This window comes from Malania oleifera, chromosome 5 (assembly GCF_029873635.1).
Source record: "Malania oleifera isolate guangnan ecotype guangnan chromosome 5, ASM2987363v1, whole genome shotgun sequence".
Lineage (NCBI taxonomy): Eukaryota > Viridiplantae > Streptophyta > Magnoliopsida > Santalales > Ximeniaceae > Malania > Malania oleifera.
The window spans coordinates 84,396,317-84,468,405 of NC_080421.1; the positions used below are offsets into that span (position 1 = coordinate 84,396,317).

General features: G+C 36.2%; 1 protein-coding gene across 4 annotated transcripts; it reads right to left on the reverse strand.

Annotated features, from left to right (window-relative positions):
• Window positions 1–6,933: 6,933 nt before the first annotated feature.
• Window positions 6,934–52,637, reverse strand: LOC131155706 (uncharacterized). 4 transcript variants are annotated; one of them, XR_009136883.1, is made up of 11 exons: window positions 52,104–52,637; window positions 49,221–51,960; window positions 48,331–48,463; window positions 48,073–48,155; window positions 29,506–29,744; window positions 28,882–28,968; window positions 13,482–13,581; window positions 10,437–10,650; window positions 9,015–10,351; window positions 7,531–7,866; window positions 6,934–7,298 (listed from the first exon to the last, which is right to left on the reverse strand). XR_009136883.1 is itself a non-coding variant. In XM_058109050.1 (10 exons), the coding sequence occupies exons 2-9, from the start codon at window positions 51,801–51,803 to the stop codon at window positions 9,015–9,017; spliced, it is 4,776 nt and encodes a 1,591-aa protein (XP_057965033.1). In that variant the 5' UTR covers window positions 51,804–51,960; window positions 52,104–52,609; the 3' UTR covers window positions 6,934–7,866. The 4 variants fall into 4 exon arrangements, 1 of the variants encoding a protein (XP_057965033.1); XR_009136884.1 differs by having other exon boundaries at window positions 48,331–48,460; window positions 52,104–52,610; XR_009136882.1 differs by having other exon boundaries at window positions 7,415–7,866; window positions 52,104–52,609.
• Window positions 52,638–72,089: the final 19,452 nt, after the last annotated feature.

The following is a 72,089-nucleotide window of genomic DNA, read 5'->3' on the forward strand; positions in this document are numbered from 1 at the left end:
AGGAGGCTATGAAGATCAGCTGCTTATCCATTTTATCTCTTTTATATACACTTGGGTCTATAATACTTAAACTACTTTTATTTTTATTTTATTTTTTGCTTTTTGCATTACATTCTCACATACCACACTCACATATTGATGATTATATTTTTTTATTTTGTGTGGTTGACTTAAGTTTACAGGCGATGGCTTGCATGCTTTGAATTTCTCTAATTATTCTGTTTACCTGATTGATGCCTCCTGCATGGTGGATGTAGTTGATAAGTATTGCTTGCTAATAGAAAGTTTAGGTTCTCGCACACTCAAACTGAATACTATACTGTTTGCTTAAATCATTTTTATACAGTTTTTTTATGGAAAATGTCCTATTCACAGACGACATGTTGCCGAATTTTCTCCTCACATTTCCCAAAATATTCAAATTTGTGCTAAAAAGACCGATGCATATGCATGGATAATTTAGTTTGAAGTCAAATTGCTTGCATGATTGTACATCTTGGCCTGAATTAACTTGAAATATCTGAAGCTTGTGTATGTGTTTAAACTCTTTACTGGTCATGTCATTTAAAGCTTTGAACTTAAATGACATCTCGTTGATGCAAAATCATTGAAGAATTACATGATATAATCAGTTTTTAATAAACAGGTTTCCATGGGAAAAGCTATATTTTTAAGACGAAATGCTGCTAAAATTTTCTCAAATTCACACATCCTATGCTTTATAGAACTGAACTCTATGAACTGAGTTTGTGTTCCTAGAACATCATTTTTTTTGTGCATCATGACTATTCTCAGTATGATTTATCCTAGTTAACTTCAATCATCTTGATGGACTTAAATCCAATCTTCTGTGGCAAACATATCCCCAAAACACTTGCTGATTTTTTTTCCAAAGGGGGTCTCTCTTAAAGACAAATATGCATGAAATGATCTTAAGTGATAATCTTTTGTCATGCTGTCTATTTATTAATTTCAAAATAATTGTGTCTTATGCTCAAATTGTAAGAATAGAGAGAGTTCATTATTTAAGGGGGAGCCACTTCACTTAGAAAAATATGGCTCTGAAAAATTAAACGCTATCTCACATTATTCGTTGCTATACTCTATACGATGTGAGAATATCTTTCATTCATTGTCTGCTGCATAAGTACATTATCTCTTTGACTTGGCTATTTGAATTGATCAATACTGAACTGTTTGAGTCGAATGCTATAAATTATTGTAAATCATTTGTTGAACTCAAATGGGTCAATTGGATAGAATTTTTTTTTTTTTTTTTTGGAAAATGCTTCATTTTCAAACTACATGCTGCCGAAATTTCTAAAGTCTTCCCAAAGTTTATCTTGTATCTAAATGATTATTACTCATTACTTGCCTATATGCTTAAAACTCTTTTATCTTGGCCTTTTTTACTGTTGCCAAAATGGGGAGAACTTAGGCAAAATTGGGTACTTAAATTAGGTATTTTAGTAATCTTTTTAAATGTTTGAGTTTTTAAATCTCTTTATGCATATTTCAGAGGGGAGGTTTTTTTTTTTTTTTTTTTTTATAGTTGTACCCACTTTTGCATAAAGTATTTGTCATCATAAAAATGGGGAGATTGTTGACCTTATGGGTCATATCCCGTTTTGATCATGACAAATACATTAGTAATTGATGTTTGCCCTAAGCTTGTATGCAGGTTCACTCTATGCTTGAAATAGAAAAGAATCCTATCTCATGGTGGCGTATGGTGACCTCAAGGAAGAATGAAGACTATAGTGTTTATTTGTAATATTAATTTTTATACTCTATATTATGGATTGTAACATAATATGGTCTGTAATAATTGCATCATTCATGATAGACCTACATGCTCAGGTAGCCTTAGATTGACCCTTAAGTTCCTACACATTTAGTGCACAGGACCCCACTAAACTCACATGCCATCAAGGGTGAATTTAATTTAAAGTATGGACCTTAGGCTTAAAATGGAAGGGCTTCGGATGACCGAACCAGGCACGTTGAAAATGCCTCAGTCGACCAAATTGTTGACTGGTCAAATAGTTGACCTGACTTCGAGCGACCGAACCCAAATGAACTGAGTATTCACGGTCGACCGAACTCGTACCCTGTATTTTTCCAACAACTCGGGCGCTCGAACGTTTACTTTCAAAACACCCTCGGGCGACCAAACATACAAGTTCGGCAGATTGAACTTGAGGGCGAGCGACCGAACCTCGAACATTTTGAAAAATCGCCTTGGCCAGCAAATCGAACTCATTTTCAGGCACCCGAACTTAAAAATTACCTTTTTCTCATGTGTCTGTTCGGGCAACCAAACCTATGGCTTGGTCGACCGAAAATCTCGGATTGGCCTAATTTTTACCGAGGTTAATCGGGGTTAAACATGGTTAATTTTTTAAAACTCAATTAAAACAATTTTAATAATTCCCTTGGTATCCCTAACAGTTACAATTTTGGCCAGGTTTATAAATATGAGTTCATTTGCTCAGATTAAAAAAAGATTAGCATTTGGATTAGCCTAAAAATCCTCTGAATTTTTGAGAGCATATTTTTCAAATACAAAACCCATACACTCTTCCTTTGCTATTCCCTTGATAAATCAAGTTTCTAAAGAGTGTCCTTGAGTGATCCTACTATGATTCCACTTGCTTAAAACTCTTCTTGTTCTAGTTGATTGATTGTTTTTGATTGAAAATTTTAGCCAAGGTTTTTCCCCGGTTTAACTAATAATCTTTGTGTGGGAAAACCTTTGTAGCTAGTGAGTCTTTGCATTATTACTGCAAGACTCATTAAGCTTGTGTTTTTGATTGAGTAAAATCTTTTTCACAGGCATATTTTTTCAAATATCTCTTGTGCTTAAAGTATTTGAAAAACATTTTGAGATATTTGATTTGAATTGTTTTAAACTTCCTTTGATTAATTGGTTGTTGAATATCATATCTTGAATCAAAGGTTGAACTCTCACATATACATACACTCACATATTTTGGAGAGTTTACACTTTGAATCTCACCTGAGCATAAATACTATCATCTGTGAGTGCATATTTATCTGGCCTATATTGTGGTATATATCTGCTTGTGTAGAAGCACTTAAATTTGTATGCAAAAATTCATATTCATTGATTGTATTCTAGGTGTGGGCCTGAAGAGGGAGACTTGTCCTGTGAAAAGTCTCGGATTGGCTTTGACCCGGTTAGGAAAGTTAGGTGCACCATCCTGGTAAAATGTTGTAAATGGTACTACTCCACCCGTTAAGTGAGTCATAGTGGAATACTTGTGCTTGTCAGCCAAGGCGGGGCGTAGGCAATATTAGCCGAACCCTGATAACATTTCTTGTGTCCGCTTTTGATTTTCGCACTTAATTTACGCACTTGAATGTTGTTATTTTAATTACAGTGTTTGGTTGAAAAATATTGAGATTGCTTTAATTGCTTTACATTTATGCTCAGTTTGATTTTTGTTGAGTTAGATACTGTATAAAAAGACCCTAGGTTGTGTAATACTATTGTTGGATTAGTTGAACCTAGGAAGAATTTTTTAAATCTCCAATTCACACCCCCCCCCCCTCTTGGGATTGCACCAAAGTCAACACAACCCAATTTGCCTTTGTGAGACAAAGGAATATGACTGAAAATATTTATCTAGTTCAAGAGTTGGCTAGAAAATATGCAAGAAAGGACTTTCTCCTCGATGTATGCTCAAGATTGACCTTAAGAAGGCTTATGACACAGTTTCTTGGTTATTCCTTAAGGATATTCTAGAGCTCCTTAATTTTCCTAGTATCATGGTTGGTTGGATCATGCACTGTGTTTCAACTACTGCCATCTCATTGTCTATGAATGAAGGGATTTTTGGTTTCTTTTTAGAAAATAAAGGTTTGAGGCAAGGTGATCCCCTTTCCCCTCTCCTGTTTTTGGTCTGCCTTGAATACCTTTCAAGGCTTTTGAAGTCTTTGGAGGTCAATCCAAAGTACAAGTTTCACCCTAGGTATGAGGAGTTGAAAATTTCCCTTCTTGCTTTTGCTGATGATTTGATCCTGTTTGCAAGGGGAAATGTCTCTTCAGTTGAACAGATTATGGAATACTTGAGTAGATTTTATGAATGCCCTGATTTGAAAGCTAATCAGCTGAAATCTAACTTGTATGTTGTATGTGTTAGAAGTCCTAGCCTTGAGATCATTAAAAGGCTTACGGGGTTCCCTAATGGGGAGTTTCCATTCCGCTATTTGGGTATCCCCTTGGCTCCTTCAAGGCCAAATGTCATGTAGTGTTTCCCTCTTATTAATAAGATTGATGATCTCATTGGGTCGTGGACTGGACACAACCTTTCTTATGTTGGTAAGTTAAAGCTAATTAATTCAATCATTCAGGGGATTAAATGTTTTTGGCTGGCCATCTTTCCAATTCCAGAGGCAATTCTGAACCACATCATAAAGTTGTGCAGAGTCTTTTTATGGGGTGGAAAGAAGAAACCACTTGTTGCTTGGAAAGATATCACACTGCCTAAGGAGGAGGGGGGTCTAGGGGTGCTTGACCTTAATATTTGGAATATAGCCCTCCTAAATAAGGCCTTATGGAACATCCATGCTAAAAAGGACTCTTTGTGGTCTAGGTGGGTCAACCAAGTGTACTCTAGGGGTAGGTGTATCTGGATTTAGTTGGTAAACATAAGGATTCTCCTCTCTTCAAGAAGTTAATTGAGATTAAATACTCAATGATTCAGAGTTGCAGGTCCAATTTGGAAGCTGATGTATTGTTTAGAAAATGGCTCATGGGTGATCAAATTTGCTGTGCATTGGTCTATCAGTTTTGGAGATTCAGAAGTCACAAAATGCCTTGGCACACTATGGTTTGGAAAAGTGGCAACACCCTTAAACATGCCTTCATTCTTTGGCTGAGTATTAAAAGTAAACTACTTACAACATATAAATTTCCTGGGGAATAGATTGACCAAGTGTGTGTCCTATGTGGCTCTGAAGTGGAGTCTCTGAATCATTTGTTCTTCAAGCGCAAAGTCTCAACTATAGTCTTGATCATTTAAAACTTGGTCGGATCTATCTAGAAGTATGTCAACTATCAAAGCTTCCCTAAAATGGCTCTGCAAGGAAGCAAGGGGCTCTGGTATTCAGTCTATTGCCAAAAGGGTATGTTTCACATCTATGGTTTACTTTATTTGGCATTTTCGGTACAAAAGGAAGTTTATAGGCAGGGTTACTCCAGTTGCCTCGATTATCAGAGTTGTTCAGATTCACTTGTTCAGGATCTTGTATGACAAATTCCCATTTTTCATAGGTCCCAACTTTGTTTTTGTTGACTGAGCTATTTACGGTAGTCGCCTAAGTTAGTTGCCCGTTTTGGATGGTAGGGTTGGTTTGGTTGTCCAAGTTAGGTTGTTCGGTTGCCCAAAATTCTAGGTTGGTTGATATTGTGTTTTCAGTCGCCTGAAAGATTCTAGGCTTGTGCTGTTCTGGCGCCCAAGGGTGTTTGACTTTGTTTCTTTTTTAGCTTGTTTTGCATCTTTGCTTGTGGCCTTTGTGCCCCTAGGTATGCCCAAGTTTTTTTCTGTATTTAATTGAGTTTTTTGGTTGTTAGGGAGCTTTGGCTTCCCTCCTCTTATGTATGTACATATCCCTTTTTGATCAATATAATTTATAATTTTACCTATCATAAAAAAATAAAAATAAAAAATAGGTGCCAGGAGGGAATTTCTAGGAGAAAGAAAGGAAGGTTATAACCACTACACCACAGGTGCTTTATTGAGAGTGTGCGTGTATATATATTACACAATTCACATGGTATTGTCAATAAAAAAAGATATTAAATATTATACATAAATATATGTAAAAAAGGAAGAACTTATAAAAATTTTAAAAATATTAATAAAAGCAATACCTTATATATAAGAATTTAAAGTTTTCATTCTTGATCATGAAAATTAAAAAAGAAAAAAAAAAGTGTAATAAATCAATTAAGCAAAATTTTGATTTTGCACATTATTAACAATTATTTTTCTTAATTTTAAATAAATATTAATAAAAATAACAGAAAATGAATTTTTTACTTATTTTTCTCTTCAAAATAAAGTTTTTAATCCAAACAAATGATAATAATTATTAAAATCTATTTGTAGTACACACACACACACACACACACACATATATATATATATATATATATATATATATATATATATATATATATATAAAAAATTAGACTATTGTATATTTTGGGTTGTAAACTTGTAATATCGTAATCTTTGTATAACTATTTTATGTTACAATATGTAATGCTTATTTGAAATTTGATGTTAAGAGTAAACTTTATTATGCATTCTTGTATTTTATAATCCAGGTTTTGAGTTTGAATTTTATTTTCATTGATATTTTGAAGATAAAGCTAGTACTTACTATGATCTTACTTAAATTTGAGAGAAAAACATGACAGAATTCTTAGATATCTTATATTTTACATTATTTATAATTATAAATTTATATATAGGTATATATTATATATAAATATATATTATGACATCATACTGACATCACTAGACCACAAGTCCGACCAATCCGATGACCTTTTCAAAACATCGGTCTTCTATGTAACATAAATATTGAGTAAAAGATGCTAATCTTTGAAGTCCAGTTAAAAGGCGCAAATCATCTCTCAAATATGGAAGAGACTCAAACCACATTAAAAATTTAAAATTTTAATAACGTGTTCAATTTGCTAAGAAAATGCAAACTTCCCTTATTTTGACAAACATCCAAAGAATTAAATATCAAGAAAAGCATACATATTTTTGATAAAACTTAAAATGGGGTGCACATCTTATTAAAAACTTCAGAAAAATTTGTGTCTTCTACCCTAAATGTTAATAAAAGAGAGGGATTAGCACTCTTCCCATCACAAATGTCACGCTCAACTTATCATGAAAATAAATCAATGAACAAATACGTAAAATAATTTCAATTGAGGCACTACTTAGCCGATGAAAATTTCTATTTACATGAGGGATAGGAAATGCCAAGGTACAGAAGGATCTTGAGTGCTAAGAAGCTACACGACCACACCTACATCTCTGAAACTATATTAAGAATTTTACAGGCTTAGTTTAATGACAACACAGATCACAAAATATTTCCATGTTTCAATTGACTATAGTATACAATTTCTGCCAATTACTGGAAGTACTATCATCCCAGTCCAGAGATACCTCTCTACGTTCTGCCAGGAGCACTCTCACTTCCAATTGCTTCATTTCATGGTTGCCCATCACAACCCTCAAATTCCACTGCAAATGAAAAGAAAATTCAGAAGCTAGAAAATTTGTTGAAATGTAATTTCGGACAGCTTAAGCAGGATTTAGATGACTAAAAATTTCAGCAAGAGAAGTTTAATTTAACTCACCTAATCAATTGATGATTTGGTGAAGGAAAAAGACTATTAGAAGTGCAACTTGGTATATGATAGGATTTGTGCCAAAAGTGTTGATGCTGGAGTTGAATGAGAACGTAAAAACATACCTCAAAAAAATGAAAACTACGCTCTTCACCTTGCTTCAGATTTGTCATTGAAGGACTCCAAAATCTAGAGCTCAAACTGTCAGGAACACTACTGTATATTTCCTAACCTTTCTCCAAAACTGCATTATAAATGCATAATTAGTGTAGTTTGTTCTAACAAAATATTTAATTACAACGGTTTTCATCCATGAGACAATCATCAACTACAGCCTCCAAGTTGTAAATGGTCAAGCCTTATTATATCAAGCCAGCTCTTTGAATCTAGCATTTCATTCTCCACAAAAGCAGAACAGATTTAAGATGGCTTGCCAATCTTCAACAGTTTCCATGATCTACCTGCAATACACATCCTGAACATAAGATTGACAATTTACAAAGAATGGTAGAAAAATTAACTTATGTCCAAGACATGCAAAGTCAAATGCAAAATGAAAACATCTGAGGGTCTATTCTCCCATCTTGTATGAAGGGGACAGATTCTATTGTAGAGGAATGACTTCGAAAGCATTAATTGACACTAGAAATTATAAGCTCACAAACGGAGAGAGTTATGAATGGACACAATTCAAAATCACAATAGCATGGAAGCCCATAAAAGAATATTTTACCTTCACAAGTACAAGAAAGCAGTTCATCATCCAATGATGCAATCCAAGGCATTTCCACCATTGAAATATGGCTCAACATTGATCAATAAAAGTTTGAGGTAAAGCACCATCTCTGTTCTCCATTATTAATCCATTTTAAGCTAATTTTTTTCAAAGACTTGGTCTATTAGACTTTAATCATTTGTTGAGTAGTCAACAATTAAAACTTGAAAAAGCCATACACTGTAATCATTTATTGAGTTAATTATAGTCAACTGCCCCCATAAAACAAAACTATTAAAAAACACTGAAGACTATTCCATAATTGATATCCATAGTAATCACTTGCTCCCATTAAACAGAAGTATCAGCTGATTAAAGAAACATGTATCGCACACTATACAACACTCAGCAGCAACAAGCAACAAGTTTACATATGACCGCCAAATCATCATGCCATACAAACACTACCAAGGGAGCATCATTCATGAGTCTGGTTCAATTAACATTTGAAAAGCATAAACGTTAATCATTTGACGAGTTAATCATAGTCAAATTAAAACTCAAAAGAAGCATACACTGTAATCATTTATTAAGTATAGTCAATTGCCCCCATTAAACAAAACTATCAAAAGACACATGAACCATAACTGATATCCATAGTAATCACTTGCCCCCATCAAACAGAAGTATAGGCTAAAAAAACACGTCTTGCACACTATATAACACTCAGCAGCAACGAGCAACGAATTTACATATGGCCACCAAATCATCATGCCTTACAAACAATGCCAAGGGAGCATCATTCAAGAATTATATTAAAATAATCTATATTTTCACAACCACAGATGGACGCATGCAAGCAAAAAAAATTCTGTTTTGATAGAGCATAATTACCTAAGGAATGCCACATGAATTACACCCACCAGAGGCACATATTAGAGCCATGCCAGAACTGGACTGCAATTTGCACAGAGTGTCAGAATTACACTGGGTGGTGGACTCTGATTGCTCCAAAGAGTTAGTGACTATCTGAGGCCTATCACGGGAAGGCTCCTCATGAGAATGGGAATCAGTATGAGCATCAGTAACAGCATCCTTTGTGTCACAGACATCATTCACTGTAACTGCATTAGCAGTTTGGTGACTCAGCTCAACAGGACGCCTACCCCCACAAGTTTGATTGTTGGGTTCTGCAGTGAAATTAGAGGAAGCTGTGCATAAAGGATGACTCTCTCTACCAACTGCAACTTCATGGCCATCGGGCATACAGCCCAGACTGGAAGAACTGATATTAGAACAAACTGGAAAATCTGGAGAGGAGCCATTTTCTACATCTCGTGCTCTTTGATGGACTGACTGGAAAGTCGGGAAAGCAGCTACATCACAAGAAAAGTTGCAAGGCATTGATATAATCATGGAATCAGCTCCACTGGATGCTAAACATCTCTCATGTAGGGCCACAGATCTATACTCTTTAGAAGCAACTTCATTTTTTACTCCACAAGTATCAACCATGTTGTCATCGGCATCTAAAGTACATCCTTTGACCCTCAACAGTTCAGAGCTATCATGCAAACTGCGTTTATTTAAACTGTTAAAGCTACAATTCGAAGAAGACCCACACAGTGGATAATTATCCTTTACATCAAGACAAGTCTGGCTGGTTGATTCTGAATCATGGCAGGCAACTGCATCCCTGGTTTGAGTACTAATGTCTGCAGGTTGTTGTACAGAGTCATCTTCATGTGAGACCACATCATCTTTACCAATACTACCATCTACTTTAACCTCACAAGAAACACTTTCTACAGCTGCCATTGATGCATGAACTTTTTTATCACAATTAGCTGCTATAGATGCATCATTCTTGCAGTCATTGATCCCCTCGGTTGTACACTGTGAAATAAATTCATGAACATCATTTGCTGACCCAATAGAACTCATGACAGTATCATTTTTCCCCTCATCACCAGTTATGCTCGGTTGAATAAGACAGTTTGCATCAGCAGAAGATTCTGCAAAATTTATTGTTTCAGTGGTTATGCCAGATGTATCATGCAACGAGCCACCAGGAAGTTGCAAGCCAGTGTCGGTAGCACTAGGCTCCCGATTAGTACCATCTATACAGTGGACAATGTCCGCACCAAAAATGATTGAATCAGGCCCATCAGAATTATTCACTCCCTCATGCACATTTTTATGAGCCTGTGAAAGTTCAGAGGACATCACAGCTACAAGAACAAACATAGAGTTAAAAACCACAGATACATGGATGTGGTTGACAGGAGAGCTATTATGTGATAAATGACTAGATACCTGCAGTGGGAATCATGTTTTCTTCAGAAAATTGATGCTTAAGTAGGGGTTTCTGTAACATATCTGTGCCTGGGAAAACTAACAAATTCATCCGCCTCATTACTTGCTTGTCTGATACATTAAGGTGCTTGAAACCGAAAACTGAAGTCCATGTCTGCATGAGTTCATGGATAGCAGGTATGACCAATTTCTCCACATTGAGGGTACAAAGAGCCTATAAAAATCAAAAATTGTTGCACCAAAGTCAGAAAGTTGAAATCAGCACCTAAAAGAGTACAAGAAGTTGATCTTTACAAATAAGTTATAAGTTGATTTTATGAATAAATTATAAATTAATCATAAATCCTGGCACACAGATGCTGAAACATGTATGTTCTTTACACGTACAAGAAGGTTGGCAAGTTCAATGTGCATCCCAGCAAAATGAGTGTATTTTGAAAGTCACCGAGGGGAAAAAAAATACCCAAAAGACATGTTGAGATTGAAGCAACACAACATGCATGAGAACAATGAGACAAAGTGAGGCACAAGGCTCTTCAGACTTCAAGGCATACCTCATTTATTTTTCACTTATTCTTGGTTTTTCCCTTATTTTTATCTGAACCTTCCAATATGCGATTTGTGCCTAGATTGAAGAATTATTTAAAAGAAAAAAAAAGTGAGAAAAAATGGACCATATTTATTATTATCTTGCAAATGCAACGTGACCCAACGTCTCTCAAATCCCAAGTTTTCTAACAACTGACCAAAGGCCAAGGCCAGGACACCAACCCTGTCAGACGTGATCGACCAAACAGGCTAGATACACCAATAGGCAAATCAAGTTTAAAAATGTTAAAAAAAAAAAAAAATCAGGATAACATTTTTCTTCTTTCCTTCTTGATTGACCAGAGTCACGAGACCCTACCGTCTTTCTTTCTTTCTTCTTGTCCTCCTTTTCTTCTTCTTCTTCTTCACATGGCCTGCTCTGCTGCTGTTAGTCAGAGCTGCTGTGACCCCCTTTTCAATGTAATTTTCTCCTTTTTTTCCCTTCTTGATCGACTAGCAGACCTAGCTTCTTTCTAACTTTTTTATCTCCTCTTTGTAATTCCTGCTGCTGTTTTATAGAATTTCTGGCTTCAACATATGCACTGTTCCCCCAACCCCACTTTTTCTTTGCTGCTTATTTTGGCTAGAAGACCTCGGTTGAGGATTGGCTAAAAGATGCAGGCTTGAGGTTTTAAAAGTCACAAGGACCTCTGAAGTTTGTTAACAGACACAGACCACCCCAGGGGTTTTCAAAGTACCACAGAAACCCTGAGCTTGATGTTAAATTAGAGTGGGGTGTAAGTGTCTCAGAAATCAAATGTCCAAGGAGGCATGCAGGATCCAAACCTCGGGAAGGTTCATGACCTCAGGAAGCAGAAGGTGGGGGGCGCTGCTGTGATGCACTCAATGTCCTAATCTTTTAATACACAGCTGGTACCAAGCCCGGGTAAAGGAGGAGGGTTGCGTTCGGTAGCTGACAGCCAGCATAAAACTCGCTAGATCACTATGATATTTAAGGAATGAACATATTTGTGGTAAGTTAGGCATAACTCCAGTATAAGATAAGATAAGGGAAGGACGACTTTCATGGTTTGGGCACAGCAACATAAGTTACATAATGCACCAGTGAGAAAGAGTGAGTTAGTTACTATAAGGGGCAGTAGAAGGGATAAGGGTCAACCTAAAATAACTTGGAATGAGATAGCAAGGATTTAACAGCACTGAATTTGTTGAAGGAAATTGTCCATCATCGCATAAATTGGCGGAAAAAGGATTCATGCAGTCAACCCCACCTAGTGGGACTTAAGGCTTGGTTTGTTGTTGTTGTTGTTGTAGAGGGCCAACTAACGCCAAACTGTTGCTCAGTTTGACACTACAATGTGTTGACCAAAATGTTTAGGAATTAGGACTCACTTTTTGAACTCTTGGATTTAGTAAATTTTAGATAACTTTTCAAAATTTCATCTACATTTTAGTATTTTGACCAAATTTTGTTTATAGAAACATGCAGTAACGTGCTAAAGAATAAGAAAGAAAAATAATTTGACACATGCATATGAAAAAAGATCTTGTATGGAGACAATATAAACCAACTGGAAATGATGGCCTAGTAAGTCCCACTGTATCTCCATCGCCATAATTAGCAGGCAACAACAAGAACAAAAATTTGGCGCAGAAGCTGAATATAAGATCATGGCTCACAAAAGTTTAGAGGAAATATGCATCCAGCATCATTATGATTGATAGGGAGCCGATCATGGCTCACAAAAGTTTAGAGGAAATATGCATCCAGCACCATTATGATTGATAGGGAGCCTCCTTGTTCATTGCAATTAGCAACTTATCCAACATTTTTTCAGATAAAATGTATACACATTAATTGTCAATTGTAAAGATAACATGTTGACTAGAGAAATTGTCAATTCCTATTTGGAAATAAAATGACGCGAATTTGTTGAAAAATAATAAATTTCATGAGAATGTAAGAAGTTGGGCTAATAACTATGCTCCCCTTGAAGGGATAATGTACTTCTCTGTAGTATACAGTAATCTAGTCCTTCATTTCTCCCAAATACATCAAACAAAATGAAGGGCATGACAAACTTTTGATGAAAAAAAAAAACACACACATGCACTACAGTCCCTTTTTGTTGCCTTCAATGTTAAATGACACCTATCCATGAGATTTGTGACATCAATACCCAAACAAGAATCATGCACTAGTAAGCAGATGATACTTAAAAGTCATCCATCCAATATCAACAATAAAACATTTGAGACGTAATAAATTAAAATGCAATACTCTTGAACAGCCCAGAAGGATAGAGAACGAAGGAAAATCAACAAAAATATAACTCCATGATGTGTCACAGACACTATTCTGCAGTGACATTTCTATAAGCATTTCTGTAAGTTCAAATAAAAACAAATAAAAGAGAAGAATGATACAATAATTAATTCCAAATCCCAATCACATAAAATACAGGCAAACAATACAACATTTGATTCAGAACATACAGATTCAATTGCAACTAGAAGCCGACGGCACATTCCTTGACGCCTATACATATTACGAGTCGCAATGAACGGCATCTCTGCTAACTGGTTCCCGTGAATCCTAATAACCAAAATGCAAATCATGGAACCATTAGTATTTCAGCTTACTCTTGCACAAGCACACATATATGCAAGCAAGCAACATATATTAGCATCTCATGTACAAATAACCATCTAACTTGCACTCCGGTTTTTTTTTTAAAATAACAAAAGAAGATATATTAGATAAAGAGAAGAGAAGGGACAACATGTGGGGACAAGAAGTCCACCAAATAAAGGAAAAAAGAAACAAGAAAGAACATGAAGAATAAAAAAACAAAATTTACAAAATAAAACTAAAGAATATTAGCCAAGAAACCCCCTCTTCAAACCCTATCTATCATAGTTTACTGAGCTCTTCAAATTCACTAATTCCCTTTGTCCCTTCATCTTTCGAATTTTACAACCATCTGTATGCACTTCATTTCCTCTGATGTAACTCAACTTTAAACCCATTTTATCCAAAAGATTTTGAGCTTCTAACTCATTCCTAGGAATTTTCACATGTGTAGGCAGAATGGAGCCTGCCCTGTCATTTGTTCACCAACACACCATTACTGAAAATAAAATGTCCCTCCAAACCTATCTCATGGCAAGAATGAGAAATGTACCCATGGTGTCCTCGAATTTCGAATCTGAAAAATCCCCCATTTCTTTACCATGTTTCCTTAACTAACCTCATAACTACATCCAGCCTTTCTTAGCATTCAGGTCTTCCACAATACAGAACTCGCCATTAGAATTTCTGCTTGATAACTTTGGCACTGAACTCACCAGAATTTTCTTTCTTTTCTTCAGAAACCTTCTTCAATTCAGCACCCATACAAGCCGCTCACCTTCAAGCATAAACTTTGTTACCTTCAAATCTATCAGCATTAAAACGACAACCATCAGATTTGTCCCCAAACCCAGCTTCTTCTTTTTTAATCTTTTCCAACCCACCTTCTAATACCTCTTTGAAACTTCACATAATTTTAACAACACCATCTTGTTTCAAATCTAAAGTGCTAGAATTCTGAAATACTTGGTCATTCCAACTCGAGTCTCAGAAAACTGGATGCTAGATTTGGATTCCATAAGCAGCATGTTGGAGTCCCCCACCCTATACTCATTTTCCGAGATCTAGGAGCAAACTTTGGACCAGCCCTTTATCCAGAACCAATAAGGAAGTACTCAGGTCACCATTACCGCGTGCATGGACCTGAATATCATCCTGACCTTCCTGCACTGGAAGCCCATATGAGGAGAGCCTTCCTTTGGATCCAAGGAATCAAAATTTCCTAGACATTGGCTTGTTCAAATCATTATCCCAATTTAGTCAACAAAGAAATACCTCCTTTTTCAATAACTTGGGCAAAGTCCAAAACGAGTAACATACAATCAGCCCAATTCTTTTTGCAGCCTCCTCCTTGAAAGCAACCCTAGCCACATCTAAGATGTTCACAATGCCATCCAGAACCCTAGAATTCTTCACATTATTGATCGATTCCCATCAAATTGCTATGGCCCCTGGTTCGTTCAGATGCAGTGCACCTCCACACCAACAGCACAGTTCTTCTTTCCCAGCCAACACACACTGCTTTCCAGAATAAACTTGGCTACTGGGACCCTCACCTCACTGTGTCTCTATTTGCCTTCCAACACCACTTGACTCCACAACCTTTGGTGTGAAGAACTATCATCACCACACCCCAGAATCCTAATAAAAAACCTTTGCTATCTCACAAAAGTTGCATGCAAAGCTTTGCCACCCACTGCCTTTAGCTCGTCCAAGAATAAACACTGAAAATTTCTTTCCCTTCCATCCCAGCCCTAATTCCAAATACTTTCCTACCTTCATCCATCTTATCAACATCCCATACTTCATGAATCCCATTTGAATAGTTCAAAATCCCCTTTGCATCCGATTGAAAGAAGACAAACCATCAGCAAACCAGAACACAATTTCTATAGAAAAAACTAAACACCTGTTACAAGAGACATTATTATTGACCACCTTCATTATCCTAGGTCACACGGAAAAAAGATTTCTCCCGAACCTTGTCTAATCGCAGATCAGAGAATTTTCCTTTGATCTGAACCGATCATTTCGGCATAACCTACCGCAAGAAAATCCATAAGATCGAATGCACAAGAGGGAAAGAGGAAACTTATTGCGAGAGAGAGAGAGAGAGAGAGAGAGAGAGAGAGAGAGCAAGACATCTCAGTGTCCCTTTAAGTTCGATGGTAGTTCAAATCCTCAGTGTTTCTTAGATTGGTTTGTCAACGACTCATCATGAACTCGCACTCCGATTTTTTTCACATGACAAAATAAACATATTACAAGAATTTTTTTTTTAAAAATTACTAGCTAAAGGACGACCAGAAATACTACAAACCAAATAAAAAATAATAAAAATAAAACTTAATGCAACAAAAATAAGAAGCCCCTTCTTAATCCTTGCCTTCATAACTAATAGAAGACTTCTTAGCAAGATCACATTGACCTTTTCTCCCTTTGATCTTACCATCATTCAAGTATACTTCTTATCTAGGATCAGACAACCATAAAATCATCTTACCTAACAGCTGGCAGTATCATTCTAAATAACTATCCCGCCCAGGAGAATTAAGAGTAGACAAAACACCATCCCTAACTTGATCTTTCACCAGCTGCTCCAGCTCCTTCCCATCTTCAAGAATAGGAATACTTTTTAGACCTTCACCAACTAGAACATAGGAATCTGAACCGTTTCTTTTTCCCCTTCCCAGTTACCACCCTCACTCACCTGATTTTGCTGGCAATTCCTTCAAAAATTTGACAACAAACAAACTACCATCAGTATTCATTTTTAATGATTTAGTTAACTGAAAATCAGAACCATTCAAAGAATTCTTCAAATCAAGTCCATCTTGCATTGCTGTTCATGGAGTATGAAGTTTAAATCTTTAATAGACCCTTCCTGATCAGTATCCATCCCACAACACTAACATGATTTTTTCCACCACCGTTATACACATTAGGATAACCATCTCATAGATAAAATTTTGGCCATCATGACCCCTGCCCAAACTCCTACAACTGCCAACTCTAATATCATTACCCCAAGTCATCTTGGGAGAAATGGTCCTAGGTACCTCCACATCACATACATTATTTATGAAATTTTATTTCACATTTAGTAAGCAGATCAACAGTAAAACATGATCTATCATCTGTGCTAGATCGCTCATCACCATTCTGAATGGGCCACCCATCTGATTTTGGGAAGAAACTTCTAGGGAAGAATCAACCGAACCATAACCTTTCCACTTCTCCACTTGCCAAACACGAAAACCATTCATCCAGGAATCCTTCTTTCCTGAAACTGACTGTCCAAAGACCACCCCCACCCCCCAAATTGAAGATTTACACAACATGATAGAAATAATGTGATGGTGCATGCTAAGGGATGTTGAAGTTCAAAATCTCCAGTTAAGGCTGGGCATTGAGTTGATTATAGGTCAATGATAATATGCTTGGTATGAAACAAACCTGAGCATATGTTGTAATTGAGAAACTACTGTATTCTGGAGGAATATTCTCTTTGAGAATTTCAAAGGGAAAATGGGCTTCAAGGTGGTTGATTTTCTACAAATCAGTCAAAGAAGGAGAAGGCACATTACAACAATATAGACAGAAAATACTAGGGTGTAGAAATTGTGGTTCCTGGGATATAGAGAAGTATGAGGAAGAAAGCCTTGTCTATAATGGGCTTCTCAATAAAAGCCTAGTTGTACATGGGTGGTGAGGATGGAGTTTCTGTTGATCAGGGAATAGGGATGGGAGAATTCCAGTGATTCCAGTTGGAAAATTCAGCAAGAAAAGTTGTCCTAAGGCTGCTGGTTTCACAGGAAAGTCATTGAGTCTGGAAAAGTGAAGATTTTCAAATTTTAAAAAATATCCTCCTAAGGCTGCTGTTTTGAAAGCTGTGCTGAAGATAATTGAAGTGGAAAAAAATTTACATTACGAATTTTGAGCCTGGAGGACTTACTCTAAAGTATGTATATCCGATAGGGCCCAAGAAAGAAAAAACGGGCTGACGTAGCAGCTTTAGTCTGTGGAAAAAGAGAAGCCCAAATTAACTAGAAAGCCAGGATACTCCGAGGGCCTTCTTTGAATGATAGTGGCCCAAGTTTACACTCTTTGGGGGAGACGAAGATGAAATCACGTGGTTTTCTGAAGCTGCCTAAAAGATCAAATAGAGAGTTCAAAAGGCTTGAGAAATCAAGGAATGAGGAGAAACCTGAGAAGGTGACTCCATGCATCCTGATTAATATCGAAAAATTACAAGAAATAGAAGAATCTCAGAAAATACTGAAAGACATGAAAGGGAAAAATCTGTTGTTAGTCCCTCTTTCCATCAGATCAGAAGAGAAGTTATCAGGGTTTCATAAGAATATTCAGCTCATGCAAATAGGGAAGATTTTACAAAAAGCTGGATTCTCAGAGATATTTGTAGAAGATACAAGAACATCAAGTATGGAGATAGGCAGGGAATCTGACGTGAAGAATTCAGAGTCTAATACACAAAGATGTAGTCTTTTTGATACTGAATTGGAAGATTAGTACGAATATGATAACAACTAGCTGCTGGAACAGATTCAGGAATACAAGGATGTCTGTCTGATTTCATCTCAGTTGAAAGATGTGCAAAATTCAGAGGCTGATACTAAGGAACTAAAAAAAATTGGGATGAAGATCAAAATGAAAATCTAAAGCAAGTCTTTTTAGAAGGAGGTAGGAAACTATAACAGGTCTGCCTTTTCCAATCAATCTGGTAAGGTTTTTTCAAGCTTTTCTATAGGTTCAAGGAATCTTTTTTATGAGGAAGATTTGGATGCTAATACATGGATAATTCTTTTGTCCCCAGCCTTTATTCCATCCTGTGACTGATCCTAAGTCTGGTCCTATAAATTCTGAAACCTGCAATGAGTTAATTAATTCTGCAAAAAGTATCCTGCCTACGCCTGTGGTTAACCTAATTGAAACAAATTACCTTTCTTGCCAAAGGGAACTAGGTTCTGCAGGAGAGACATCAACCCTTGATCGATTGGAAGATGTGAGGGACAGCCAGGAGCCACAGGAGCTTACAGACAGATTGGGTTGCTCTCTGGTTAATCTTTTGGACCAGACTGTTAAGGTTGTTGTCTCTCCTAGAACCGATGAGAGGAAAAAAGAAGTGGAAAAAGAATTGCAAAAATTAGCCTCTAACTTTAACTATGAAGGGGGGAAGGACAACAGGGTTAAGGGCAGTAAGGTGGTAGAATGAAGATTTTGAGTTGGAATATTAGGGGTCTGAGCTGCCCTAGCAAACGTCGTCAGATTGAGGATATTGTTAAGGTAGCCCCAAACCTAGTTATGCTTCAAGAGGAACTTAAAGGTGGTGGACAGTTTCCTGCTAAGAGCATTTGGGACTCTAGATTCAAAGATTGGGTCTGGCTCCACGGGCAGTATTGTGATAATTTGGGACACCAGATTTGCAAGCAAATTGGATGTTCTCATTGGTTCTTTTTCTGCTTGTGTTCATTTAGAGGTCAAAGATAAGGGCCGGTGGTAGTTTACCTCGGTCTATAGGCCAAATAACCCTTGGTTGAAGGGCATTTTTTGGGATGAATTCACTGCAATTTTAGAAATGTGTTCCTTCAGTTGGCGTTTGAGGGGTGATTTTAATGTTATTAGGTCCACTAATGAGAAGTTGGGAGATTCTAGAATCACCTCAAGCATGAGGGGTTTCGATACTTTGATTAGGGAGTGTGATCTGCGGGATATTCCACTCTCAAATGCCCAGTTTAGTTGGTTTGCAGATGGCACTAGGAAAGTGGCTACTAGGATTGGTAGGTTTCTGTTTACCACTAAATGGGAAGATACTTTTCCCACTCTTACTCAAGAAGTACTCCCTAGAGTGATTTCTGATCATTTAGTTCTTGAATCTAATCCTATTAAGTGGCACCCTACTCAGTCTAGATTTGGAAATATGTGGTTGACTCATCTGAATTTTCGGAGCTTGGTTAAGAATTGGTGGAGTGCACTATGGAAGGTCGGGAAGGTTTTTGTTTTCTGAAAAATAAAAAAATGAAGTATGTGAAGGAGAATTTAAAAAACTGGAATATGGAGACTTCTGGTGATGGTTGATCTAGAAAAATATATATATATTCTTCAGGAACTGGGTGTGATTGATAGATTGGCTGAGGGGGGACCTCTTTCGAGGACATTGTTGGTAGACGAGTCCAATGGTCTAATGAGTTTCTAAAAGTTGTTTTTAGAGAAGAGATGAATTGGAGACAAAAAAAAATCTACTCAAGAATGGGGGTTGTAATTCTAGGCTTTTCCATAAGGTGGCGATTGGTAGAAATAACTTTATTAAAGAACTTGGGAATGATAGGGGAGAGGTTATTAGGGATCCTAACCATATTGCGTGCCTGATTATTGAATTTCACAAGAATCTCTTTCCAGAGGAGAATGAGGATAGAGCTATGATTGAGGGACTGGATTTGGTGTCCTATATCAACTAATAAAGCTGCTTGGCCAGAGAGACCTTTGAGGAAAAGGAGATCAAAAGCTCGATTTTGAGATGGATAACCAAATTGTTTTATTATGGACTTCTTTCAGGATAGTTGGGAGACCTCAAAGTTTTTCTTGAATTCTTTCACAATGGAGAAAAAGGGAGGAATTCGAATTCCACTTTTACTACGTTGGACCCCAAAAAGAGATGTATGGTTAAAGTCAAGGACTTTAGACCTATTAGCTTGGTAACTAGTGTCTATACGATTTTGATTAAGGTGTTATCTATAATAGGTTGGCTACTACTTATAGATTGGCTACTATTCTAAGGGACACTATCTATCTTAGCCAAAGTGCTTTTGTAGGTAACAGACAGATCCTAGATGCGGCCTTGATAGCTAATGAGGGGGTTGAAGATGCTATTCACAAGAATAAGAGGGATCTGGCATTGAAATTGTATTTAGAGAAACCTTATGATAGGGTGAGTTGGAGCTTCTTGGACAAGATTATGGCTAGAAAAGTTTTCAGCCTGAAGTGGAGGAAATGGATTGGAGGGTGTCTATCTTCTGTGGTCTTTTTTGTCTTAGTAAACAGCGAGGCCAAGTCTTGGTTTCATGCGTCCAGGGGTCCAAAAGGAGATCTTCTTTCTCCCTTTCTTTTTACTATTGTTGTTGATGTCCTGAGTAGGATGATGGAGAGAGGTGTAGACAGAGGGTTGGTGAAGGAATTAAGGGGTTATAGGAATTGCATCATATCTCATCTTCAGTTCACAGATGATATTACTCTCTTTATATCACATAACATAAGTTGCTTCTCAAATTTGTTGACCATCTTACAGGTGTTAAAGAAAGTATCCAAGCTGAAAATTAATTTCTCTAAGAGAGATCTGGCAGGTCTGAATACTAATGCGGATCCTTTTGCTAGGCTAGCTGGTTGTGTCATTTTGACTTGGCCTATTACTCATTTAGGTATCCCCCTCAGTGGTAACCCCAAGGTGGACACTTTCTAGGACCCTGTTTTTGAGAGAGTGGCTAGGAGACTGGACAGGCGGAAAGGAGCGTTCTTCATTTTAGGGGGTCATATTACACGTTCACATTTGTCTATCTTCCATCCCTTTAGAATCCCTGTGACATTGGAGCAGCGGCTTGAGAAATTAATGAGGAACAGTGGAGAGGGTAGTAGAGATCATCTTGTAGGTTGGAAGACTGTTTGTAGGCCTAAAAGGGAGGCAAGTTTGGGTGTTGGTAACTTGGTGCCCAAAAACATCTCTTTGGTCGAACCTAATTCTCTTTGGCATACAGTAATTCACAGCAAATTTGGACTGCTACAAAATAGGTGAGATGCTAAAGTGGGAATTAACATTATTTATTCGAGTCTTGGAAGTTTGTATCTCAGATTTATGATTATTTCCTTCCTAAAGTCCATTATACAGTGGGTAATGGGGAGCATATTCGCTTTTGGGAGGATCATTGGGTAAATGAGATGCCTTTGGCAAGTACTTTTTTCTTTTGCAAGAAGATGAGCATTCTTGGAACCTCCATCATGTGAGAAATCTAACTAAGGGAGAGATTATTGAGATGCTTCTTTTGACCAGGTTGCTCATTTCTTTTCATGTTCATTTGGGGAGTGATAATAGTGTTTGGAGTTTAGATCCTTCTAGGAATTCACTTGAAAATCTTTTTTCACCTACTTGACTTGTGATTCTACTGCAGATCCTTTTGCTTTATATCCTTTGATTTGGAAAGCTAAAGCTCCCTCAAAATAAAAGCTTTTATTTGGACTGCAATACTTGAAAGAATTGATACCAATGATTTGCTTCAAAAGAGAAGAGCTAATGAGGTCATGTCCCCCAACATTTGTGTTCTTTGTATAAGGAGTGAAGAGACTTGTTCGCATTTGTTTCTTCATTGCCCTTTCATGTTGACTATTTGGAATAAGTTATTTGGTATATGTGGTGAAAATTGGGCCTGTTCATACACTTTGAAAGCCTTTTATACAATTACTTTAGGGATTCTGGCAAAGGAAAGGATAGGAAAGCTCTATGGCATTGCACCGTTGTGGCTATTATTTGGTGGGTTTCGTTGGAAAAGAACACTAGAATATTCAAAAGTGTGGCTACTGCTAACAATTTGCTTTGGAGTAGGGTGGTATATCTTGCGTCACTGTGGGTGTGGCAAATGGTTTTTGTCATCATGTTTCTATGGAAGACTAGCAGCAGGACTGGCTAACCCTATTACCTTGAGTTTGGTTCTCTATTTAGGTTGCATTCTTCATAACTAGTTTTTTACATGTAACGGAAGGATTTCTTATCCTCCCCAACTTTTCTTTTTTCTTTTCCTTTCTAATTTCTGAGGTACATTCTTCTCTCTTTTAATACAAGTCTTTGCTTATCAAAAAGAGGCGTGGAGGGGAGGGCAGGGGTGGGAGTTCCCCACGACCTAGGAGCCACCCAAGCTTCACCAAAACAAGAGAAAAGAGCATTTCAAAAGATAGTTTGTCACTCTACAATGAAGCAAGCAGTGCATTTGCCTCTTTGAGGGCATTGAAGATCAAGCACATATCACGGCTGGGAACCTTGTAGAGTGGGTCTTCTACACTGTAACAAATTAAGCAAATTAAGCCTAGATACAGTCCAAATAAACCTCTGAATCTTAAGGGAGTTTAGTGTTCCAAATGATGTGGTTCCAAAGAAAATGGTTGGAAAAATGACTGTTGGAGGAGATCAAGATAGGAGAGCCAGCCATTATAAAGAGACGCCACCCACCAAGACCTTAGACCTCTCTAAATCCCATGATATTAAATAATGGACGTTACGTAGCAGCCAACCGCCGTTACATAACGAAATTTCTATGCCCCAATACAAATACAGGCCACAATAGCAGTGAGGAAAAAAAAAATCACGGTCCAAACAGCCGTTACGCTTCCATAACGGGCTGTAACGGGCATTATGCTTCCGTTACGGGCCGTTACACCCTGTTACACCATTGTTCCCTGCCGACAGCCCTACATACTGAAAAGTACCTCATTTGTTCCTGATTTTTCTGAGTTTTGCTGCAATTCTCCCTCTCCCCATCCAGTGATCTATGGCTGCGAAAACAGAAATTTGTGCTTGAAATCGCCATATGAAGGTGATCTACTGCATCCCCTTCCCTTTGAAATTTTATCCATTTGGGAAGAAATTTGTTGCTGTTCGGAAGTGATTTGGGTAGATTTGAGTAGGAAATTAAGCAAGAAACTTGGGATTTGGGTAGATCTGAAGAGAATCTGAAGCTTTGAGCTTTCAAGGGGGTTTCGGAATGGGAGATACTATGTGTTTGTGAGTTCCTGCGTCCTGACTTCCTGTTCGTGGGTCTGCCTACTGCCAGCGTGTACAATTTATTCCAACCCACTCTTCTTCTTCTGGGTCTTTTTTTTGGGTTGCTAAAGCAAGTTAGGCAGCTTATTAGCTTAACTAATTAATTTTTCTACTTATGACTTAAGCTCAAACAGTGCTTATAGCTTAAGTGCTTAATTAATTAATTTACTACCTATAGCCTAAGTTTATGCAATGTTTATAACTTAACTATTTCCAATTACTACTTAGTACTAAATTACTTATACTTTTAATGCTAATTTGCTACACTTATTGCTTAACTAATTAATTTGCTTAATGGGCCTAAATTGCATAATCCCTAATGGCCTAAATTGCTATGCTTAGTTATTGATATTTTGAATATTAGAATTCAAAAATTAAAATTATAGCCTAAATTGCTATGCTTAGTTATTGATATTTTGAATATTAGAATTTAAAAATTAAAATTGTTAGAAAATACAAAACAATATGTAACTATTAAGTATTAACCATTAAGTATAAATTGCCTAGCCCCTAATGTCCCAAATTTTTATGCCTGCTTTGTTATTGACATATTGTTATTTTGAATAATAAAATTTTAAAATTAAATTTACTGAAAATTATAAATTATATGGATTAAATGTAACTATTTCACATACTGGTACTAATGAATTTATTGTGCATGTATAATTGTTTATTGACTCATTTTATGTCTCTAATTAATTGGTTTTCATTTTCAATTACATTTCTAAAATTTTTAATCATTAAAGTAGTTAAAGAAAAAGACTTTTCCTGTAAACAGAAAACTAAAATTGTATAAAAAACATGATGCATATTCAAAAGAGTGTGTTCGTTAAAGTGGTCGAATTTCATTAAAAATCATGTTTTAAAAATTCCATGCTTATTCTTCAATTTTGGCATGGTTGTGCATGCATGAAAAAAAATTCACGGCTGCTACGACCGCTTCCCATTGCATAATGCCCGCTTCTCCCACATCCTGTAACACCCGCGAGCATTATGTGACGTTACCCGAGACCACCACCATATCAATGCCTGCCAGCCCACTCTTGGACAAGTTGATCATTAATCCCAAAATGTTTTAGAAAATTTTCCACAAAATAGTAACCTTTCGAAATCTTGCAACATTGTCCCCAAGAAACAAAATAGCATTGTCCATGAATTAGACATGTGACACTTTCACCTTCTCCCTCCCAACAAAACCTCTAATCACCCCTCCCCCGCCCACTCTGGGCATGCAAAAACATCTTGCTCATAATATCCTCTACCATAGTGAACAAAAACAAGGACAAAGGATCCAAAATCCATGGAAGCCCCAAACCACTCTCTGGGCCGACCAATTACAATATCCAACAAATAGGTCAAACTCAAGCATCTTCTAGTCCATTTCCTCCAACAGAGCCTAAAAGCCTTTAAAAGCCATCATTTTTATCCAAAAAATCCCAGTTCACCAAATCATAAGGATTCTTCAACTCCAAGTTAAAAATAAGCCCCTCTGCACGTTCTCGACCACTTCATTAGAGATCAACACCGAATCAAGGATTTGTCCATTTTTAATGAATGTAGGCTGACCTGTGGTCATCATTTCACACAAACCCTCTCTCAATATTTTCAACAATACTTCTAAAATAATTTTACAGAGGTTAGTTGAAAAACTAATAGACCTAAGGCCCCTCACCCTAACGGGCCTCTCTTTTTTGGAGAATAAGGGCTAGAAAAATAGAGTTCAGACTAGTGTCCACCACTCCATTACAATGAAATTAATCAAAAAACCTCAAAATGCTGCAGGGACTCCCAACTGTGCTGAAAGAAGGTCATCGCTAAAACTTTCTACCTACTTGTCTCAAACACCAATTTTTTTTAATTCCTTCAGCTTCCAAATGCCTCTCAAGCCACTCAGCGGAATTTGGCTAAAAAATAAACACTACAAAAATCGACCTAGCTGCCAACAATGAAACCCCAATCCATCAATGCTGTATCTGATTTTTATCACACATCTGAACACCCCCCCCCCCTTTTTTTTTTTTCTATTTCTACTCTCTCCAACAGTCAGTCGCAGATCAAAGATATTGCCTTCAATCCAGATTTGTGGAGATCCATCTCTCTCACAGTCAATGAACAACTTCATGACAAAGATACAGAGAACAAAAATGGAACAGAGTAGGAAAGAAAAATGTGTGTGTGTGTGTGTGTGAGAGAGAGAGAGAGAGAGAGAGAGAGAGAGAGAGAGAGAGAGAGAGAGAGAGAGAGGATATGTAGCTTGGGGGGAAAAAATCTAAAATTTTATCTCAAAGAAAAAGTGCAAGTTTTAGTTTCTGTCTTAGGATTATTCACCACCAACCCCACATAGGTTGGTTGTTGTTGAGATTAATCACCAATCCATGCATCCATTCACCAAATCCTCTGCAACTCACTTACTGGTTTACCAGCAACAAGCAAATCAAGTAAAGAAATCTGGCTTCTCACAAATAACTAATACAACATGAACTTGGAAATTTGGCATAATTGATAATGCCACTCTCCACCAACCAAAGACAATTCTTGACATGAAAACAATTGTGATCAACAGTACTATACCACAACACAGTACAGATTTGACTATCATACCAAGTACCAATATGGGCTGTTTCACATCTATTGCAATTGAAGATAGAATATACAGACTTAAGGTAATAACCACACTGCGTCAAAGCTTGAGAAACAGGAATGAGCTCAAGTACCTTCTAAAAGCTCTCCATAAATTTTTAAAACTAACCAACGGAAATTACACTTGAGCTTCAAGCTCTAACGAAGGAAAAAAGGAAGAAAATTTGTCACACTCATCAAGTACACAAGGAATGTTTTAAGATGAGAGCACAAATTTGGCCAAATAGTCATTTCTATGACTTTCAAATTACTCCTAAAGAAAGAAGATTGCTTTTCACCTCATTCGCACAGCACCAATTTTTTCGGGTAAAACTTTCTGTACACTCAATTACCTTCAATAACAAAAGAAAGCACATCAATACCTTCTTACGAGCAAATTCAATGATTTATAGAATAATACATTTTTCGTGTTTAACATATGATTATTATGCAACACCTGGTACATGAAGCTCCCAATCAATTTCTGTGGAGGAAATGATGTTCGCCGCCTCACCTACACAATAGGGGAGGCCGTTTCCATGACTTGAACCTATGACCTAATTGGAGCATAACTCATTAACTATTGTATCAAGGCTCATCCTCAAACACAATGAAGCCAATTTTATGAGTATTAAATAGCTGGCTTGGAGATGCATCTTAATTACAACTGATTTTCTGAAAAATATATTAAGAAAACTTTATCTCATCAAAGTATTAACATAACAACAATGAGAGAAGAACATGGAAGTATTAAGGAATGGGAGAAGAACATGGAAGAACCAAGGAGTGAGAGAAGAACATCAAAAGTATCAACGCCTTTCTCTCCTTAGAAAATAATTGATGTTGTCCTTGAAGCAATTTCTGCTGGCCTAAACAAGGTGCTAACATAGTAGTTAGAGGCGCGAGGCGAGCCAAGGCGCAAAGGGTCTTTGAAGCCGAGGCGTGAGGCGAAGGCGCGCGCCTCATGAAGGTGAGGCGCACAATTATTAAAATGGTGTAAAATGTCTATTTGGGGTAATTGATATATGAACATATGAATATCTAGTAATATTAGAATTTAAAATGCCAAAAAATTCAATTACAAAATTGAAAATTTAGCCCAAAAGCATCAACAATTCAACATAGTTCAACATCAAAAGAAAAGAGTACAATCAAAAAATAGTAGCTAAATTTCAATAAAGTAAATAAATATTATGTATTAATTATAATTTATGAACTCACATTAATTAAACTAAATATTACAAATTAAAAAATAGTAGCTAAATTTTAGTAAAAAGAATAAATATTGTGTATTAGTTATAATTTATAAACTTGCATTAATTAAACTAAATATTGAATTAGCAATTACATATAAAGAAGAAGAGGAAAAAGAGTAGCCAAATTTCAATTAAAAGAATAAATATTATATATTAGTTATAATTTATAAACTTACATTAATTAAACTAAATATTACAAATTTAAAAACAGTAGGTAAATTTCAGTAAAATAAATAAATATTATGTATTAGTTATAATTTATAAGCTTAGATTAATTAAAGAAAAGATTTAATTTATAAGCTTACATATAAAGAAGAAGAAAAAGAGAAGCAGCAGGCAGCAGTCAGCAGCACGCAACAAGCAGGCAGCAGGAAGAAGAAGAAGAAGAAGAAGAAGAGAAGCAGAAGGCAGCAGGCAGCAGGCAGCAGGAAGAAGAAGAAGAAGAAGAAGAACTGGCGAGGGCTCCTGCTGGTTGGAAACGAAGTCGCGAAGGGTCGGGCTTCTTCAAAATGTCGAAGACGAACTCACGATCCTGGTTCGAAGCAAGAAGACAAAGTAGCGAAGGCTTCTGGCTGGTTCGAAGGCTCGCAGACAAGCTCACGTTGCTGGTTCGAAGGATCGCGAAGACTCCTGCTGGTTCGAATGTGCAAAACGAACTCACGAAGGGCTTCGAAGGGCCGAGAGGGGCTAGGGCTATGTTCATTTGAATGAGGGCTACGGGTCTGGCTGTGGCTATTTCTCTACTTTAAATAACTAAAAATTCACAAGGCGCAACTCACTGCGCCTGTCGCCCCAGTGCACCTCATCTCGCCTAGCATCGCCTCTTGCAGGTCACCTCGCCTCACCTGGTTTGAGGCGCAAGCCTCTTCGCTTCACTGTGCCTTGCGCCTAGGCGCGCCTCAGGTGCACTTTTAACTACTATGGGTGCTAATAAGAACAAATAGACATATGGACACTTTGTATCACAGGTGTTATCTTTACTTTAGGCTTCTTTTTTTTTCTTTTTTTTTTTGGGTCGTAAACAGGAGGCACCCCTTGATTTGCTTCAATGAATTGATTTTTGCCAATAAAAATAATAATAATTGATCCCATTGAAAACTTATTATATACTTTCTGTGCCAGAATTTTTAATAAGTTAAAATTTTTATTTATACCTTAAACATGAATTGGTGTAAGTAATATTTCATATTACATGATTATTTATAATTTATCGAAGTTGATCAGAAGATTGTGCTCCTATATAATCTTTAGCTATTATTATTATTATTATTATTATTATTATTATTATTATTATTATTATTATTATTATTATTTTGAATTGGGAAAAATAGGGAAAAAATACCTTTAATTATAATATTTAATAAATAATATCACATGCAAATGTGCAAAGCACATGACAAATTTCCTAGTAAACTTAAATGTCTTCTGGGTTGAGAACAGAAACAAGCCAAAAAGCATTCATTTCTTCATACCACCTCAGAAGAATTTTACAATATAAACTCATACAAAAGTAAAATATTAGTGAACTACTGAAAAGCAATGCATTAACAAGATAAGGTAGAAAATCACCTGATGGATGCAGCAGAGATGATTTCATCACCCCTTTCTAGAATAGCAGTGATAAAGCCAGTATAATTCAATCGATTGAAGTTTGACCTGCAGTGTGCAAAAGAATTACACAGAGAAAGACATAAGTACAGGCTGACTTTCAGTACAGCAACAATGAAAATGACATGACATAATCTAATTTATTACAATTCTACCAGCTAAGAAAGCAACCAGTTGATTGGCAAAAAAAAAATGCTCAAAAGAAGTGTCTTTCAAACATATACATCAGAATAACATCAAGAAAAGATATTCCACAAAAATATCAGTCAAAGCATCCTTGGGATGCCAAAAAAAAAACCAAAAAGTAAAAACGAAAAGTTTTCTATTTGATCAGTTACAAAAACTGCACAAACATTAAAGCCAAAATGTACGATGATGCAAGTGGTAGAAATGGAGCACCAAGAGGCGATGATGGTAATTTCCAAGTCCCACCCATGCACACAAATTTGTCATTACAAACACAGAAGTTGAAGAGAAACAAATCAAGAATGGCAGGAATCTCTCTAACAACACGGTCATCAGCCAATAACATCCAATAGGAAAATGGCATACACAATATTCAGAGAAAACAACACGAGTTCTTACCCAAAGTTGTAGACAATATTATGCATCAAACTGATCCCACTTCTCTGGTCAACAATGGGCAAAAAGCACTCATCCATAATAGACGATGCAACAGCTAGCTTGGAATTACTTTCAACATTTTGGCATGCTCCGCTGAGAGACACATCAGAACTGACATCAGATCTTTGAATGAACGTCCATGAAAATCCTTCTTCCAGTTCATGTCTAACCCCAATAAGCATCTGTAGTCTCGCAAAGAGCTGGACAAAGAACAATTAATTCAGACATATTTCAGCACAAAAAGGGAACATAAAGAAATAAATTTGGAATTTTTGTCCAACAAGGATGTTAACTCTATCTTTTATATATATATATACACACACACACAGAAAGACAAATGCAAAAAACAAAAATGAAAAAATAAACCAGTCCACCCAAGTTGGGAAAAATGCAAAACTAAATTGCTCCACTGATAGGATTACAAAATAATACTGAAAGAACTTACTAGGCTACACATTCTTAAAACACACTAACTGATGAGTCCTACATCACCAAGGCTCTTGAATGAATTTCCCCATGTTAGCATCAGAAAATTAAGATAATGAATCATAATCTACTGGTGCCCAACTGCCCATTTAATAGATCCCATGTGCTAAAGCCAGCCTGATTCGATAATTCCAGCCCCTCAATTTATGACCAACTCCTCCAGAATGCATTTAAAGTTTTAAACTCAAGGCATCAATTTGAAAAATAAAATAATCAAATAATTTCCAAAAACTGAAAACCAGATTTTAATAAATTTCTGTAGTCACGACAACCTGTTGCCAGAATCCAGAATTAATTTTTTTTTGGCTTAATTAAATTGTTCATTTAGTACACACTTTTTAATAAATTAAATTAAATAATCATATATATTTAAAATACAATTAAAATAAAAATGCCCATAAAATCAATTTTTAAAAAATAATAAGACCCATTTACAAAATATGTTTACTATTTCTCAATGTCATGTACAAAATAAAAGTCAAATAGATTTTTTTTTAACTAGGAGGGTAGATTGTTTATCATGCAAGGATTGTAAAGTTATTCCAAGTGAAAGTCCAACCACACAACATAGAGTCTTAATGTTAGATATGTGTATTAAAAAATGGAAGAAAAAGTATAAAATAAACCAGTGTAGGAGAACTAGCTGGTGGAACCTAAAAGGAGAAAATATAATAAAATTTAAAGATAAAATGATCAAAGATGGGGATTGGACCATAGAGGATGAGATAGAAACAAATACTCTTTGGAATAGATTAGCTAACTCTATTAAAAAATAGCAAAAAAGATTTTAGGTGAATCAAGGGAAAGATTCTCGAATAGCAAAGAGAGTTGGTGGTAGGATAAAGATGTACAAAAACCATAAAGACAAAAAGAATTTGGTATAAAACGTGGCAAAAATCTAGAAATAGAGATAACTTTGAAAAATATAAGGAGGTAAGAAAAGATGCAAAAAGGGCCGTTAGTGAAGCTAAATATAGATCTTTTAATAGTTTGTATGATAAATTAAGTACAAAAGAAAGGGAAAGAGATATATTTAAATTTACTAAAGCTAGAGAAAGGAAGAGCAAGGAATTGGGAAATGTAAAATGTATAAAAAGTGAGGATGATATTGTCTTGGTTAAGGACAAAGATATTAAAGAAAGATGGCGAAGTTACTTTAGTAAGTTGTTTAACAAAAACCAAATAGAAGGCTTAAGCTTAGAATTGTCAAATGAGGAAAAGACTAAAAATATAAGATTTATTCGCAAAATTAGAGTTAACGAAATTAAGTTTGCACTAAAAAAGATGAAAAATGGGAAAGCTATGGGACCAGATAACATCCAATTGAAGTTTGGAAATGCTTGGGTGATAACGGAATTATATGATTAATTAATTTATTTAATACAATTGTAAAAACTAAGAAAATGCCAGATGAATGGAGGAAAAGCACTTTAATACCTATATACAAAAATAAAGGAGATATTCAAAATTGTAATAACTATAGTGGAATTAAACTTATGAGTCATACGATGAAACTATGGGAAAGGGTAGTTAAACAAAGATTAAGGTTAGAAACGAAGATCTCAGAAAATCAATTTGGTTTTATGCCTGAGAGATCTACCACAGAAGCTAATTATCTTTTAAGAAAATTAATGGAAAAATTTAGGGAAAAGAAGAGGGATTTGAATATGATATTTATTGACCCTGAGAAAGCATATGATAGGATACCTATAGAAGTTCTATGGTGGGTTTTAGAAAAAAAGGTGTATGTTATAGGTATACCGATGTCATTAAGGATATGTACGATGGAGTAATGACTAGTGTAAGGACTATAGATGGAGAAACTAGAGAATTTCCAATTACCATAGGTGTACATCAAGGATCTGCTTTGAGTCTTTATCTTTTTGCTTTAGTGATGGACCAATTGACTAAGAGTATTTAAAAGGAGGTTCCATAGTGTATGTTGTTTGCAGATGATATTGTATTAATTGACAAAACTAGGGACGGAGTAGAGGTTGAGTTAGAATTATAGAGAGAAACTATGGAATCTAGAGGCTTTAGGATAAGTAAAAATAAAACTAAATATATGAAATGTAATTTTAGTAATGATAGGAAGAATATTGGAGACAATTAAACTTGATGATGAAGAAATAAATAACACTTGTAGATTTCGATACCTTGAATCTATTACGCAAGCTGAAGGAGAAATTGAAGATGATGTAATGCATAGAGTTAAAGCAGGTTGGATAAAATGGAAAAGTACATCAAGTGTGCTATGTGATCGTAGAATACCCTTAAAATTGAAAGGGAAGTTTTATAGGACAGCTATAAGACCAGCTATGCTATATGGATCGGAATGTTGGGCGACGAAGAAACATAATATCCAAAAAGTAAAAATTGCTGAGATGAGAATGCTTAGATGAATGAGTGGTATAACTTTGAAAGATAAATTAAGGAATGAACATATTTGGTAAGTTAGGTGTAGCTCCTATAGAAGATAAGATAAGGGAGGGACGACTCAGATGGTATAGACACTTGCAACGTAGGTCACATAGTGCACTTGTGAGAAAGAGTGAGTTAGTTACTGTGGGGGGCAGTAGAAGGGGTAGGGGTAGACCTAAAATAACTTTGGAGGAGATAGCGAGTAAGGATTTAATATCCTTGAATCTATCCAAAAAAAATGGTCCTTGATCGCATAAATTGGCGGAAAAAGATTCATATACCCGACTCCACTTAGTGGGACTAAGGCTTGGTTTTGTTGTTGTTGTTGTTGTTTTGTATTTTAAATAAATTAATCATATTTTTAATTTTTATTTGATTCAAGGACAAAAATGAGCACTTATTAAATCAAATTTTTAGTTTGTTTTAGTTCTAGAAATATTAACCAAACACATTGCTAGTTTCCAGTTTTTAGCTTCTACTTCTGATTTTAGTTTTTTTTTTTTCTAGTTTTCTTTTCATATTTTTATACAGTGATACTAGATGGCGCCTAAAATTCCGTTTCACAAAGCCATAATGGAAAATTTTCATTCAAAGCTTCATGAGCAGCAAGAAAGTTAGGAGTAAAATAACCCCACATCCACATTCCGCCTGAAGAGTAACATTGGGATGGGAATGATATACTGACCAACTGTCTTGTGCTGCTAAGAGTACGAAGCATAAACAGTGACTCTTGTAAAGCAACTGCTTGCACATAGAGGGCTGGGTTAGGGTATGTGAAATCCAAGGTACAAATCTTACCAATCAAACCAGTAGTTGTAGAATAATACATATCTCACATAATTGCCGCTCTCTGCCTGTATGATCAAATTTAATTACAAAATCTGATGCTCAATTAGCTTCTTCAAGAATATGCCAAGAGCTGATATCTACAAGCAAGTTTTTCTGAAAGTTGCTATTGTGGACATGTGCTAAAGCTTCTAGTCATCTTAAAAACTTCAAGAAATTGGATTTTTACGCTGTCAATCAAACGAAAAGGCTATTTCTAAATGCTTTACTCCACCCTACAGTAAGGGCTAGGAGGTTCAACAAGATTAGTTGCCCTTGCAGTCTTCTTTTCTCCCCTTTTTGTTCCCTTTTTTTTAAAACAGAACAGACTATAATCTCTAGACACAACCCAAACCCAGCATTCAATTGCTTCAACTCAAAAACAACTATTTGAAGATTGCCCACTAAAGAGAACGCTAGATGTAAAAAAATGAAAATAATTATTGCCCATATAATTCAAAGCAGAATACAGATTACTGCCAAAGTGTACCAAGGATCTAGCCATATATAAATAAAAATAATGATTTTTTACAACAAAAGAAGATGATTTCAAAAAGGAAGAAAGAATGTACAAAAAAGGAGAATAAGAGATCCTCCTAATCAGGACAGACTACAGACAAAACAAAGCTAGAAAAAGATAAGAGGAAACACGCCAATCAACCACCAAATATACTCAACCACATTGAAGGTCAGACAAGCTTCTCTCTCCCTTGAAGCACCCCAAATCATAGTTGTTAGAATCTCACGATTCGCTATTCAATTTCATAAAATCCATACCAATTCCACACTAAATAGATTCAAATCTTACTAGCAAATCCAAAAACACCCGAACCATTGCTGAATCCGTTGATTCACCTTGTGAATCTAACAAATTGATCTAGTCCATTGATTCACACAATTCTAATTGTAGATAAACACCAAAAGTTAAAGGCCTGCTTAGATGTGAAAAACATTTTCTGTTTTCAATTTTTTAATTTTCCAAAGAATTATAAAAATTTTAGCTTATTTCTTAACTTTTGAAGGTTTGTATTGAAAAGGTAGAAAATAAAGAGTTTGTTTAAATACACAAAATAATTTTTTCATTTTTTATTTCAAGATTTCAAAATAGTTACAAAAAAGACTAACTTGTTCTGCAAATTTCCAAAAACAAATTATATTTAGTATGTGGGATCATCATGGATTTTGATGCTTGAATTTGGATATCTGTGATTTTAAAAAAAGCTCAACGCATGATCCACACAAATCAAAGTCCAAGATCCGAATTTCATGCTCCTACACAAAAAGTACAAGTTAGAAATCTTAAAAATAGTAAAAGGATAGTTTCCAACTTTTCCATATAAATTAGAAAATTGACAAACAAGACGTCATTTTTTTTAATAATTTGAAAAATTAGAAATGACAAATCATACGATTTCCACAAGCAAAGGGTGCAAAAAATTTTTGTTGTTCGTTTGTTTTGTTTTAGATAATTAAGGAAAGGCATATTAGATCGATAGAAAGAAATTACAAACTAAGGGGCAAGAAGTGCACCAGAGAAAATTTAAAAGTTAAAATAAAAATAAAAAGGTAAAACATAAAACAAAAAAAGCAATAAATAAAAAGAACAATTAACCAACAAAACCCCTTTTCAATCCCTTCCCATCATAATTCATTGAGCACTTCAAATTTGCTAGCTCCCTTCGACTCTTCTTCACTTTGAACTTACCTCCAACAAAATGCACTTCCATTCCTCCAGCATCATTTTCAAATTCAATAGAAATTACCTCCTTTGGTGTAGGTAAAATACCATCATACTGCATTTGGTTATCCAACCCCTTACTATCAAAAATAGAAAACCCCTTTCAATCTTTCCAAGGGTGCTGGATGAACATATGAAAGGTCCCCAAGATCATCACAGGATTCAGAAACATATCCATATTGTTCCCGAATCTCATCCAACAGCAAACCCGCACACACTTAAGCTTCCTTATGTCATCGTCATTATCTAAAAAACCTCCTCATTTCTTTCCCTCCTTTCCTTTTCTAACTCCATTACTTCCTATATCCCTCAGCTTAGCAAGTGCGACAATACTCAATTCACCAGCAGAATCTCTCTTCAAAATCTTTGGCCTTGTCTCACCGGAATGCTCTCTTTTGCTTCATATAAAAATCACAACCTTAGCGCCCGTTACGGACCGCAAACGTTACGTAAAGGCCACTACGGCCGTTATGTAACCACTACTACAGGATCACTACACCAAAAATTTATTTTATTTTTCACTTTTTCTTGTCACTTTTTCCCTCTCTTTCATAAATCATTCTCAATATACCATGTGGCAAGAGGGGGAAAAGATTATATTGAGGATGCCAATGATACAAAATTTACTATTTCTTTAAATACTCACAATAGATGCATTAATTAACAATTTGAAAATACTAGTTAGGAAAAAAATTTATTTTGATAATATTAGTAATATGATATTTATGTTCTATATTTTTCAACTTCAACCATCTTTCTTTTCTAACTATTTTATATTTGTATTATTTGTATGTCTTATGTGTCTAATAGATTAATGGAGTGTATAATGCATTTTGTTCTATTAATTAATTTAGTACACATAAGAATTTATCACAAATAAGAACAATGAGAAGTATAAATACACAAACGCGCGTAATTTTTCTATCAATGGTGGTTTAAAACAAATGTAAATTAGTTGCCCTTACCAAATAACTTAGTTACTCGAACTAAAGGATCCAAAATACACTAAAACTTTTTCTAAGAAGGGCTAAAAGCTTAAAACATGCAAGTACGCTAATATGCACAAGGCCGTGCGTGCTTCAAAAAAATTCACGACCATTACACCCGCTTCCCGTTATGTAACATCCGCTACTCCCACTTCCTGCTACACCCATTACCGTTACATTACGCTACCCGCATCCACGATTTAAAACCATGCTTCCGATGAGTGCACAATTTTGGGCCCTTAGATTTTTCATAGTTAAAATCTGAAACATCAGCTTTTATACCTAAACCAGCATCTATTTTTCTATTACTCCTGGATATATCAGCCTCTAACCCTTCTGCAAAACTAAAATCAAAAACTGATCTGGCGCTTTTGTTAATATCACCATTTTCTTCCCGAGCTGTTTCCAAAACCAAGCTAAAGTCATCCTCATTTAACTGAATATTATCCACTATAAAATTGTCTTGTATAACTAAAGAGAGGACTTGGATTTCATTAACTGTCTGAATGCCCCCACCCCCCTTATCTGGCTTCCATGAACTCTGGACAGGGGAATGGACCTGGTCACTAGTGGGATCAAATACGGAAGGGGCATGGTCACCGATACCCATGGTCACCTTCTTAAAAGCAAGACCCAACTGAGAAATCCCCAGTTGAAGAGAACCCTCTTTGAACCCAAAGAAAGGCCCATAGCATTATTATTTAAACCTCGGGCCTGTTCTATTAAATGGCCCAAATTTGTTAAGAAAAGAAACCCTCCTTCTCACATAACTAGCCCAAATCCAAGATGAGAACAAACTGTTCCAGCCCAGCTTTCGTGCCCTCTTCTTCTCCAATTGCAACCCTAGCCGCCTCTGTGACGCTCACAGCAACTGCTGGAGCCCTATGCACTTTCACCTTATGGATGTTCTCCTCCGGACAAGCTGCTATGTTATTTGGAACTATCACTCTGGATTCCTTCAATTGCGAACCTTCCCAACACCATAGACATAAATTTTCTTATTTCAAAAGACTTACATCACCTTCACGTAATTTCCCTTCCAGCACCACCTTACTCCATGACCTGAGATCTGAAAAGCTTGCTGCACCTGCTTCTTCAAGATCAAGACAAAGCTCCTTCACAAACTCACAGAACTCATTCGAGAATCTTCGCCATCCATTACCATTTACACCTCCAAGAATAAACATCAAAGAGTTCTTCCTTTTCTCCCTCAGCCCTAGCTCCAAAAACTTCTCTACCCTCATCCACCTAATTGCCATCCAGCATAGAAGACTTCCCTTTATGAACTTTTCTGGATCCCCTTTCCAACTGAATGAAGGTTGATAAGCCATCGGCTGCCCAAGAAACTACCTCCTTTAAGATTTTAACCGACCTATTTTAAGAGATGTTGTTCCCGAACACGTACAAAAAAGGGCATCAAACGCCTTAACATCTACTATTCGCACAGCCAATATTGATTTCAAGTTTGGATGAGAGAGTCGATTCACGAGAGACAGAGAGACCCATTGCCAATTATTTCACTGATTCAGAAGTTGGTCATGCTTGTCTTCTCCCCCCTCTGATCTGCAATGTCTGGCGACAAAGGCTGGGAGGGAGGTTCAACGTTTGCAAGCAAGAGAGCATAAAGAGGATTTTCGCAACTTTAAGCCTTCCACAAAGCGATGTTCAGCAATGAGGGCTGCACCACAGCAATGGCTAGGGTTTGAATGCTGCAATCTTGTTTTTCATTTATTCATATTGTAAAATTGAAAATTTAGCTAACTTTTTTGTAATTTTTTGGAAAACTAAAATATAAAATGAAAAATGTTTTCCACAGATAAATGGGCTCCAAGTTTTTTATTATATATTCTAGATTCCTTCCCTTAATCAGTTAAAATTTCATCTTTTTTTAAAGTCTTGATTCATTCCCCTACTTTGATTTGTTAAGAGAAAGCATACACAGAAATATGATTTTTTTATTGTCAAAATTTAAATGCATTTTTCAATTTTTCTTGTTGTTTGTATATCAATATATGCATGTCATTTAGAGTTGATTTTTGAAATTTGTACCGAGTCTTATTTGATTCTCAATTCTAGATTCCCAAAATTGGAATTTCAATTCTCTATTTGAATCTCGGTTTGCACAACCATGCCCAAACAAACACACCAACGCAAGGTTAAACAATAAATCTTATCCCAACGTAAGGAAATACTCGGCTTCTTTCCAGAAAAAAATAGGCCAATTACATTCCAACAATAAACCCACAACACTGCAAAAATTGCACCTCTCCATAATACTGCAGCATCCTTCTTCATGCCACAGCCACAAGGGAGATACCCAACTATTCTCCACCAAGTTCAGGCAACCCAACTTTCTCTCAATAAACCAAAAGACTTGTTCCATGTTTTCCAAGCAAAATCATAGTGCAAAAAACAAATGAAAATCTCTTTCTCAACTTTTAAGGCATAAAAAACTCACATCTAGAGAAAGAGCCTTCGAAGGTCTCCAACTCTGCAACATGTTATTGGTATGAACCCTATTAAGAGCAACAAATCGAGTAAAAGCCTTAATTTTGGGAGCAAATTTATACTTCCAAATCTTTTTATACAACAGAAAAGAAATATCAGCATCAGTCAAAAAATCACAAAAAAATTTGCAAAAATAAACTCCCGAAAAATCCAAATCCCAATACAAACTATCCGCATAAGGAAACATAACAATTATCCAACACCAATGACAAAGATGAGAGCTCATCCGTCTCCCTGTCATTAAGAAGCCCTACAAAAGTGGAAATCCCAAGAAGACAAAGGACCATCCAAATCCAAAAATGAAGAATAATGGCATTATGCCCTGAACTCAAACTATAAAGACGAGGAAAAGAAGTGGACAACAAAGCATTGCCCATCCAAATATCTTCCCAAAAATGAATAAGAGAACTCTCATCCAGAACAAACTTGGTAGGATGAATGAAAGAGGGATAAATCTGTGAGATAGACCTCCACAAACTCTCTATGAACATCTTAATCCCAAGCTTGTATCCCAACCATTCCCCTGCAATCCAACTTACTTCAACAACTCAGCCAAAGAGAGGAATCCTCTAAGGGGAACCGCCAAAGCCATTTAGCCAAGAGGACAATGTTTTTAGACACCAAATTTACAAGACCCAAGCTCCGTTCCAATTTAGACCAACGCACAACATTCCAATTAACCAAATGATACCTTTTCCCATTGATCCCAAACCAAAGGAGATCTCTCATTACTTCCTCAAGCTTACTAGCAAAAAAATTCACAAGAATCCTAAAAATAGACAAATAATATAAAGGGTAGCAAGGCAAGCTTAAATCAAAGTTATGCAACACCCCAAGGAAAATAACGCACCTTTCCACCCATCTAAATACTTAGACACGCTTTCCACAATTGGATCCCAACCACCTCCTCCCCAAGGATACCACCCAAAGGGACCCCTAAATGAGACAAGTGCCAACCTAAAATACCACACTCCACTAATGAGGCCAACTCCCAAACTCCATTGGCAATCAGATTAATAGCGGCTATACTGCTCTTCTAAGGTCAATTTTAAGCCCAAAAACCCTTTCAAACAAGCGAAGGAGGCTCAAAATGTTCAAAAAAAGAGTTGTGGTCACCTAGAAAGAATGTAGTATCATCTATGAGGCACCATCACCCCTTTCCTCCCCACTTCCAAGCCTTTTACAAGCCCCTACTCCACTGCCTTATCGGCTAATATACTAAAAACATCAACCACTAAAACAAAAAAAGGAAGAGCAGATCACCTTGTCTGATACCCCTCAAAACTCTAAACCAATTTGTTCCCATTTATTATAACATAAAAAGAAAACATGGGACATGCATCCCCTTATCCAAGAACACCTCCTCTCCCCAAAACCTTTTCTAACAAATACTACATCCAAGAAATTCCAATAGACCCTATTATAAGCTTTTTCAAAATCAAATTTAAAAATAATCCCCTTCTCCTTTCTTCTCCGGATGACTACTTCATTAGCAACCAAAATAGCATTCACAATCAGCCTACTCCCCACATACACACTTTGAGCCTTAGAAATAGTATTATGAAGCACAGCACTCGGCTTATTAGCTATAATTTTAGCAATAATCTTATGCACACTTGAAACTAATAAATCTATTCATCTTAGGCACCAAAGTGATGAAAGTGGAATTAATGTTCTTACTAAGAATCCCATTCCAATAAAATTTGTTGAAAACCTTCAAGATATCCCCATTAGTAACATCACTAAGAGTTCCATTCCAATAAAATTTGTTGTAAACCTTCAAGAAGTCCCCCTTAGTAACATCCCAACAATCTTGACAAAAAAGCCATGTTAAACCCATCTGGACCTGGAGCCTTGTTCCTATCCCTCCCCAACACCATAGCCCTCACTTCCTTCCCCCAAAAAGAGTCTTTCCAACCAAGGCATCTAAGCAATAATCTTATGCACACTTGAAACTAATAAATCTACTCATCTTAGGCACCAAAGTGATGAAAGTGGAATTAATGTTCTTACTAAGAATCCCATTCCAATAAAATTTGTTGAAAACCTTCAAGATATCCCCATTAGTAACATCACTAAGAGTTCCATTCCAATAAAATTTGTTGTAAACCTTCAAGAAGTCCCCCTTAGTAACATCCCAACAATCTTGACAAAAAAGCCATGTTAAACCCATCCGGACCTGGAGCCTTGTTCCTATCCCTCCCGAACACCATAGCCCTCACTTCCTTCCCCCAAAAAAGGTATTTCGAACCAAGGCATCTAAGCCTTAGAAATAGAACTCCAATCTAACCCTCAATCATAGGCCTAGTACCAATTTACTGTCTCCTTAGCACAAAGATTAGAGAAAAAATCAGAAATCTCATATGAATCAAACAAGGATCCGAAATAACTTCTCCTACCCACATGCAAATCCCTAATCAAGTTCTTCCTTATCTTCCCATTAGCTAGCATGTTATAAGATTTTGATTTACAATCACTCTTCTTAACCCATTTCAATTTAGTCTTCTATCTCAATTTCTCACTTCCTTAAGAATCGAACCTCCCAACTCATTCTTCACAAAACATGACAGACTTCCTCACTCTCTGAGAGACTGGCATCTTCTTCTTTTCTAAGTAATTTTTTTACATACTCCAGCCAACAGTCAAACCATAAAGAACTATCTCAAAAAACTAGGTCAAAATATTCCATTTTGTCATCATGAAAGGTTATTACTATAGGAATCTATACATCCTTAACTGTTTGATCATGAGACATCCAAGTAGAAGGTTTTAGATTCAAACCTTGGGAAGATTGGGAAGGGATAATAAAAAGGTGATGATCTACACTGCTAATGAAAAATAAATAAAATAAAATTGTTAAAATAAAAAATATCACTTTAACAATTACCACCCCAAAAGATCCCTAAATAAGTCGAAGACCACTCCACATTTGTTGGAATCATACAATTCTCGATTTGAATCATACGATTGTATCAAGAAAGGCATAAATCGGTTAGAATTGCATGGGAGAATCTCATAAGACAATGAATCAAGGTGAATCCTATGATTCACCTTGTGAACCAGTTAATCGAATCAAATCGTACAAACTGTAAGATTCGGATGCAACTCCTCTAAACCCAACTAAAATATTTTTAAACCTTTTCATTTTTTAATGGTGGCCTTCTATTTTCTATTGACATGAGTTTTGTCCTCAAAGAAGGAAGAAAGAAGTCTGTCAGCCCTCTCCTTCTGCGCCTCTTATTTTTGCCTTTAGATAAGATTAGACAAAAATCAGAGTTAAAGAACGAAACCTGTATTGAGAAGAAAACCAGAGTCAGCTAGTTGGGTGAGCTTTGGTTGGCACATCACCCTCTCCACTCCTTTGGATTTAAAGATCATATTTTCATCAGTTTTTATAATTTAGTAAGTTTTGTTTATGTTTTTTATTTACTTTCTCTTCTTGTTTTAGTTATTAGAGCAAGCCCATGCATTAAAATGGCCTTTCTTATTAAACACCATAAAGTTCAAATTTTTATTGTTTTTCATTGATTCATTCCCTTAAAAAACATAAAGTTCAAGTTTTCATTCTGCATGCCACGGGCAGTCCCAGTGGTGATTAATTATTCTTAGCATAATTTCTCAAGGAAATAACATAAATTTGCAAGAGCAAACATAAAGTATGATAACAAGATATTCAGGCCATAGCTCAACAGCTGTATTAATTGAAACCTTACTACACACCACATTTGGCCCACACTTTGTCATGCTTGTTTTTAATATGCACATCAAGCCCAATTTTTAAAATTTGCATAGTTTTGAAAGTCCATTGCCAACTTGCATGCATCTAAGGATAAATATAGGGGGCGCCCCCCGCGGGGGGGGGGGGGGTGGTGTTGGTGGTGGGTGCGAAACCATCTTTGCCACTCAATCAAATTAACAAGGGTATTCTGGACAAAATGCACAAAATGAACACTTCGTAACCTAATTTCTGAATGGAGGCTCTGCAGGGTTTCAAATCAGTTCAACCAAAAGAACAAAGAATAATGAGAAATTGGGCTCGCAGAGGCACACCAAGGGCGCACAATATTGCACCAAGGGGCACCCCCTTGTGTGCCCCTGCACGATCTTTCCTTCTTTTCTTTTCTTTTTCTTGTTTTTCATTTAATTTTCTCCTAAATATAGCGCCCAACACTTTCAGATGCCTTATTTTCAACTCTTGGATCAATATTTGAGCAATTTTGGACCCTTGGATGGCCACCTCAGCCTCCATGGCAAAACCTTAATCCTAGGGCTTCTAGTTTACCCATAACAAGAAACTATGGTGCTTCTTCATAGAGATCAATCTGGAGGGCAGGAACTGCCAGGTCTCAGCCCCCATACATGGTCTTCCAACTTGCAGAGACCTGTCTTTTTGGTAAACAGTCACCCAGGCCTCACTACAACACCTTTCATAATGAGGCACCCCTTCTCCCAAAGTTATAGTGCTATTTTGCCAAGTTTCTTAGAGAAAGTTGTCTCGTGCCCCTAGGCATGGAGCATCGACAGCTGAAACACTTCAAGCATTTAATTGGTCAGATATTTGGTTAGCTACAACTTTTAAGTCTTGATTAAAGGAATCTATTGGGTATTTGAGTTTAGATCATTTTCTTATATCAGGTAAAAACATTATTATGATTTTATGGTTAATCATTCACATGCAATGAATAATATATTATGCTTTCTTTGGGTATTGTGTGCATGGGTGTGCTGTTTTGGCCCCTTACGCATAGGCATTTGAACTACTACTTATTTGATTCCGTATCCAAAATAGGGACCAGTATGCAAATTATGATTTCATCCTAACAGCAAAACCACGATCAGATCAATTTTTTTTATATTTTTGCCTTACATTTTAATTTTTTTATTATTTTGACGATCATAAAATTGTGTTGCATGGCTTGCTGAGCTAAAGCCTTCCACATAAGCTTAGATGTCAAGTCATGGTCAATAAATGAGGTAGAAATTATATTTTCACTTGGTTCCTGCTTGATTCAATATGTTGATACATAGTGTAAAACCAACATTATTTATTATTGCTTGCTTCATGTTTGATTGAATATAATTGGGGAGGGCAGTGATCATGGAAGATAATGAGTAATTTCTGTTTTAGATGGAGAATTATCTATGGTAATAGGTGGATTATTTGGTATTTGGTTTCCTTTAAGTTATATGAACGGCTGGATTATTTAATTTTTCATGGAAATAAAATATATATTTTCAGTCGAAAGCTTAGCTCACAGAAGTTGATACATGATGTTAGACTTAGACATGTATTCCTGCTTATTTCTTTTATATAGTGAGTGCCTTGGCTTTCATTTAAATTTGAGTTTACTATATCATACACATTTAAGAATCAAAGAATAGCAATTTTCCAGAAATGTGAATAACCCATCCTCCTCTCTTTGAAACAAGGGGCATTTCCGGTTCTATCGGTGCTTGAAACAATTTTGTCTTCTCCATATTGCTATATCTCTAGAGTCAATAATTTTTAATGAGGAACTACAGAACTCAATCACTTGCTGCCGTTACTCTTCAGTTTTCTGTTGAGGTCTATCCTATAGAGGTACTCAGATTGGATCGGTGATAGATTTTTTCGTCGTAAACCTAATTGACTGAAAGGACAAAATTGAGATGCTTGACCTTTCTCTTTTTTTCTTTTTATCAGCAAAGAGACTTATTATTAAAGGGCGTCAAGGGATGCCAGTCAAGTGCAATGGAAACAATAAAAAGCAATACAACCATCACAGTAAAACATCAAGTCAAAGATTACAAAAATATCCCTGCCAGCCAGCTCACTTCGCCAATTAGAAATCATAGAATGCACTTTTACATCCTGCACAGTAAAAACCATTCCATCAAAAGCTCTCCTGTTTCTTTCCCCACATACCAACATTTCTCAATTTACCTTAATTTCGAGGCCCTAGACTGACTTTAAAATGACTTTCGAAGTTAGAGGTTCTTATCACTAGATTAATTTGATTAACGAATGGTTGCTTACATTAGTCCTTGAATGCTTGAAAAGAAATCCCAATAATATTTTGCACAAAAGCCCATTTAAAGAGACCAAATTATTCTGAAAGAATAATTAAAACATTTTTTTTTTATTATTTTGATGGGCGGGAGAGCAAAGACACAAATGCTAAGGTCAAGTAGGACAAAGTCACAATTTATAGCTAATGTAGAAGAACAAGAAAGACAAGCAAATTTGAACTTTTCCTTATGTACCTTTTGGTTTGCTGGATCAAAAGAATGGGAAGCCCAACTAATGCAAATATTCTTTTTTGGGTTAAAGACACTAATTTCCCCTGAGATTTAACAAAAAGACAAAGACCTTCCTTGAGGTTTCAAAAATCCCATTAACCTCTACTGATGTTTCAAAAATGTCACAGACCTCCCTTGAAATTTGCCAAAAAGATAAAAACCTCCCCTCAAAAGATTTGTCTTTTTGTAAAATACAAGAGAAGGTTTGTACCCTTTTGGCCAATCTCAAGGGAGGTCCATGGAATTCTTGAAACCTAAGGGGAGGCCCCTGAAATTTTCAAAACCTCAGGGGAGGTTAATATCCTTTGCCCTTCTTTTTTTAGTTCACATTATAAGATTCCCAAGAATGCACATAAGATGCCCATGTAAGTGCTCACATGGGAATCCCAATAGGCATTTTGAGAAGAAGACCATCATACAGTGGGCTGTAACCAATGTATGGACAATATATGAAAAATAATCATGTTTTCAACACAAAAATCCTACTATTAAGATAAGATAAGATAAGATAAGGGAGGGACGACTCAAATGGTATGGACACTTGCAACGTAGGTCACATAGTGCACTAGTGAGAGAGTAAGTTAGTTACTGTGGGGCACAGTAGAAAGGATAGGGGTAGACCTAAAATAACTTTGGACGAGATAGTGAGTAAAGATTTAATATCCCTGAATCTGTCAAAAGAAATGGTCCATGATCGCATAAATTGGCGGAAAATGATTCATATAACCGACCCCACCTAGTGGGACTTAAGGTTGGTTTTATTGTTATTGTTGTTCCAAAATTTTCAACCATCATAAATAGAAAAAGAATTCAACATATAATAATCCAATTAACCAAAATAATAGGGGCAATATTGTCTCAAAATTTCATCAATTATGCCATGTTATTATTACATAATAATAATATTACTACTTTCATTTTTACTTAGTTCTATTTTTATTAGTAAAATAAGTTATTGTTATAAATTTAACAATAGTGTGTAACTAAAAAATAATATGGGGGGCGCTAGTGCTCAACCGGACAAATTGGTGGGGGCAATCTAGTCCCTAAAGTAGACTACCTATGGTGGAATTCGCATGATACATATCCATGGGGGAGCATGGGGGTGGTGTTGACTTTTTGAATCCGATCCCTGTTTTGATTATGACAAACCACAGCATCTCACTTGTGTACTTAGTGAATGTACGGGTTTATAATTCAGGAAGCACAAGTGAAGGATGCAAAATGGAAGCCGTAAATACACTTCAAGCTCAAACCAATCGACGTATTCCATGGGAATTCAGAAGAGCAAAAGGCGTGAAGACCTTTATTTTTTGGGTTGTAAGAATTAATTAGGTTTAATTGTGCATGCATTCCTCATGATTTAATTTGAAGCTCAATGATCTTAGATTGACCTTAGGGCACATAAACTGTCATGAAAACATTTTTTCCAAAACAAGTTTCTTCAAAAAACTCCTTCATGTTTCTTCCGTCGCCTTAATGAGCACTTTTCTCTATCAAACACACTTATCTTGAAAAGTGTCCAACATGAAAGTTTTGAGATTTTATCTTAGCTTTCTATTAATACTAAGCACATTCAATTTGAAGTTGTATAGAAAAAGTTATGTCCAAAAAAACTGAAGGGTGTCTGCAGCAGAAAAATTTTTTTCATGCTTCTTTCGTCTCATTGATGAGCGATTTTATCAATCAATCACTCCTTATCTTAAAAAGTGTTCAACATGAAAGTTGTAAGGTTTTCTCTTAGCTTTTTGTTGATACCAAGAACATCCAATTTTGAGTTGTATAGAAAAAGTTATGCCTGAAAAACTGACGGGCTTCCGCACAGAAAGAGCCCCAACGGCCGAAAAATAGCTAGTTTTCAAATTAAATTATATTTTAATACCCCCAACGGCCATAAAACGGCTAGTTTTGGTTTGGCCTATAAATACATGTCTAAACACTTGAAAAAGGTTGGAAAAACTCTTGGGAAGCATACTTGCATACTCTTTGATTCTCATTCATTTTTTTATACTCCATTTTAAAGTTTAAATTCTTTTTTCTCCTACTCTCATCTTGAAAAATCTTTTTGGGAAAAAATTTTTGGGGTTATACAAGCTAGGCTTTGAGCATATATCCATTTCATATATATTGCTTGAAGAGCCTCTTGTTCTTGAGATCTCTAAAGTCAAATTTATTTGAAGAAATCATTTTCTAAATTTCTCCTACTTCTCTTATTTGAAAATATTTTTTTGGAGAAAACTCTTTGGATTTTTTAAGAGAGCTTTGAGCAATATATCCACTCATATTTTTCTTGCTTGAGAGGCTTCTCATATTTGAAATTGCAAAGGTCAATCACTTTGAAAAAAATCATTTTCCATGCTCTCACTCATTTATTTGAAAAGTATTTTGAGTGTTCCACATACTCTACTGAACTTCATTTGAAAATCATTTGAGAGTGCATATTAGGATTTTATTTGTACAAATCAGTTTATTTGAGAAGCGTCTACTTGTACGAAAATTTCCATATCATTTGTATTGGCAGTTCGGATTGTGAAGAGGTAGCTACGCCTCGTATAAGCAGCGAATTGTGAAGAGATAGCTACGCCTCATGTAAGCAGCGGATTGTACAGAGGTAGTTACGCCTCGTGTAACCAGTGGATTGTAAAGGATAGCTTCACCCTGTGAAGAAGTGAATTGTAACAGGAAGCTTCGCTCGATTTTTAGGAGCGAATAGTGGAATCCTTGGGTGGTTTGCCCAAGGCGCGGACGTAGGCGAAATTTGCCGAACCTCGTTAAAAATTTCGTGTTTGCGCTTTCTCTTCCCTACTCTATTTAATTTCCGCACTCATATGCTTTCATTATTGCGCTTGCTTGAATATTGTTTGCATTTAAATTGTAATTGCTTTGAGAAGTCCTCATAAGACCCTAGGTTGCGAAATACTGATTGTGATTAAATTAGGATACCCGACCTAGGAATTTTTAAAATACCCAGTTCAACCCCCCCCCCCCCCCCTCTTGGAATTACACCTAAAATCACAGATGGGATTCCCATTTTTGTGAGAACCCTTCATTGCCCAGAAATGTGAGATTATTCTAACCCCAAAACAAATGTAGGAACAGGATGCCATAGGTGATATTCCCAGGAACGTGGAAAGATGCTCACAACCAAACAACCCTTTAATGCCAAGGCCAAGTACTTCAAAAAATACAAACACTAACAAATATTATAAACAAAAGAACAAAGTTAATCATCAACCATGAGAATCTAAGCTATAGAAATAAAATCATCAATCAGCTGAAAAATACCTCTTGGCATCTCTTTTGACAAAAGAATATGCTATTCGAATCATCACATTGAGCATCATTTGCCTGAACGCAGGACTGGTGATCTACAACATGCATAAGATTAAATTTTTCAGCCATATCTACGAGTTTTAGTAAAAAAGAACACTGAATTAAAAAGGAAATAAAGAGAGGATTCAAAGAACAACTACAGCTATGCACAACAAAAATTAATAAAAACAATCAAAAATTTTAATAGAATAAGAAGATAAAAGCAAGTACATTTTTCCTCGCACAAACGACAGGTGAGTATAGCAGAGATGGCTTTATCATGACTGCCATTCCCTTGACATGAATTCCTTCCACAAAATTTGCATGAACAATATACACAGTGCCACTCACCTAAAGGTAACTTCTGCAAGGAAATGAAAATAATAAATACATCAATCCACATAAGTAAAAAAAAAATTTGTTATACTGAATTCTTATGTACCAAAAATAATTAGGTCTCCCAATATTAAAATTATAGTGCTAGTCCAATTTTGATAAATTATTGAGTGCATGCATTAATGTTCAAAACTTCAAGGGAACATTTTTTTTTTTAACCTAAGTTGAAATAATTCCAGACAGGCCTCTTCTGGTCCAACAGGATGCATAGTGCCACGCATGAATATAAGATGAAATAAATAAACATCACAAATAACATATGGTGGAACTTTAAGCTAATGCGATATTCTGAATATTGCGAGTCATATTTGTTAACTTTTTAGTTTTAATAATTACATTGGGCTGGACTTGGCTTTGGCCTAGCTGGACCCTAACATATCAGCATAAAAATGGGGCCAGGCTTTGTAAGGTCTGAGTACCTCAACAACCATGTAATAATCCGCCATTCCAAGCCCAGCCAATTGACACCTACACAGCTAGTTCTAACCTCATAATTCGTGTTATAACGTGAAAGATCAGCGCAAATATTTTATCAGAACTTGGGTTGAAGATTTTCTACTTTCAAGATCATTCATAAGATGGATAAACAAAATACAGAAAACGCCTCTTCTTTTTCCATGCTTCAAAAATCCTATTCAACATAGCACTAGGAAAATGGTTTAAAACATATTTTTGTCACAGTTAAAAATCTTTAAAACCATATCAAACATGGCAACGTGGCATACTTGTATATCCAAGCAGCTTTGATGGAATGTCGATGGACAACCATCACAACAGATCAGATCCCCACCATCTCCACAAATGCCACAAGTATCATCATTTGGGTCATCCCCGTCAACATTTATGAGAACAAATCCATTACGATCAGATTCATCTTGTTTATTCCACGAGTCTAACTGGCACTGCAACAGGGAAATCCCTGTTTCCAAATATATATTTTGAGATGCCTGACACAGTCTGCTTCCTGCATGGGTTTCAAATTTTGAAATTGTGACAATTTCATTACAGCACCTACAATAAATGCCATCTCTTGTAATCGTACCCTCAAGCATTACTTGTGTTCGTCTCTGGTTCATATACTGCACCTTCGCATTAAGTGGAACAACTCCCAAATCAATCATCCAGGTGAGCACGCTTCGTTTGCCAAAATATGGAGCGTAGCCATCAAGTTCAGAAGTCACTGAATTCTGAGAGCTGCGAACCAACAAAGCACATCGCTTACGATTTTGAGTTTCTTTCAAGAACTTATGCCGTTTAACCATCTTAGAACTCAGTTTCTCTTTGTACTTGAAGTTTAGTTCATTCTTTGCTCCATGTTTTTTCTTTGCAGATTTCTTTCCAATACACCCTTCATCAGCATTATCTCCTCCATCACCTTTTTGCTTCAACTTATTTTCTTTCTCCTTTTGCTTCTTTGTAATCCTCGATAGAATACTAAGTTCCTCCTCCGGTATCGGAGTAAATGAGAAACCAACCATTGAGGTCTTACAATCACCAATACCACCTTCATAACTCTTTTTCAGCACGCTGTAAGCCAATGTAACAGACCAGTAACCCCTTCCTTCAGGACTGACATACACTGCATCTTTGTACTCTTTACTTCTCCTAGGCCTATAGTCAACCTTCCAGCCTGCACTAAGAAGCATATCTATTATTCGCAGTCTTAGTAACTGTTTTTTTGTAGATCGACCATCATCCCCAGACCTACGCTTCTTACTGGACGAACGACAATTCAAAGACAGTTTCGCAACAAATTTCTTCTCTTGATTTTTTGGTGCATTTCCCTTGAAACCAGCTGCTAATTGAGAACCCCTTTTATCTTTCCCAGTCCCAAAGACCCCTTTGTTGTTACGCGTCACATTTACAACCCCATTAGTCCCATGTAATCTGCAGGAATTTTTAGGCCTGCCCCTACCCCTCTTCTTTAATATGCCAATCAATTGATTACTTTCACTCTTCTCCATCTGAACCATTACCTTGTCACCGCCATCAGTTACCCTACTTCTTTTCCCAAACACAACACTTCCACTCTGTTTCATGTCAACTTCATTCTTCCCACCACCTTTTTCATTCTCAATCTCTGTCCTAGCTGCAGACCTTGACCGCAACACTCTACCAACAAACCCAACGTCACCATTGGAAGGCTCCTCCAACTTCTTCATCGCATCTACCCCCTGACATTTATTACCATCAACATTTTTTCTTCTCCGGCCCCTCTTTCGCTTTTCCGTATTGCTGCCTTCACCACATCCAATATGTTCCAACCCATCCCTCATCACCTCAATATCTTCAGTTCTTGCAGCATTGATTGATGGCACTTCTCCACACTTCACATGACTCAATAGCAGGCTTCCTTTATCCTCTAACCCATCACCACCCCCATGACATTTATCACCATCAACCTTTTTTCTTTTCCGTCCTCTCTTACGCTTTCCTGTATTGCCACCTTCACCACATTCCACATGTTCCAGCCCATCCCTCTTCTCCTGAATCTCTTCACTTCTCGCAGCACTGATCGATGACACTTCACCGTGCTTCACATTACTCAGAAGCAGGCTTCCTTTATCCTCTGACTCATTGCCACCCCCATCACATTTATCAACATCGATATTTTTTCTTTTCCGCCCCCTCTTACGCTTTCCTGTATCGCTGCCTGCACCACATTCCACGTGTTCCAACCCATCCTTCTTCTCCCTAGTCTCTTCACTTCTTGCAGCATTGACCAATGACACTTCTTCATACTTCCCATGATTTAAAAGCAGGCTTGCTTTATCCTCTGATCTATCACCAGCCCCATCACATTTATCACCAGTAACATTTTTTCTTTTCCGCCCTCTCTTACGCCTTCCTGTATTGCCATCTGCACCACATTCCACATGTTCGAACCCATCCCTCTTCTCCCCAATCTCTTCACTTCTCACAGCAGTGACCAATGACACTTCTCCAGACATCACATGACTCAAAATCTGGCTTCCTTTATCTGCTGGCTCATCACCACCCCCGTCACATTTATCACCATCAACATTTTTTCTCTTCCGCCCCCTCTTACGCTTTACTGTATCGCCACCTTCACCACATTCCACATGTTCCAGCCCATCCCTCTTCTCCTCGATCTCTTCACTTCTTGCAACACTGACCAATGGCACTTCTTCGCACTTCACATTACTCAAAGTCGGGCTTCCTTTCTCCTCTGACTCACCACCGTTACTCACCCCATCCCCCCTTTCCTCAACAATCTCAGGGCTCAACAAAACTGCATCTCTCTCCAACTTCTCCGGAAAACTACGGGATCTCAAGCCCTCTGTCATGATTTCATCTCATTCGAGCACCATACAAAATCCCTAACTTGAAACACCTCCCCCAAACACTTAAGACAGCTTCAATCCAATCAAACCATGGTACAGAAACAAGCAAGTCCCATTAGTCTTTGCTCAGGAGCACCCGCACACAGAGCCGCGGACTGATCTGAAGAACAAATCAAAAACCAAAAACCGAACCCCCAAAAATAATCAGACAAAAACCCAGAAATTAAAAACAAAAGTCGAATGTGCGAATCAAAACAAAAAAAATTAAAAAAATTAAAAATCAAGGACAGCGACAGGGCTTACCACGTCAAATAACCAGCAAAATCGAACATTTCACTGCTTAATCCGAGATGACCGCGCGACGACCCCGAAAGAGACGAGCTTGGGAAATCGGGGTTTAGACTTCACAGCGATGAACAGGGAGAGGGTTTAGAGAGGGGAAGGAGGCGTTTGGGAAATTACAATTGGGAAGGGCTTCACCTTTTCCACGGTTTTGTTGGCACTCGAAGCAAGGTGCGAAAAGTGAGCTTGGATTTCATTCGCTGTTCTGCTGATTTTGTAATTTTCCCTCCATAAGCTTTGCCGAAAAATGAAAAATCAAAATTTAGGAACCATTTTTCAGATGAGGTCTTCTTCGCGGCGCCGTGCCGTGCCGTAGCTGAGTCACGGGTCATCCGAAAGGGCATGGGCATCTTGGGCCGGGGAACACGTCGGCTCTAGGACAACTCCCCCCGCGTTAGCTTCAACTTTCAACACTCGGGCCTGTATTTTAGGCCTCGTGTTTTGGCATTGGCAGCACCATCTTTAACTAGCCCAAATCAAAAAGAACTCATTCTTGATTTTTCTAAAATTACTTCTATGTATATATATTGACTTTCCTTATTTGCACAATCGGCCTTCACAGCTTCGCAAGAGCATGCCTTTCTTGTAAAAGGTTTTTGGAGATATATCGAAGGCTAGAACAGTGCGTCGGTGATGGGGCATTCTTATCCTTCCTTTTATTATATTTCTATTTTAAATTTTTTATTACGTTATTTTCCTATCCCGTTTCATTTTACGAGCCAAACATGGTGTTATTTTTATGAATAAAATGAAATCAAAACATATTTTCAGGTGATAACACTCATAACATTTTTACATTTATATTTCATTAATACTATTTATGTCCTAAAAGATATAGCATAATCATTTGAATCAATTGGAGCCTGTTGTTGGAACACCTTCCCCTTCTCCCATTTGGAGTTTCACAAAATGTGTGACTTTTTTGAAATATATGAACCAATTAAAACTTCTTTGCCTTTGGTGGTAAGTTTCCCACTTTGTTTTTTCATGAACTTAAAATGTAAAAGTAACGTATGTATATATAATCATCACTATCCATGTGTTATATATGTATGGATCATTTATCCGCTTCTCTTCTATCGTACGCCACAACAACTCCTCTCTCTACGATGCAGATGACCCAAAACCTTGTTGAACATTGCCTTAATTCACCCTTGTCCAAGGACAACATTGAGGGGACTACCACACCATGCCATTACCTAAGAAAAGATAAGTTTCCGAAGTTGTGGTATTCCTAGAAATTGCAGTAGATTTCGTTGAATTCTAACAAATAAAGTTCTTTTGGCCATGAGTTTTAAAAATTAATAATAATTTTTATTTTTATATTTTTAGATTGCAGTAAAGAGAGGTGTGCAAAAAGAAAAATATGGTATGAATGTCGATTGATGATATGGATAGATCTCGAAGCAAAAGGAAGGGAAATTCACCATCTAATTTATGGGTCCGGAGTAAGTACGGGCAAAACCCCATGAAAGGATCCTTCATTCAAGGGAGTCTTCAGTCACTATTATTTCATGTGCCACTTTAGTAAGAGGACAATTTTAAAATGTGCTTGTTGCAATGACTAGATATAGGGAAATTAATAAATTAACCTATACATGAACTGGAAATCAATTTAGAAGTTCAATAAACTATTAAAAAAAATGGTATGGAGAATGTTAGGAGATATACTAAAAGATAAAAATGGTCAAATGTACAAAGTACATTCATGTATAGTAGGCAAAAAAAAAAAAAAAAGCACCTTTGACATTTATATAAATTATGTTTTGTCTTTTAAATTAAAAAAGTAACTACACTAAATTTAATTGTTCAATTTTTAATTTAAAAAAAATATGTCAAATGTATTTTAGGAATTCAAAAAAACTACTTAAAATGTTACCCTAAGTCAGAATTCTCTATCTATTAGTAAAAGATTAGTCATCTCACATGTAGGGTGTGTGTAATATGCTTTTCTTTTATTTAATTTGTTCATAAAATGAATTAATTTTTAATTTATCATTTTTGTATAGTCTAAGTTAAATTTTATTTCTTTGTATGTAATTAGCAAACAATATTTTAAGATGTTAAAACAAGCATAAACATAAATTTAAACTATTTTTATGCCTCCTTTTTTTATTTTAGTTTTATTTTTACTTTTATAAAAAATAAATATATTAAAAGAGAAGGCTACAAAAGGAGAATAAGAAATCTTCAAAATAATAAAGGTGGGAGAGAGGGAGGAGAGTAAAAAATCCTAGAATAATAAGGGGGAGTGAGTAGCAAAATAAAATTAAGTTAATAGAACCAATCAATCTCGTTGCATATTCTACTACTCTTGAAAGTATAAAAATCTTTTTCATGGTAATTTTTTGTAAGTAAAATTATGTTTTTTTTGAAATAGGTCGAGTCAAGAGTTATAGTTGTTGGGATCCAGCCAATAAAAAATGATTTTATTATATAATTAGAGTCCGGTCCAACCCATTATTGTGGACTATTTCTTTTGTTTTTCAACAAATGAAGCTAATGGTTGGATGATAGCAACAGCTGAAAACCCTACTGAATGAAAATGAGGAGTACATGGATGAGGAAGAAAAGTAAACTGCATGTGAAAGTTATTCTCAGTTTCTCACTTTGTGGGTTGAATGTTTTTATAAATAGAGACATTCTGCTTGGGCCTTGATGCACCGTGAGAAGAAAGCTCAAGAGAGAGCAGCAACATAAGGGAGAGCTGCAGTGTGAGAATTTCTCTAAGCACTATTAGGGGTGTGTTTGTGAGAGGTGTTTCATACCTTGTGAGTGTGGTGTAAAAATTGTGAAGGTAACTTTTTGGGTTTGGTATTTATCTAGAAGTTCCTTGTACTTCTCTTGTTTGTTAGGTATCTCAAATTTTGGGCAAAAACTTGGGACTGTTATTTTTGCAAACCCCTTTATTATAGTGGAGTTTCTGCTCGGTGTGCCCCGTGGTTTTTACCTTCTCATTGAAGGGTTTTCCATGTAAAATTTTGGTTTCCTTATTTACTGCTTATTTACCCGCTCTATTTACCTTTCTAAAGTTAGCTAATTTACCTAGTGGGTATTGTGGAGCCCACCAAGTGGTATCAGAGCGCAGGGATAGTGGTTTACTATTCTTGGGTTACTATTCACATGTGATACTATTCACAATAACTTCTAAAATGATGGCAGTAAAATATGACGTGGAGAGATTCACCAGCAATGATAATTTATCTACATGGCAAAGGTGGATGAAGCACATGCTCATCCAGCAAGGCGTTAAAAAGGTACTAGACAATAAGGAAAATAAACCAGAATCCATGTCAGACAATGATTGGACAACTATGGACGAGAAAGCTGTGAGTGCAATTCGACTACACCTATCAAATGAAGTCCTCAACAATGTAAATGATGTGGAAAGTGCCAGTGAAATCTGGACCAAATTGGAGGGATTAAACATGTCAAAAACCATGAAAAATAAATTGTACCTGAAGAAGCAGTTGTATGCGCTCCAAATGAGCAAAGGTACAAATTTTTGTCACATTTAAATATTTTTAATGGTTTAATTGTGCAACTAGGAAACCTCGGTGTTAAAGTTGAGGAGGAAGATAAAGTCATGTTGTTGCTAAACTCCTTATCATCTTCTTACGATAATTTGGTGACAATAATTTTACATGGATGAGATACCATCAAGTTGAACAATGTGACATCTGCGCTTTTATTGAACATGAGAATGAAAAAACTAGATAGTCACGGACAAGCTCTTGTCATAGAGGAAAGAAGAAGAAGCAAGAATAGGAGTTTCAATAATCGTGACAAGTCCAAATCATATAGATCTAAGTCCAAAAGCAAAATTAGATGTTACAACTGTGGCCAGTTGGGCCACACAAAGCGATATTGTCGAAACCCAAAGAAAGAACAAGGAGAAAGTAGCAACCAAAGGGAGGACAATGACAAAAATGCCACTGTTGCAATAAAACACGAGGAAATAGTGGTGCTTTCCTCCACAAACAAGGTGGAGCGTTTTCATGTGGCAAACCCATAAACAGAGTGGGTAGTTGACACAGCGGCATCCTATCATGCTACTCATACAAAAGAATTCTTCAAAACTTACAAATATGGAGACTTTGGCACAGTGAAAATGGGCAATGCCAACTACTCAAAGATCGTGGGGATTGGTGACATTTGCATAAAGACAAATGTTAGTTGCATATTGACCTTGAAGGAGGTACACCATGTTCCTGATTTAAGAATGAATTTAATTTCAAGAATTGCCTTAGATCAAGAAGGTTATGAAAGTCACTTAGACAACTGGAAATAGAAACTTACCAAGGGATTGTTGGTAATTGCAAAAGGAAAGGCTTGTTGTACATTATACAAAACAAATGTTGAGGTGTGTAAGTAGGGATTGAATGCGGCTGAGGATAAAGCCTCACCAAACGTATGGCACAGGAGGTTAGCCCATATCAGCGAGAAAGGGTTGCAGATTCCAATGAAGAAATCGCTGATTCCATCTATTGAAGGTAAAATCATAAATCCCTGTGATTATTGTTTGTATGGAAAACAATACAGAGTTTCATTTCAGAAGTCTTATGATAAAAAGTCTAATATATTTTATAGGTATATTTTGATGTTTGTGGTCCTTTTGATATGGAGACTTTGAGAGGTAACAAATATTTTGTTACATTTATTGATAATGCTTCACAAAAATTGTGGGTTTATTTTTTTAAAACAAAAGACCAGGTGTTCTAATTTTTCCAAAAATTCCATGCCATGGTGGAAAGAGAAACAGGTAAAGAACTTAAGTGCCTTCAAACATACAATGTAGGGGAGTACACTTCAAGAGAATTTGAGAGTTACTATTCAAACCATGAAATTCAGCATGAGAAGATAGTTCCTAGTACCCCGCAACATAATGGCATGATTGAGAGAATGAATCGCACCATTGTCGAGACAGTCAGATGCATGCTCAAAATGGCTGAACTGCCTAAGTCATTTAGGGGCGAAGCAGATTGCATAGCCTGCTATGTCATTGACAGAATTCCGTCGGTAGCTTTGGATTTTAGTATCCCAAAGAAAGGTTGGTCAGGAAAAGACATCTCGTATTCTCATATGAAGGTGTTCGGGTGTAAAGCATTTATGCTCGTACCCAAGGAATAGAGGACCAAGCTTGATGATAAAACAGTGCCATGCATATTCATCGAGTATGACAATGAATAATTTGGCTACAAACTATGGGACCCAGAAAAGAAGATGATCATCAGAAGCAGATATGTGCTGTTCCTTGAAACTGAGTTTGGAACACATAAAGATGAACAAAAGATCAGACATAAAGGTGATAACCAACTATTTAACAAGTCCTTCTCTTCCTAATAATGCCACAAGTGAAGAAGATACGCAAAAAGAAGGTGACAATAACACATCAGAAGTAGCCAGTGATGAGCTGAGGAAGCAACCCACCCCTATAGAAATTGCTCAACTGCAACTAAGGTGATCAGAAAGAGAAAGAAAACAATCAACTAAATATCCTACTTTTGAGAATATCCTCATTGCGATGAGGGGGAGCTAGAGAATTTTCAGGAAGTACTAACTCATCCTAATAAGAATTGTTAGTTATAGGCCATGAAAGAAGAGATGAACTCTTTGCAAGAGAATGACACGTAAGAGTTAGTCAACCCTCCTAAAGGCAAGAAGGCATTGAAGTGCAAATGGGTTTTCAAGCTCAAAAGAGATAACAATGACATGCTAGTTAAGCACAAAGCTCGATTAGTGGTAAAAGGCTTTAGACAAAAGAAAGGTATTAATTTTGATAAAATTTTCTCTCATGTTATTAAAATGACATCTATTCGAACTATTCTCAGTTTAGCAGCAAGCAAGGACCCTGAGCTTAAGTAGTTAGACGTAAAGATTGCAAAAGACATATCCTACTATTGCAGAAGAAAGAGAAGAAATGGAAGTTGTTCCATACTCCTCAATGGTTGGGAGTTTGATGTATGCAATGGTTTGCACCAGACTGGATATTGCTTACGCAGTGGGCATTGTGAGCAGATTTCTAGACAATCCGGGGAAAGAACACTGTGAAGCAATAAAGTGGATCCTAAGGTATTTGAAGGGAAGTTCAAAATTGTGCTTATATTTTGGAGGTTCTAATTCAATTTGGAAAGCTTTACTGATTCTGATATGGCAAGTGATCTTGATCACAGAAGATCCACGTCTAGATACTTGTTTACTTTTACAGGGGGAGCTATCTCATGGTAATATAGACTACAAAAGTGTGTCCCTCTATCTACAACAGAAGCAGAGTATGTTGCTGCCACAGAAGCTAGAAAGGAGATTATATGGCTAAAAATAAATTTCTCCAAGAATTAAGACTGAAGCAAAGTGGATATGTTATCTATTTTGATAGCCAAAGTGCAATAGCTTTGAGCAAAAACTCCATGTACCATTCAAGAACGAAGCACATTGAAGTGAGGTATCATTGGATACATAAAAAGGTAAAAGACAAATCTTTACAGATTAAGAAGATTTCCACATACACGAACCCCTCGAATTTGATGATGAAAATAATACCTCTGAACAAGTTTAAGTTATGCGTAGGGCTGGTTGGTACACTACAAACAATAAGATTATTAGTGAAGGATCAAAACCATCACTGATACTTATAAATTCGTCACTAATAGTATTAGTGACGAATTTGTAAGTATTAGTAACGATTTTAAATTAGTTGTTATATCTGCCGTTACTACTAATTATTAGTGACGAATTTTGAAACCGTCACTAATAATAAAGTATTAGTGACGGATTATAACCGTCACTAAAACCCCAATCTTGTCACTTTAAATTTTATAGAGGCTCCGGACAAATTCATGAATTTCAAAACTGTCACTAATAGTGTAGTTTTAGCGAAGGATCAAAATGTCACTAATAGTTGGGTATTAGTGACGAATTTTAAAACCGTCACTAATAGTGTAGTATTAGTGAAGGATCAAAACCGTCACTAATACTTATTGGCCTTTAGTGAAGGATCATAATTCGTCGCTAATAGTATAGTATTAGTGACTGTTTTAAATTCGTCACTAATAGTGAAATATTTGTGAAGGATCAAAACCGTCACTAATACTTATTAGCCTTTCGTGAAGGATCATAATTTGTCACTAATAGTTGGCTTTAATGAGGGATCAAAACTGTCACTAGTACTTGGCCTTTAGTGAAGGATTAATATTCGTCATTAATGGTATAGTATTAGTGACGGTTTTGATCCTTCACTAATAGTTATAGAAACCGTCACTAATTAATTAAAAATTAATATTTTTTAAAATCATTAATTCCTGTGAAAATCTGTAATTACATTTTTGCATAGATAACATTGAACCATAAATATTAAAAAGATTCATAAATTATTAAAAATTATAATTCAAAATCAAATACCACATTATACAAATTCGGAATGTTTTATACATGAATCCCATATGTTCAGATAACAAAAAAAAAATACGAAAAAAAAAGTCAAAAGCTACATCCTTCTGTAGCATGGGATGGTATTGATGGTGTAACAGCTGCAAACCCTGCAAATTAAGAATTATAAGAAAAAAAAATTAGTATACGATTTTTGACCATATGCTTACTATAAGTATCAATAATTTGATAGAAAAATAATTGAGCATTCGGACAAAGTTAAAAAAAAATGATACTATTTTAAATTGCTAAGTTTTATTAGTTTTGAGAAATTTTGGTAGCATTTCCCCTGTAAATAGGACATTTTCCATAGAGATATATTTGAAACCTGGGTGTTTACACAAACAGTTCACAATAATCCAACCAGTTGTTAATGAATTTTATGAATGCACAAGATCTTCATATAATCAGCATTAAATAATATAATGTGTTTATGCATCCCACAAACAATCTATATCAGACTATAGTTCAATGGTATATGACTTTGATTATTTAGGGAGAAATTTAATAAATTTTCGACAGCATGCCGTCTGTAAATTGAATATTTCCCAAACCTGCAAGTCACAAAAGCATGCAATGCAGAAGATTTTTGCATCATACAAATGCTCAATGTGCTCAAGACAACCCAATGACTCAAAAATAAAGACAATGATATGCATGCAAGTACATAGGATTTGATTTTCCAAAATTATAGAAGTTTTGATTTTCGTTTCCCTAATTAGGTCTTAAGTTAGGACTTTAATGTAGTTAGATCTTCAGTTATGGAGTTAGGAGGCTCCTGTATTACTTGTAGTCTAGTGTTTGGAAGATTTATTTAGGAGGAGGTTAAGAAAACATTGGAATTTAACAAATTTTCAGTATCATGCCATCTGTAAATAGAACAATTCCCAAACCTGCAAGTCACAAAAGTTCTTCCTAAGTTTAGCTAAGCTAGCAGCAGTAGCACACAACCTAGGGTTTGTCTATGTCTATGCATGTATGAAATTGCAGAAAAGCTAAATCAAGTCCTAACAGAACAAGCAATAATACAATTCCAGTATCTCTCAACAATTCACAATTCAGAAATTTGACTTGAAAAGGAGTTCATATATATAAGGGCATGCGAGAATCCTAGATTAACTACCAACATGTAATACACAAATTTGCATCAGCCATGTAGATGATATTTATACTACCAGTGTCAAGTCAATCTAGTATATTCACAACCTAACACAATTCAGCATATATATGAATAGAATCAAACAAACAAGTATTCCCTTTCAAGCATGCAACATTTTATAAAGGACTTTCACTCATCGTTTCAAAAACAGTTTTAGCAAAATCATTTCTGATTTCATTTTTGAGAAAGTTTCAACTAAATTTTGGTAGCATGTCAACTGTAATTTGAACAATTTTCCAAAAAAATTTGACGACCTAAAAATGAGTTCATATATATATATATATATAGAAGGGCATGCAAGAATCCTAGATTTACTACTAGCATGCAACACACAAATCTGCATCAGCCATGCAGATAGCATTTATACTACCAGTGTCAAGTTAATCTAGTATATTCACACCCTGACACAATTCAGCGTATATATGAATAGAATCAAACAAGCAAGTATTTCCTTTCAAGCATACAACATTCTATAAAGGATTTTCATCATTTCAAAAACAATTTTAACAAAATCATTTATGATTTCATTTTTGAGAAAGTTTTAACCAAATTTTGGCAGCATGCCGACTGTAATTTGAACAATTTCCCAAAAACATTTGACCTGAAAAGGAGTTTATATATATATAGAAGGACATGCGAGAATCCTAGATTCATTACCAGTATGCAATACACAAATCTGCATCAGTCATGCAGATGACATTTATACTACTAGTGTCAAGTCAATCTAGTATATTCACAACCCGACACAATTAAGCATATATATATATATATATATATGAATAGAATCAAACAAGCAAGTATTTCTTTTCAAGCATGCAACATTCTATAAAGTGTCTTCACTCATCCTTTCAAAAACAGTTTTAGTAAAATTATTTCTGATTTCATTTATAAGAAAGTTTTAACAAAATTTTAACAGCATGCCGACTGTAATTTGAATAATTTCCCAAAAAAATTTGACTTGAAAAGGAGTTCATATATATATATAGACGGGCATGCGAGGACCCTAGATTCATTACCAGCATACAATACACAAATCGGCATCAATCATGCAGATGAAATTTATACTACCAGTGTCAAGTCAATCTAGCATATTCACAACCCGACACAATTCAACATATATATGAATAGAATCAAACAAGCAAGTATTCCATTTCAAGCATGGAGCATTCTATAAAGTGTCTTCACTCATCCTTTTAAAAACATTTTTAGCAAAATCATTTCTAATTTCATTTTTGAGAAAGTTTTAACAAAATTTCGGCAACATACCGATTGTAATTTGAACAATTTCCAAAAAAAAATTGACCTGAAAAGGAGTTCATATATATATATATATATATAGAAGGGCATGCGAGAATCCTAGATTCATTACTAGCATGCAATATACAAATCTACACCAGCCATGTAGATGACACTTATACTACCAGTGTCAAGTCAATCTAGTATATTCACAACCCTACACAATACATTATGTATATGAATATAATCAAACAAGCAGGTATTTCCTTTCAAGCAAGCAGCATTCTACAAAGGATTTTCATCCTTTAAAAAATAGTTTTAGTAAAATCATTTTTAATTTCATTTTTAAGAAAGTTTTAACAAAATTTCGGCAGCATGCTGACTATAATATGAACAATTTCCCAAAAAAAATTGACTTGAAAAGGAGTTCATATATACATAGAAAGGCATGCGAGAATCCTACATTCACTACCAACATGCAATACACAAATCTGCATCAGCCATGCAGATGACATTTATACTACCAGTGTCAAGTCAATATAGTATATTCACAACCTGACACAATTCAGCATATATATGAATAGAATTAAACAAGCAAGTATTCCCTTTCAAGCATGCAACATTTTATAAAGTGTCTTCACTCATCCTTTCAAAAACAGTTTTAGCAAAATCATTTATGATTTCATTTTTGAGAAAGTTTTAACAAAATTCAGCATATATATGAAAAGAATCAAACAAGCACACACGTGCACATTTTTAGAATGTATATTACTTGATGGCAGGGCATGTGTACAACACCTTGAGATTCAACTTAAAATACAAAATCCCAACTCCCAAGACTAATGCATTATAAGATGAGGTTTTGGTGTTTATACAAAAAACACTCCTTTTGTGTGTCTTTAATTGAGGCATATGCTTTTTGGGTGTGTGACTCTCAAGTTAGATTTGACTAGAAAATTTAACTCCTTGATTATATAAAAGGAATGTCCATGAGTTGAATTGTGTAACTTTTGTTCCTTAACTTTTTCAAAATTATTGAAAGCTATATCTTAGATCTTGAAAATAATTGGAGCTTTGTAATGCTATAGCTATCTCATCATCATGTATGCAAAGAATTCAAGTTAGCAATTTTTGAGTTGCAACAAGTAGTTTGGAAATTATATTTGATTTTTTTTTTATATATTTGTGTTTTTTAAAATTTTATTTACTTGTTAAAATATGTAATTTAACTCTGCCTGTGATGCACTTAAATGTCCTAATTTTTTCACACACAGCCGGTCCCAAGCCCGGGTTAAGGAGGAGGGTTGCGTTAGGTAGCTGACAGTCAGCGTAAAATTTGTCAGATCACTATGATATGAATCCTTACCGAATATTTGCTGGGGCGTCCCCTACGAGCGACGCGTTGCATTTGAACCACCCGGGTGTAGCGAAAAGTGGGTGAGGGTGGGCTAGGTCGTCGCCCCTAAGCGACGCACCGTGTTGGCGCCCGGGTACGGTGTCAAATATGTGAGGGTTCCTGCATCATTCTGGACGTGGGCAGGTAAAGACGTTAGTTTCGGAAACTAGGATTAGATTAGCAACTTAGAATATAGGGACACTTACGGGTAAAAGCATGGAAATTTTGGATACAATGATTAGAAGAAGAATTAATATAATCTTCCTTCAAGAAACTAAGTGGGTGGGGGAGAAAGCTAGAGAAACCGATAAATCAGGTTTTAAACTTTGGTACACTGGAAAAGAAAAACATAAGAATGGAGTAGGCATTATTATAGACAAAAACTTAAAAATAGCGTTGTAGATGTAACTAGAGTAAGGGATAGAATTATAAAAATCAAAATGGTATTAGGACAAGAGATAATAAATATCATTAGTGCTTATGTTCCTCAAGTTGGCTTAGCAGAAAATCTTAAGAGATAATTTTGGGAAGATATGGATAGTATTATACAAGGCATACCAAGGACTGAGAAAATATTTATAGGAGGAGATTTGAATGGACACGTTGGAAGAGATAATAAAAATTATGAAAGGATACATAGAGGATATGGATATGGAGACAAAAATGAGTCTGGGGAGAGGATCTTAGACTTTGCTATGTCATATGATTTTTGTATAATGAATACTTGCTTTAAGAAGAGAGAAGAACACTTAATAACCTTTAAAAGTGGACAAAATAGAAGTCAAATAGATTTTTTTTTTAACTAGGAGGGTAGATCGTGTATCATGAAAGGATTGTAAAGTTATTCCAGGTGAAAGTCTAACCACACAACATAGAGTCTTAGTGTTAGATATATGCATTAAAAAATGGAAGAAAAAAGATAAAATAAACCAGTGTAGGAGAACTAGATGGTGGAACCTAAAAGGAGAAAATATAATAAAATTTAAAGATAAAATTATCAAAGATGGGGATTGGACCATAGAGGATGGGATAGATTCAAATACTCTTTGGAATAGATTAGCTAGCTCTATTAAAAAGATAGCAAAAGAGATTTTAGGCGAATCAAGGGGAAGATTCTCAAATAGCAAAGAAAGTTGGTGGTGGGATAAAGATGTACAAAAAATCATAAAGACAAAAAGAATTTGGTATAAAACGTGGCAAAAATGTAGAAACAGCGATAACTTTGAAAAATATAAGGAGGCAAGAAAAGATACAAAAAGGGCCGTTAGTGAAGCTAAATATAGATCATTTAATAGTTTGTATGATAGATTAGGTACAAAAGAAGGGAAAAGAGATATATTTAAACTTGCTAAAGCTAGACAAAGGAAGAACAAGGACTTAGGAAATGTAAAATGTATAAAAAGTGAGGATGATATTGTCTTGGTTAAGGATGAAGATATTAAAGAAAGATGGGGAAGTTACTTTAGTAAGTTGTTTAACAAAAACCAAATAGAAGGCTTAAATTTAGAATTGTCAAATGAGGAAAAGACTAAAAATATAAGATTTATTCGAAAAATTAGAGTTAACGAAGTTAAGTTTGCACTAAAAAAGATGAAAAATGGGAAAGCTATGGGACCAGATAACATCCGAATTGAAGTTTGGAAATGCTTGGGTGATAATGAAATTATATGGTTAACTAATTTATTTAATGCAATTGTAAAAACTAAGAAAATGTCAGATGAATGGAGGAAAAACACTTTAATACCTATATACAAAAATAAAGGAGATATTCAAAATTGTAATAACTATCGTGGAATTAAACTTATGAGTCATACGATGAAACTATGGGAAAGAGTAGTTGAACAAAGATTAAGGTTGGAAACGAAGATCTCAGAAAATCAATTTGGTTTTATGCCTGAGAGATCTACCACAGAAGCTATTTATCTTTTAAGAAGATTAATGGAAAAGTTTAGGGAAAAGAAGAGAGACTTGCATATGATATTTATTGACCTTGAGAAAGCATATGATAGGATACCTAGGGAAGTTCTATGGTGGGTTTTAGAAAAAAAGGGTGTATGTTGTAGGTATACCGATGTCATCAAGGATATGTACGATGGAGTAATGACTAGTGTAAAGACTATAGATGGAGAAACTAGAGAATTTCCAATTACCATAGGTGTACATCAAGGATCTGCTTTGAGTCCTTATCTCTTTGCTTTAGTGATGGACCAATTGACTAAGAGTATTCAAAAGGAGGTTTCATGGTGTATGTTGTTTGCAGATGATATTGTATTAATTGACAAAACTAGGGATGGAGTAGAGGCTGAGTTAGAATTATGGAGAGAAGCTTTGGAATCTAGAGGCTTTAAGATAAGTAGAAATAAAACTGAATATATGAAATGTAATTTTAGTAATGATAGGAGGAATATTGGAGACAAAGTTAAACTTGATGATGAAGAAATAAATAGCACTTGTAGATCTCGATACCTTGGATCTATTATGCAAGCTGAAGGAGAAATTGAAGATGATGTAATGCATAGAGTTAAAGCAGGTTGGGTAAAATGGAGAAGTTCTTCAAGTGTTCTATGTGATCGTAGAATACCCTTAAAATTGAAAGGGAAGTTTTATAGGACAGCTATAAGACCAGCTATGCTATATGGATCAGAATGTTGGGGGACGAAGAAACATAATATCCAAAAAGTAAAAGTTGCCGAGATGAGGATGCTTAGATGGATGAGTGGTATAACATTGAAAGATAAATTAAGGATTGAACATATTCGTGGTAAGTTAGGTGTAGCTCCTATAGAAGATAAGATAAGGGAAGGACGACTCAGATGGTATGGACACTTGCAACGTAGGCCTTATAGTGCACCTGTGAGGAAGAGTGACTTAGTTACTGTGGGGGGCAGTAGAAGGGGTAGGGGTAGACCTAAAGTAACTTGGGAGGAGATAGCGAGTAAGGATTTAATATCTTTGAATCTATCAAAAGAAATGGTCCATGATCGCATAAATTGGAGGAAAAGGATTCATATAGCCGACCCCACTTAGTGGGACTAAGGCTTGGTTTTGTTGTTGTTGTTGTTGTAAAAATATGTAATTTACTTACATATTTTTATCTAAAACAAAATTCTCAAAAGACTTATGTCCTAATGCCTTAAGGCTTACACCTTGCCTCTTAAAACATCTCGCCTTAGGCTTTCACTTTTTAAAACTTTGGTTAAAATAAAAAAATAAAAGCAAAACATGCTTCTGGACGGATTTACCTATCAGTTCAAACATCCATATTTTCTAGGATTCTCTAAAAATTCCTACTCTATGAGGTATATATGCTGAATTTTCAATGCACAAGAATAGAACAATGACATACCTTATAATGAGAGGAGACATCAGTATCATCTGATTGACATTTACGCATCATTTCTTCAAACTGCGCTTGCCTGTTCAGAACTGCTACTAGTGTGGCTTCAGAGGTGGACACATTTTCTTTCAAACTCTGGTTCTCCACTGTGATGTTAGACATCATATGTCTCAAGTTTTGGTTCTCCAGCTCCACCGTATGCACTCGCTGAACCATCTCGTCCGCCCAAGCCTCGGCCTCTTGACGCTTTCGTTCTATCTCAACATGAGTTGCCGCACCCATCGAAGACGATGCTGTTAGGGCGATATATCCACTTCCAAGCCCTTTCGCCCAGCCCCCCACTCGTTCCCCAAGCACCTAAGCAGTTATCTAGTAATCTGTCATTTGCTGGCTCCCCTCTTCAACAGGTGCATCTCTTAGCTCAACCGTCCGCGCCTATTTTCAGTCATGAAAATGATAAAAAAGAAGAAATAAGAATACAACTTCAATGTTTTGAATCAAATTATAAACTACATATTTAATTTGACTTATATGTTTGCTCTTCGTACCATCGCACCACTCCCCTGATTGCCTTTGGCGCGTTCTTTGATAAAGATCTGGCAGCAGCTCCTCAGCGCCAGTCGGGGGATCACGCTACATTATCATATAAAACATCATTATTATTAATTCAGGTAATCATCAGATAGTGTTATATATGACAATTACCCATTGATGATTTACGAATAACCTTAACCCATCGCAATGCGTCGTAGGGAGTTTGCTGCGGTTTGCAGCATTTTTAACACATATAGCCTAAAAAAAAGATGTAATGACTTCTTATTAGCCACAAAAAAGCTTAAAGAAGATACTATAATACAAACACATCACCTAATAATGTGGGTTGCGGAAATGGCAACACATCACCCCCATATCCTCTTTGGATATCTTATCGTATGGGGTGGGTTTCTGTTTCATCTCCCATCGCATGAAAATGTTCACGCATTTTGGCACGATAAGACTTAAATTTATTACAAAGTTGGACGTCCACCTCCCTCTTCACATGGTTCGCATGGAGAATGTCCATATCGAACTCCTCTTGCATAGGTAATACATTTAGAATGTTAAATAGTTGTTTGGCTAGTATTAAGTAAAAAAAAGAAGAAGGTTTGAGATTACTTACCAAGATGCGCATGTAAAGAACCATGCGCTGCACCTAAGTCACCTGCGACTAGCTGAAGGTGGTGACTAGAGCATACTGTTGGCATATAATGCCGAGCTCTCATGTCCATGCTGGACACCAATTGTTACGCGGGATGGTGAAGCCTGGAGGAATGTCGATCCTAATGCACTGCGCCATCCTCTGGAGGTGCTTCTTCAGCACCATGTTCTTTGCGACACCATGACCTGACTTGGCTGTGGATGTCGATGCTAAAAGAAGAGTTAAATTAAGAATAATATTTTAATCATAAACGTGAATAAAAATCAATAATTTACATAGAAATAAATAAAAGAAAACCTTACCAATGCTGCTAATCATGGTGGGCAACTCATCCTGCATGTCATCACAAGCTGAGGTATCCATATCTGGCCAAGGTGCCAATGGCTTAGACAATAGTGCCACCACATTAGGACCGACGGGCTCCACCGATTTCAAGGATGTCGGATCATCCTCATGCGATGTAGTTGAGTGCCTGGAAGGAAGTCAGTCACGTCGACCTCTTGGTGCCATGTTTGCAAAATATTAAACAAGTAAATATAAAAGGTACAAATATTAGATGGATGCATAATAAATATATTTTTAGTTATTTACACATGTCAGATATGTAGTGACAAACATAACATGCTTACCCCCTATACGTCCTCAATATCAGTATCATCCTCACTTTCTAAAGTGTCTTCCTCTTCACTGCAGTACTCGACCCCTGTTTCATCTTCCCCATCAGTTTCCGCATCGCCGATGAAATGAACATCTACAGAAGGTTCAATTGCAATGTCAACAGTCCCTATGTGTTCTACTGTGGCAGCAACCCTATTCAATGGTATAGGATTGACTCCTTCTTCAACAATACTGCAAGCATATTGCGCAGCTACACTGACAGATGACTCATATTCTTGGAATGCAACGTCACTGACACTCTTCTCCCCATCTACAACTTCTATAATAGCATACAAATATCAGGGGGGAATCTTTTGGGCCACATGCCATTCACCCTTCAATTTTGTGTCTTTAAGGTAAAACACTTGTTCTACTTGCGTCACTAGCACAAAAGGGTCATTTTGATATCACGTCTCGCTAAAATTGACACTGGTAAAGTGGGCATCCATGTTTATCCCAGTCTTTTTATTGCCAATGTCCCACCAGGTACACTTGAATAGGTGGATGAATCTATTGGCTCCATAGTTAAGCTCTATAATGTCATCCAATACACCAAAGTAGTCAATTTCTTCATCTCCTTTTGTGCCTAATACCGCAACCCCACAATTTTGGGTTCTTCAATTCAATTCGAGGGACTTTGTATAAAATCATAACCCTTTGACAATGCAACTGCTGTAGCGGTTAACTCGTTGATCGGGACCACATGCCAATGTGTACAAATCTTTACTTGTCGTTGGTTCTTTATTGTAATACATGACTTTCATATATTAAATAAACAGGAGTTTAGATGAGTAAATCATCAACATTGACAATGTACATTGCTTTGTACTCTGGCAGTATTTATTACTTACACGGCTCCCAAAACAATTGACAAATTTCTTCTTACGTCTTTCATCGACATTCCTTTCATTTTGGGCCAGAAGTTCAGCTTTATATTCGCTATATGCAACAATAGTACATGTTAATGTCAGGTAAGTATATAAATATGCATATGTAAATACAAATGCAATAATAGTAAAGATTTTCGAACCACGTACTCGATATATGGAATAGTTTCATCACAATTATTGAGGACGTAAAAATGGACCTTTTGTAGGTCGGCCATATCCATGAAATCGTAAACCCGTGCACCGAACGGCCGAACATTTTCTCGAAATATAGAGCTCCTCGGTTCTTCATCTTCGGCATTAATAGCATGAACATCTGCATTTCGCTCCTCGCGAGTGAACTTTGTGTCAATATCATGTAGATACATTGAGCAAAATATAAGACATTCACTATCAATGTATGCCTCAATGATTGAACCTTTCGGCCGTGCCTTATTGCGCACATATCCTTTCAAAGTGGACAAGAACTTGTGCATTTTACATATCATTATTGACTTGTAAATACAAAAAGGAAAAAAAAAGAACAAGGAAATCACGTGACCATTATACAAGGACTTTATAATTTACCTCTTAATAGGATACATCCAACGATATTGGACCGGTCCTCCAATTATGGTCTCCCTTGGTAAATGGACGGCTAGGTGGACTAATACATTGAAGAATGCTGGTGGAAATATTTTCTCTAGCTTGTATAGTACGATCACGGTGTCATCCTCTAATTGTTCAAGTAAGTTTACACTCAATTTTTTGGAGCACAAATGTTGAAAAAGGATCTCTAGCTCAATCAGCACCGAGCGACATCTTCGGTCAAGTGTCCATGAAGGAAAACAGGTAGAAACCATTGAATAAGGATGTGATAGTCATGACTTTTCATTCCTACCATCTTCCCTTCCTTCATGTTTATGCATCAAGTTATGTTCGATGCATATCCATCAAGGAACTTCATTGATTTCAACCATTTGAAGAATTTATTCTTTTCATCATTCAAAAATGTGTAACAAGCAGATGACATGAGAAGTTTGTCCCCATCACGAAACAAGTGCAACTCAGACCGTATTCCCATGTCTTTCATATCCCGGCAAGCATTTGCGGAGTTCTTTGTCTTCCCATTCATATCCAACAATGTACAAATGACATTCTCACAAATATTCTTTTCGATATGCATGACATCCAAGTTGTGGTGTAGTGGAAGATCTTTCCAGTATTGCAACTCGAAGAAGATGCTTCTCTTTGTCTAATTTAACTCCCACTCAACACGTTTTCTTTTTCTACTGACTAGTGGTTTCCCAAATTTCACATCTCAGATCAACCTAAGCTGGTTTAATATCTCATCCCCTCTTAGTTGCTTTGGCTGCAACCTTCGTTCAGGTTTTTCATTAAAACTTTTGATGCCACGAGTCCGCCAAGGATGTCCAGGTCATAGAAAACGATAATGACACATAAAGCATAACTTGCATCCATGCTTCAAGGATAAGGACCCAACATCCTTATTTCAAACTGGGCATGCTAAGTAACCTTTTGTGCTCCAACCCGAAAGGTTGTTGTAAGTGGGGAAATCGTTAATTGTCCACAACATTGCAACATGCATCCGAAATGTTGTCCTGGTTTCCACATCGAATGTCTCAACTCCTTTTTTCCATAGTTTTTTCAACTTATCAATTAACAAACGTAGGTACACGTCAATGTCATTACTAGGTGCCCTCGGTTCGGGAATAAGCAAAGACATATAAATGAAAGGTTCTTTTATACGTCGTCATGGCGGCATATTGTATGACATCATCATAACTGGCCATATGCTATACGGGTTGTTCATGTTACTGAAAGGATTGGACCCATCTAAAGCAAGGCCAAGTATGATGTTGCGAGGATAACTAGCAAATCACGGATGCATTTTTATCAAAATCATCCCAAGCTTCGGAGTCCGCTGGATGGCTAAGGGTGTTTCCATCTTGAAGACGTTTCTCTTGATGTCATCTCATATCGGTAGCAGTTATTTGCACATGTACAATTGTTGCAACCGCAAGATTAATGGACAATATCACAAAACTTTTTAGGGGACCTTTTTACCCTTCTTCTAATTAGTTGTATACCTTGGTTCACATTCTGGGCACTCATTCGCATTTTCATGTTCACCATAAAAGAGTGCACAATCATACCTACACACATGTATTAGAGTGTAATCGAGACCCAATTCATGCATGTATGTCTTCGCCTCATAAAAGGACTTCAGAAGTGTTTCACCATCAGGAAGTGCCACCTTAATGTGGTTTAAATGCATGTTAAATGCGGTCTGAGATAACCCAATGCATTGTCCTTGCATGAAGCAACTTTATTAGAAACTCCAATTTTGAGAACTTCTTATAGTTTGGATATAGGGGCACCTGTGCATCCCTTATGATATTAGAAAATGGTTTATCGAGTCGATTCAACATACTAGGATCGCAAGGTATGGTACCCGCTAAAGTAGATTCATCACCAGTACGCGACACATTGACATTGTCCGTGTCCACTACAATCCCCCTTTGCAAGTCACCTAACATGTCACATAACCCTTCCAAACGCGTATCACCACCTACTATATTTTCCCCCTCATCTGCATCGTCATCATCATCGCTCTAAACTGCGTAATCTTCACTGTGGAACACCCATATT

Coding starts and splice junctions, on each gene's coding strand:
- LOC131155706 (XM_058109050.1), bottom strand. CDS start 51,803: ATGACAGAGGGCTTGAGATCCCGTAGTTTTCCGGAGAAGTTGGAGAGA. Junction 48,464..49,220: donor AAAGCTGCTTGGATATACAA/GTATGCCACGTT, acceptor ATTTCCTTGCAG/AAGTTACCTTTAGGTGAGTG. Junction 29,745..48,072: donor GTCAAAAGAGATGCCAAGAG/GTATTTTTCAGC, acceptor TTCTTTGTCCAG/CTCTTTGCGAGACTACAGAT.